The sequence below is a fragment of the Mya arenaria genome, chromosome 4 (assembly GCF_026914265.1).
Source record: "Mya arenaria isolate MELC-2E11 chromosome 4, ASM2691426v1".
NCBI classification, from domain to species: domain Eukaryota; kingdom Metazoa; phylum Mollusca; class Bivalvia; order Myida; family Myidae; genus Mya; species Mya arenaria.
Genome location: NC_069125.1, coordinates 11841226 through 11903857, shown reverse-complemented (window position 1 = coordinate 11903857; position 62632 = coordinate 11841226). Strand labels below are relative to the sequence as shown.

Genomic DNA, 62632 nt, shown 5'->3' with positions numbered 1-62632 from the left:
TAAATCTTGAAAGGTTTGGTATCATAACCAAAACAATTCGGGGATTCTTCAAACTTTTCCAACATCCAGTCAACTCTACAGTTGAAATCCTTCGTCTATACTTTTTCTCTAGCCCTGATGATCTGGCTCTGGGATACATTGCTATGAAAACATCATCTCCTACATGGCTGTAGACGTTGCACTTCCCCTGTTTTCTTAAGCTTTAATAACCTCCGAACTGGTCTGCCTTTTCCTGTTTTACTTGTCTGAAAAATAATTATAATTGATTAAACATTATCTATGAACTTTTTTTTACAAGCAATTAAAATTTAACACGGTGCATAAATATGAACTGGTCTGCCTTTTCCTGTTTTACTTGTCTTAAAAATAATTATAATTGATAACATATATATGAACTGTTTTTTTAAGCAATTAAAATTTAACACGGTGCATAAATATGATCTATTTGTTTATTGTTCTTTATTATTTAAAAAATAATACATGACTTTATGGGGTAACTTAATTGTAAAAAGTACAGTCTTCTGCAGCAAATTTTCCCATTTTTGCAGGCAGTTGAATACATACATGTATGGGTTTCTTTGGTGTTGATGTATGAAGTGGCTGTGTGGGTTCCCCTGGACTAACAACAGCCAATGGTTCATCGGACTCCTGAATTAAACCGTCATGTTAGTATTGTATCATGACTTTTTTTCCAGTTTTACTTCTTTATGTGCAAAATTAAATATAATGTCAAGAGTTTGTGCCTTCCAAACTTATCATTCTAATAAAGGTTACACAGGGTCACTGCTTATCAACATTTCTGTGATAATGATCTGAAGCAACATATAAGCCACAGCCTTATAAATACTCCTGACTGCCCAGCTGGTATTCAATTCCAATGCACATGTTTCAAACGAGCTGTACATCTTATTTTTAACTTTTTTTGTCGTTCATTAAATTTCATTTGATTCAGTTTACTTGAACTTTTAAGTTGAAGAATTTTGTTGTATACCATTATACTTACATAAACAGTTTAGAATGATCTCTATTTGTGGGATATTATATATTTTTAATAATAAGAGCTATCACTAAATGTCATGAATATCCCCACACGCCCAAGTCAACTCATTTTAAATACGACCTCGTATGACAAAATTGAAGACCGAACACAAACTATCGCCAGTTAGGCTGATAAAGAAATGATACGAAAAAAATGACTTAGAGGTACCATTATCAATTTCAAGAACTGTAATGAAAACATTGTGATTTCAGTTTTAACTTTTAATTTATCAATTAGTGTAGGCCAATTCTCTATGTATGCAAATATTTACCCCATTCTCAAGATCATTTTGATACATGCAATAACTCACCACAAGCTTAACACTGCAGTATCAGTTAAAACAAAGATCATCTGGGAATACACACATTCAACAGCCCAGCAGGATGGCCCACAAAGTGGTAATTAATTGACTGGTACAATTTCATGGTGATTTCATGGACTGATTAGCCTTTTTCTCAAAATGAGGAGTAAATGGGAGGCAATTTCTCTGAATTGTAGAGCGCAATGGACTTAGTTTAATGGCACAAGCTAATTTTTATTTTTCGCCAACTACCTTAGGATAACGGCAATCTACATGCCAATGGTACTTACTAAAATATTAAAATTCTAACCCTTGTAGAAAAGTAGTTTTCAGTTTAACCGCACAAAGGCATATATTTATAAACCTATTGACCACTTTACACGAGGTTATGAACACTTGCAGTCCTACAGTTAATGCCGCTACTGAGCATCAAGCTGATGCTCGGGCTTATCAGTGGAACTAATCTAACATAACTGTAAACTGACCACTTGACCCTTTCCCTGCTGGGAGCTGTTTGCCTGACTAATTTGAGAGTAATAGCTATTCTTGTCTTGAGATTTGGGCCATTTTATGTTAGGAGGTTTTTCTTGGTATTTCAACTTTCGCTATCTTGATTATTAAAATAGTATTATTATCGAATGCTTTTGTATAAATTTTGTATATCATAGTTATTATTATTATTATTATTATTATTATTATTATTATTATTATTATTATTATATACGGTAGTCCAAAATCCACTATACTGACGCCCATCAAGTATCATTGTGCAATGTTTAAATGACGTCATAAAACAAGTTTGTCATGAATGTAACATTTATTACGGAATCATGTATCTTTTAAGTGATTTAAACCATTGATATATATATATTAATAACATGTTGATCCGGAATGTCTTATTCAACTGTTGTTGATGTTTTAAGATATTGATTTCAGTCAGTAAGCGCCTCGTGCGTCTTTAGTCGAATTCCATCTCCCTAATCAAAACGCACTAATAATAAGTTATTACCCTATTATAAGATGCTTTAATATACATATATTTTTTTTTTTTCGCAAAGAGAAAATAATAAGGAGAAAATATATATTTCTGGAAAAATGCTCTACATACATTGTATTACAGAAACATGTAATAAAAGTTCAGTGACTGCTGTGATTAAAAATTTACATCAACTGTGCATGTAGGAGTGCAAACGATCAGAAAAAGTTGGATAATTTTAAATATTATATTAAAATAAAATGATAATGATAGCAATGTTTTATGATAATTCCGAAAGCAAAGACAAAATAGTTAATGATATATATATATATATATATATATATATATATATATATATATATATATATATATATAATATGGAAAGCTTCCATGCAGTGTGTATAATGTTTAATCACTCTTCTAATGAAGAATGTTCTCACATAACAATGCAAATTAAGAAGAGAAATCTTACAAAGAAAACAAACGTTGATTTAACTGTGTCAGTAAAGAAGATTTTAATCGCTGTTTCAAAAGCTATATTTTAGGAAATGAATTTTCTAGAAAATTACATAAACGATGATACACAAACATAAAGAGGGCTTATATAATTCACATGAAAAGTGGGCAATGATGTTTTTTTGAAATGCATTTTAGCAAAGACCACTATGTCAATGTATCAATAGAAACCTATGAAAGTTCAGTTTCAACATCAAGGTAATATAGTGCTCAGATTAAAAAAAAAATAAGTTGTAAGCTGTGTTATAAGTAATAAGAATATCTAAGTACATCAATATATGACCTTATTTTTTAGCAAATGGTTAAAATATTACATTTCTTTTAATATTACATCTTATGCCCCCATAAAATGGGGGGGGGGCATATAGATTTGCCCTTGGTCGTCCGTCTGTCTGTGATTCCGTCAGTAGGTAATATGCCAACTTGTGTCACTTAAAACTCGATTATATTACCTAAAGTCCAGAAACTCGGGCGTTATTTAGGTAAGGACATTTTGCATCTCGGGTTTCGTTTCCCACTGCACTTAGTAAAACCAGAGTTATTATAATTTAATCAAAAAAGTATTTCACAGGAAAACATACGAACCTCAATCCAAGTGATGACTTCAGAGTTTACAAACTTTAGACTTTATAATTATGAGACTGTTAGCAATTGGATAATGTTGCTATGATTTAATACGGTTGAATTACGCGTAATCATCCTAAAGTGAAAAAAAAATGGCAATGCATCAAGTTTGCAGTATTCTTTTCTTGTTCCAAAAATGCAGCAAAAGAAAGTATTAATTTTCATTTGTTGTGAAAATTGCGAAAAACATATTCTTTAGATATAACCATATATAACAAACTTCATTATAACTGCATTATTGACACTGTTAGATATTCATAAATTATATTTTATAAAACCTAAATATCCATTTCATTCAATTGTACATTTCATTAGGTTTAATAGGGTTGATATTGATACTTTTGTAGTAAGTAGACAGCTAACGTTATCTTAATGAAAAGTATAAATAAAAATCCCATGTATAAAGTTATTCCGTTCGAAATTAAATCAAACGATAAGACTGAATATATATTTTTTTTTATTTACTTCAATGTTTCATTTCTTTGCTATGGAATCAATATTTATGTTTTTTTTTCATTTTTATAAATAGTTTAAAACTAAAGTAAATGATATAAATTGCTTTTCTATAGTCATCGTGAATTTTAGTGCAGAAATCGTACTGAAGATGTTCTCTGATAAATATCCTTCTGACCCCAAAACTGACCAGGGAAGAGTGGTTAATGGGCCCCTGCTGACAGAAATTGGTTATCTCAATTACATGCATAATAAACACCTGGCTGTGAAGTGAGGCTTCGAAAATGGACCAAAATCCAGAAACCTGGCATAAACTGTAGGACTGCTTGGTATGGGCACATTGAAAATGATCCATGAAATAATCAAAACAATAACTGGTAACATGAATCGTATCTTGTTAACCAGTTAGAATGTACTTACTTAATGGAATTCATAAACACTTACAAGATAACCAGTTGAAGCTAAAGGCCAAAATGCATTTATAAATATGTGGTAACACGAATGTTATCTGCCGGTAATTATGTTCCTTATTAAGTGGAATTCGCTAACCATAACTAGATAACCTGTTAATGCAGCTAAAAGGGAAAAAGGTGGCAGTTCCGAGCACTTTGAAGCCATTTTTTAGTATTGTTATATTTATCTTACAGAGAACAGTTTCTATTAACTAGATAGCTTGATAATTATCGCATAATTAAGTGGTTAACACGAACAACTCGAAGACGTTAACAGATTATCTGACAGCAGTTATGTTCCACCGTATGTATCAGACACACGAGGCCGATAGCCTATGTTAATCATTTTGTTATTGTGTAACTTGTAAAAGTCAAACTCTGGAATGCTTTGATTGTGCAAACATTAGCTCCTACATCCTTTAAAGAGTCACATCAGTTATAAAAAATGTATAACTAAATAAATAGTAACAACATGATGGTTTCATAAATGTGCATATATACATAATTATTGAAAAAAGTATACCTTTATACGTTTAGTAAATGCATGCAAATAACATTTAATGAATGTAAATGTAATACATGTTGTGAATTGAAGAATCACATTTAATTACATTTTAAAAAATATTGCATTCCTGAGAGGGCAATAGGAAAACATATCAACAGCATAACATAAATAACTGCACCTTGTTATGCTTGTAACGTGGGATAATACTCCTCGTATTGACCTTTTAAGAATGCAATACTTGTTTAATAAATACGAGCTAAATATTTCTGAATCATGTGTTTTTGAATTTCACTTCAAAAGCTTCATGATACTAAGTATTTCTTTTTTCTATTTTACATCGATTGAACTGAAAATGTCCATCGATTATATCAATTATCCCTCTCAATGACTGAGTCCCGGGTCATAAACAAGTAGGCCAACCGCCTTTATTATGGAACCGTATAAAACAAAGTCGTATTTTCCTACCGGGATTCAAACCAACGACCTTAATAGTCTGGCACCGAATTAGCCGGGTAATGCAGGAGAAACAGGAACAAATCGTTCAAAGTTCTGATTATCAGACACTGAGCCATTTCTTAATTTCAAGTATGCCTCTGAATCACGGTATTGGGTAAATAATAAAAAAAACTCTATAGAGCATTAATGAACAAAAGATCACAATAATATAATGCGCATTCCATTAACATGAATTCCATGCGCATATAATAAAATAGCGTCTTTGCGCCGATACTAATGTATATGATTAACCGAAGAAAATCGCATGCGTAAAGTAAATACAAATTGCAAAACATACTCCTGCGCTGGAAATATGAAAAGCCGAAATTTGCTTAACTTTATACTGAAATAGTTCTTTTGTAATTTTTTGAAACTTTGATTTACTTAAATAAATAAAAATGACGAGTCTGAGAACGTCAGTGTAACTGATTTGTTTATTGTGTTTATTAAAGTTTAAAAGCAATGACCCTTAAACAACAATCATACTGCAGACACTTAAAACCAAAAGTGAAAGTAAATTGCGCAGTAAACAATTAAATATTTTAAAGTTGAAATAATGCCATTATAGCTAAAATACACCCGTTCCGTTCTATTGCATACAAATAAAAGTTTGTAAAAGTCTGTATGACCTTTCGATTTCTACAGATAACAACAGGTAATGAATACTCCGAAACAATACAACTTTTGACATCCATCTGATAAAGAAATCAGAAGAGGTAGGCAGACATTGAGTTGTGTATAAAATGTAAACAAAAGTGTTGATCTAAATACACACATTAATATTCTAAATCACTCAAACAAACTATAAACGTCACTGGCAGTATGCATTTATTAAATAACAAAAAAAATAACAGTTTACCTTTAGGCTGAAGATAAATTCATCATCAAACTTAAAGATATGCTTTGACAAATCCTGAAAGGTCAAATATTATAATAATTATAATAGTCTTAAAAAACCATTAACTGTATTAAGCATACATCATACATATTCATGTACTTAATACAGTTTGATCAAATATCGTTATATTAGTAAATGGAATTACGTAGCATTATAAAATATAATGTTAATCTAAATTGAGCATTAAGATAAATTCCATGCTGGTGTATTCAATACAAACATTGCTTTTAATCTGCCTTTACGACATAAAGGTTAGCTGCTTTACATAAGTAGAGTTATTTATATAAGAATATTTGAGTAAAACATGTAAAGTACCTGAGCATTTAAAGAGGTTTCCATTTCCTCAAGAGATATTCCTAATGTGTTGGTTTCTTCATCAATGACATCTTCCAAAGAAATGTTTTCTAAAGATATTCCGAGATAATCCATTATTGATTTCAGCTAAATATTGTGGGAATTAGTTTCAATTAACTGATAAAGTTCAACAAAATTTAAGCAGACTATCAAAGTTGTGTATCCTAAACAGTTCAGTCAAAATCACTTTTATTTCACATTTTAATAGTCATATTGATAAATCACATTCTGGATTGTTGCTTATTGGTTAATTATATCCCTCCGCAAATTTCTTAATTTCTAGACATTTTCCTTCAATCTTGAAGCTTCGTTTTATGACCTGCTGATGAGCAGTTATAGGCACTTGAACAACTGTTGCGGATTTCAAGACAAATATTGATCTGATCTTGACACTAATGGGCTTTGCAATTACAAGGGTGATATCTGACATCAAGCTGATGTTACTGAGTGTTTTAACTGGTAAAATAAAACAAAGGTTTTACTATTGACTGATTTTAGCGTCAATCTAGTCCAAACTTATGAAGGCTCTGGACTGAAAAAATATATATCTGGCAACACATTCAATCATAATAATGTTAGCTTTTGACTAAGCTGACAGTACAGTGACTAAAGCTGAAACAAATGACTAATAAGCATGGATAACAAAAACCTTTTTCCCATTTTTTGTCTCATACAGATCGCATTGCAACTGCATAATGTCAAATGTATATGAATGGTCAAAGGTAACATATTTTATTATCAGTATAATTTAACACAGGTTATTGTTAATATGAATGCATATTTGTATAGTTTTGGGTCACCGGATCGATTTGTTGATTTGTTGATTGCCCTTACAGAAGTATACCAACCCTTCAGGTAGCTCATAGTGGTTGAGCACCTGACTTGCAAGCAGGGGGTTGAGGGTTCGAGTCCCGAGCTGTTTATAGCTGTGTATAACCAGAACTCGTTATGCCCTATATTGTATCAGCCTTACTTATTTAAAAAGCACCATCTACAATTTTATTTACCAATACGTGTACATTATACTCCTCTTCCTCTATATATGCACTTGTTTTCTCTTTATTCAACAGCATTGATACTGGTACTGTTAGAATGGGCGCTACTTAAGTAATTATCAAACAATATATCTTGTACATGTAAGAACTTGAATTTGATTGAGAACTCAATCCTTCCGTCTGTAATTTCAAAAAAGAAGTCGATTTTAAATCGAAACAATAACAGGATAAAACTGTTTTCATCCGTCTGATCGCGTCAATTTGTGGTGTATGCTCCTTTTCATAGTTTCAGACTAAAAGCGTGAACATTGGTATTGATATATGTGTATGTTTCACGTGTAACTTATCACAGACACAACTAATGGAAGTATTAACATCATTATTATAATTGTTATACGAACGTGTTTTGATGTGCAACACAATATTTTGAAATTACTCTATGTACAGCTCAATATCATAAAGCATTAATCATTGAAGGTCATTAATAGTAACTTGATAATGCACGACGTTATATGTATGCGTGCGTGTTTGTTCGTCCATCTGTCCATATGTCCGTGCGTATGTTTCTTCTGTCTGTACGTGTTCTTTTTTATATGGATGTTAAAATGTAGAGTTCCAGACACATAACCTTAATCTTGACATTGTTATATTCATATAGACATGAATATACGATAAACATAAATACAAAGACGACCACGTCGTCAATGGTTGCGACAACAATCAAAAGGATTATGACAACGGTGATGACAAAATGAACATGATATTGAAGACAAGAACTATTACGAATCTGCTGATAACGATGGAAATAATAATGATAACAATAATAATTTAATGATTATGCTTATGATGATGATTAATATTATTATAAGTATTATCACGTCCAAAGAGCATTCAACTTTAGCAATGGTACGTCACATTGCAACGAACAACGGTGTTCAAAATATTGACACGAAAATATGTAAGAACATGACTTTTAATTTATTGCCGAAAAATGTTTGGTTAAGTGCAAACAGAATTGAGACATAATAAAATTGGGACTTTTGCAATAAAACAAAGTGCCATACCAACTTTAATGACATACATGTACTATGTTTTAAACTACACGATTGTTCCAATTATAATATTAAAGTCCGAAATAAAAACGATATTATAGTCACATGAAATAGGCGTCTATACGACGTCTAACGAAACACGGTAGCTTAACTGACTATCTAACAGTTAACATTTTAGATTTGCTCCATTGCAAATCTTCTTCTGTAAGAATAAAGCTTGACAGATAAACAGCTTTTATAAAATACTTCAATAAGTATGATCGAAGAAATATATATCTTAAAGAAACTGTTGTTTTCCATTCATTATCAAGATAATAAATTGGCTCCCCGGGAGGCCGCTGACAATATTATTTCAATATTGTACAAAATTAGCATAGGGACCAGCGTTTAAAGTAGATGAACCAATGTTAACGTGTATAAGAACTCTTGCACAAGAAAAGATGTTTGATTAATGACTTCATGTATAAGTCTTCAATGTGATCTCATGATGACGCAAGTAACATAGATAGTCTTAGTAATCTGTGACAAACAATAAGATTGCGTATGCCTTAATATAATAATACATATGTATTACATTTGCATCACCGTAAAATCAATATAACAATTCACTAGAGTGACAGGTACATTTGTTTATGTTTCAAGCATTGGTTTTACTTATCATAATAATATTACATTTTGATTCAGTGCGGCGAGTGCCTTTACTATGGTTCATTTAACAATTCTCATTTTTCGTTGGAAAAATCGAGGAACATACTGAAAGATTAAGATGTTAAGAAAGTGTATAAGCTTTTTCACCAGTCAATTTGTAACCACGCCCCCTCCCACATATCCGGCGGGATAGCCGGGGAAATGGGCCGTATTTTTACCTTTCAGGTAGCCCGGTAGTGCCGGGTGAATGAGGTGGTTTTGTCTTTGCGCCAAAAATAGCCAGGAATAGTCTTTACTTGGGTGCGGGGGAATTTTGCGCGGATTTTACCAGTAGTTTTTTCCCGAAGGACGGCGATCATGGCTGGACCAAAAGTCAATGTCCCCGCTAATCCACGGACCTGGGAGGAGGGGGGGGGGGTGCGTGGTTACAATTGACTGGTGCATTACGTTGATATACAAGTATGCAGTGTCTATGTAAATGAACGTTACCTCCGTAATATTGAATGCAGCAAACGTATGTTTTAGGTACAATCTATGCATTATTATTATTTTGTAACCGTAAGTAAACTATATATAATCAGCAGCATAAAATTACAAGTTTTCGTTTCAGAAATTTATTATATATGTTTTAGGTCAATCCAATCAGATTAAGAAAACAATGCAACAATTTTTTTTTTTGATATTCATTTCTTTTTTTAGCATCATATTTACACTTTAAGAACTTCTTATTGTTGCGTTTTCATCACCGTACTGTTATGTTTCGAACATCGTACTGTCCTCTTTTCACCATCGTTCTGTCGCGTTTTGACCATCATACTGTCATGTTTTCACCTTCGTACTGTCAAATTTTCAACATCGTACTATCATCATGGGACTGTCGCCTTTTTGCCATCGTACTGTCATGTTTCACCAACGCACTATGATGTTTTCACCTTGTAATGTCATGTTTTCACCATGGGACTGTCGCCTTTTCGCAATTAAACTGTCTTGTTTTAACCATTGTACTGTCTTGTTTTCACCATTATACTGTCTTGTTTTTATCAAGGTACTATTTTGTTTTCACCATCGTACTGTCATGTTTTCACCTTCGTACTGTCATGTTTTCAGCATGAGACTGTCACCTTTTCGCCATCGTACAGTCTTGTTTTCACCATTATACTGCCTTGTTTTCATCAACGTACTATCATGTTTTCACCATCGTACTGTCATGTTTTCACCTTCGTACTGTCATGTCTTTAGCATGGGACTGTCTTCTTTTCGCCATCGTACTGTCTTGTGTTCACCATTGTACTGTCGCATTTTTACCATTTTACTGTCATGTTTTCACCTTCGTACTGTCATGTTTTCTACATGGGACTGCCGCCTTTTTGCCATCGTACTGTCTTGTTTTCACCATCATATTGTCGCCTTTTCATCATTTTACTGTCATGTTTACACCATCATACTGTCAGGTTTTCACCATCCTGCTGTTATGTTTCACCATCGTAATGTATTTGTTTTCATCATGGGACTGTCGCCTTTTCGCAATCATTCTGTCTGGTTTTCACCATAGTACTGTCGCGTTTTTACCATTGTAATGTCATTTTTTCGCCATCGTACTGTCATTGTTTTCATCATCGTACCGTCATGTTTTCTCCATCGTACTGTCGCGTTTTCACCACTATACTGTCAAGTTTTCACCATCGTACTGTCATTGTTTTCATCATCGTACCGTAATGTTTTCGCCATCGTACTGTCATGTTTTCCCAAACGTTCTGTCATGTTTTCACCATGGTTATGTCATGTTTATGCCATCGTACTGTCATATTTTCACTATCGTAATGCCATGTTTTCACCATGGTACTGTTACTTTTTTTGCCATCTTACTGTCATGTTTTCACTAACGCACTGTCAGGTTTTTGTCATGGTAATTACATGTTTTCACAATTGTACTGTCATGTTCCCATCATGGTACTGTCATGTTTTCAACATCGTACTGTCATGTTTTCACCATCGTACTGACATGTTTTCTACATAGGACTGTCGCCTTTTCGCCATCGTACTGTCGCCGTTTCACCATTTGACTGTCATGTTTTCACAATTGTACTGTCATGTTTTCACCATCCTGCTTTTATGTTTCAACATCGTAATGTATTTTCTTCATCATGGGACTGAGCCCTTTCGCCATCATTCTGTCTTGTTTTCACCATAGTACTGTCATTGTTTTCATCATCGTACCGTCATGTTTTCGCCATCGTACTGTCATGTTTTCACCAACGTACTGTCAAGTTTTCATCACGGTTATGTCATGTTTATGCCATCGTACTGTGTTGTTTTCACTATCGTAATGCCATGTTTTCACCATGGTACTGTTGCCTTTTTGCCATCGTACTGTCATGTTTTCACTAACGTACTGTCAGGTTTTTGTCATGGTAATGTCATGTTTTCACAATCGTACTGTCATGTTTCCACCATGGTAATGTCATGTTTTCACCACCGTACTGTCATGTTTTCAACATCGGAATGTCATGTTTTCAGCATGGCACTGTTGCCTTTTTTGTCATCGTACTGTTATGTTTTTGTCATTGTACTGTCATGTGTTCACTTTCTTACTGTCATGTTTCCATCATGGGTATGTGGGATTTACATCATTGACTGTCTTGTTTTAATAATCGTACTGTCGCGTTTTCACCATCGTTCTGTCATGTTTTTACCATCATACTATCGCCTTACGGTGCGCATGCACATAAACTAATTTGCCCTTCATGTGAAAAAAATATCGGAAACGATCACCATCAATGTAAATCTCCAATCATAATTGCGTCAAACTTGATGAAAATAATACAGATGTATAAGAAACGTCTCGTAAACTCATCGGTCGTTTGAAAAAACTAATGATAGCACAGCCCTAAAGCAAATGGCACTACTACTACTACTACTACTACTACTACTACTACTACTACTTCTACTACTACTACTACTACTACTTCTACTACTACTACTACTACTACTACTACTACTACTACTACTACTACTTCTACTACTACTACTACTACTACTACTACTACTACTACTACTACTACTACTACTACTACTACTACTACTACTACTACTACTACTACTACTACTACAACTACTACTACTACTACTACTACTACTACTACTACTACTACTACTACTACTACTACTACTACTACTACTACTACTACTACTACAACTACTACTACTACTACTACTTCTACTACTACTACTACTACTACTACTACTACTACTACTACTACTACTACTACTACTACTATTACTACTACTACTACTACTACTACTACTATTACTACTACTACTACTACTACTACTACTACTACTACTACTACTACTACTACTACTACTACTACTACTACTACTACTACTACTACTACTACTACTACTACTACTACTACTACTACTACTACTACTACTACTACTACTACTACTACTACTACTACTACTACTACTACCTGCTGCTACTGCTGTTGCTGCTGCTGCTATTGATACTGTTACTACTACTACAACAACTACTACTACTACTACTACTACTACTACTACTACTACTACTACTACTACTACTACTACTACTACCATCATCATCTCCTACTACTACCGCTAACTACTATTCATTCTACTTGCTACTACAAACACCACCAGCACCACAACCACTTCTATTACTACAACTTCCACTACTATTACTACTCTTGCGATCTCTATTCTGACTATTTGCTTGCTCATGCTGCTATTCTGTAATACAACTCTTCCATTCGGGATTTAACGTATTTGAGAACCAAGGCAACCATAGAAACCCGAATATGTCAGTCTTATACGTTGTATTTTTAGAACAAAAACATCTGAAATAATATTCCACAAGCAGAACCTTTTATAAAAGTTTTTTCCGGGAAACCGACCCTCCGTAGCAAACTTGGTGTAAATATAATGATTATTGAACATCAAATCTATGATAACTGAACTATTATTTTGGATACATTGAATGCTATGTAAAGTAAGTGCAAATGTTCAACATGATGATGATGATGATGATGATGATGATGATGATGATGATGATGATGCTGATGATGATGATGATGATGATGATGATGATGATGATGATGATGATGATGATGATCTTCGGTTGAAGATATATTTCAAAGACACGCACCCCTGAAACCAACATGTTAGCACTTGGAGGGGAAATCTTCTATGCTCATGCGCACCGGAAGACAATAGAACGATGATTATAACACGACAATACGATGATGACTTCGTGACAGTGCGATGATGGAAATACAATTGTACTTCAATAAAAACGCGATAGTACGATGATGAAAACACTATAGTGTAATGATGATTACACGAAAGTACGATGATAAAAACAAGACAGTACGATGATGAAAACACAACAGTACGATGATGAAAACGCGGTGATAACAGCAGATAAAATAATGAAAGAAAATTAGCATGCATTAAAAGAAACCATCCTTTTATACTACAGTTATCAATTTCCAAGAAAGAGTCTAAAATTTGTTAGTAGGGGTCAGTTCCCACCAAACCTGCTCTATCATAGTTTATTACGCTGGTAAACTAGTGGCTGGCTGATTTGATTATCCATGCTGGTATATAGCAGTAAAGTTATGATAGTTGAAATAATTACTACAGTCCTATGCAGACCGCTGTTTGTTCTTACTGCAGGATTGACCAAAGTTGGGGGATTTATGGAGGATGGATGACTTGCTAACTGAATTGCCCATCTCAATAACACCTATAATAAATACCTAAATTATTTAATCATTCACTTCGTTCCATCAGATAAATGCTACTCAGTTACAGTCTGAGGATTGAAAAATGCGTCTCTTTGTAAAGTCCAGTTCTGGTTGACTTGCCGGCAACAAAGTACAAGCACATATTACTGAAAACAGAAAACTGGTTAGATAATAATAGCCGTCTCCCCGGCAATCTGTCCATTTCGATTTTTGTGTGAGTGAAATTACAAAATTTTGAGCGACTCAATAAAACTTCATATATTATTTGATTACGAATAATGAGAGAGAATACGAACGCTATTTAAGTATTTTGAAGTATATTTGCATCAATATTTAATTTTAATGAAATTGATAAAAATATGTTTTACTTGGAATATTGATGATTATTTTGATTTATTTAATTTAAACACGATTAGCTCAACTCTCATGAGTTATACACAAATACACCTTTTCGAAGACGTCATCATATCAGAAAGTTTAAATGGTTTACGGTTAAACAGACATCGTTACCCTTAAAGAATTCTTTATATTTCACACAAGTTAACTACACCATGATATAAATTGGTAAAACATTTCTTAAACGAGGCACTTAATGCATCATAATCAGTTGGCTTTGACACAAAGCCCCTGGGACGTAGATGGCAATTAAATTTTGGCATTAACTATCCAGCCACCAGAGTGCTAGATCTTAAATTACCTCAATGCCATGCTTATCAAACTGATCAACAGAATTAGTTATACATCATTATGCTGAACAAACTTGCATCGCGTCAGTGTCAGTGGCTAGCAGGGGAAAGTCTTATTTTGCATACGCACTGCCCTCTCCAGTCCTAAGTTCACTGAGCAAGCGCATGCATGTAAAATGGAATTTTCAATGAAGTGGAGTATTGATGGTCATATCTTCCAAACTAAAGAACAAAAATTCAATGGAAGAGTAATCAAGCATGTTCATTGTGGCAGCATTGGTTGCATTAAGGTAAATACTACTATATTTTTGTTTATTTGTAAAAACGATATGATTCTTATCGTGTTATTGCCGCCTTTAACCCTTTGTAAAAGCGGATGCACAGTTTTAAAACAGTTTCTGCCTTCATGAAACAGTGTAAAAAAATACCTTTGTCAAACAATTTTCGCTAATTTCCACATTTGCATTCCTTACACATTTTACTAATTTAAAACATATAATTTATGTTTGGCTTTTCAAACAACATTAGTTTTTATTATCATCTTTCTATCAACAAATTGCAATGCTATAATTAAACATTAATCAAGTATTATATGAGTTGATATGAGCAATTTGCAATTAAGTTTTGCTACGCATATTTTCCTAGCAAAGTTTATAAACGCCTTTTTAAAAATGATAATTATAATAATAATATCATATAAAACTTTCCACAAGCACTAGTTGTGATGATTATATTTATCTTGTTTAAAATAAATATCTTTCACAATTTTCCACAAAACAGGTTTCCTTTGAAGATGATGAAAGCATTCAATGCAAGTTAGAACAGTTTATTTCCGGTACGAAGCCAGGATTCAGGCAAAGCAGATCCCTGTTCTTGACATGGTTAGATTTCAAGGTAAAATTGTTCAATGTATGCTCACTTCGCCCATTCTTAATAACTTATAACTTACTTCAGGTCATCTAACTATTTATTAGTACAACATTTTTATAGTAAAAGTAACCTAAGCCTAAATCCCAGGTGCATTACGACACAAGGTGGTTTACATTTCTGTTACGCTTTGTGACTCTGGCTTATATACTTATAAAAAAGTGACAGTTGCACTTTCCTAATCACGACGTTTTAAAGTGACACATGGAAGCCGGGCAAATACCAAATAATTCGTATATTTGTAATGCAGCATTTTTGGCAATATTTTTTTACATAATTGGACTTCCTGTTGTTGTTCTGTTTATTTAATTAGCGCAACTATGTATCTTTTCTGAAGTTTTTTAATGTTATATTTGTCTAGTTGTTCTTTAGTCATCACTATTTCAATTTATTTAAATATTTCATGATTTTGAAATGGATCGTCTGTAGCGTTTGCTATGAATCCATGTCAAACATCCATTTCTTTGTATTTAGATGTATAAAACTAAATTAATTTCCGTGGTTTGAGGATTGTTAAATAGTTTTACAAGGAATGATAATATTTTAGGCACACCTGTGAACAATCTCTTTGCCCAGATTATCACTACGAGTTGCCATACTTTGTTGTATTTCAGGGATGCGAGATGCAACATATATCCCGATATCAATCACCTCGAAAAGAAGTGCATCGCTAAAACGCGGCAAATAAATGAGGTATAGTACCCGGATTGCCAATATAGTAATGTTTTAAATGTTTTTAATTTGCTGGGAAAATCACACACAATAAGTTGTAAATACAAATATAACGAGCAATTTCTTTTCACACGCGTGAAGACTACATGAGATAAATGTGAAATTCCATACATTATTATGTTGTTTAATAGTATAAGGGTTTAATTGTAATTGTTTATTTTTCAGTTACAAGGGGAAATTCAGAATTTGAAAGAAAAACTGGTAAATAAAGACAGGCAGATTGCAGATATGCAGGTAATATGCCGTTAAATCTTAAATGCTTAAAATGGTAAATGTTTTAAACTATTTTGATTAATTTTTGACATGTCTTTTTATTGTATCGTAATATTTCCATTTCTGTAAAGAGACCTTGTCGGTGTTCAACTTTTAAAGTAGTGTAAATAAATAAGCATAGGCCCTCTATTTTGTAACAAGTATTTCATTATATATGAACAACCTTATAAAGAACATAAAAAAGGAAAGCACACATGCTTATCTATAAATATTATTCATAAAATGAACATGAATTCTCTGTGAATATACGCCTATACACATTTTCAGAGATTATTATGTTTTGTACTATTTAAATGTTTATTCAATATTTCCTATGTCGATTTAGAAAAATATGGCAAATTTTGAGGCCATGAACATATATTTCAGGCAAACCAAAACAGAATGTATGCAGAGAATGATAGTCTAATGTTCAGAGTGAAAATGGCAGAACAGACAGCAGCAAGGGCAAGGGCTTCCCTACCAAAGGTACTGTTTTTTACACGGAAACCAATTATATCCAATGAAGCTCGTTATTTCTCACGATTATTATGTATATGTGCATGTTTATAGCTTCAACTTAAATAACAAAGTCCACAGCCTCTAACCACATACATAAATGCCGCATCTGATCAACCTAGAAGTAAATGGGGTACCTATTATGACCATATTCCTTGTATTTGTTTTAGCTCGTCTGTTTAAGAAAGATGAGCTTACATCATAGCTTCATGGGGATATGTTGTTGTCTTTCGTTGAAAACGTGTTAAAGTTGATATATGTGTAGTAATCACACAAGTTACAGCTAAGATGATTGACAAGTATATTATAAATCATAGTAAACCAAAGGGTCAACATTCATAACTCATGTAGTTCTTATTACTAATTTGCATTTTGGTAAAATATTGTCCCTTTTTGTCTTTTTTGAACCCACAAGCGAAGCTATTGTTTAATTAACAAGGATAACAGTTGCAGTCTAATGATCTTTGATATCTTCATTTTTAGCTTTTTTAAAATAATCAGTCCGTCAACCTATAAGACTGTCCATCGTTCATAACAGACTCTTTATGATGGCTATAACTATGTAATTTCATATTTTGACGATCTATTTTAAACAGTCTTTGGTAGATTAACTGAAAAATCTTCATTATATCTTCATTTCTTTCCATCAAACCTTCAGCACATGTGATTAGATGACAACCATATTTACAACATCAAAATGTGAAGGTCAAGTTAACACTTAAGATCTTTGACCGGATTAAGAAATTAGTTGTAATGTAAAAGAAATGTTAAGTATATTGATGAACTATGTCTGCTTGCTGTCTGAGCCTTGTAATTATATTTTCAAATTCCTGCAATGGGTGAAAATCCATATGGATTTCAACATTTGACGAGAAAATAAAAGTTTGATTTTATATTCACATCTTTTATTCAATATTAATTTTGTAAGAATAACTGAGTTTTGGAGCACTGCTTGTTTTTCATTAAAGAACAGCCAAATTCACCAATGCATCTTTATGTTCCTAAAGTTTATTTATGCAGAAGGATCATGTAAACAATATTTTGCTTTGAAATATTGATATAAAGACCATTGTGTATCTCGTTTCTAGATTCGGTTCCCATTTTTTTAACAACATATTACTACAACTGACATAAATTTATGGTAGAATGAGACAAATATTACAAAGATAGAACTCTTAGTATGTCTTTTGTGACTATTGTTAGTGAAAAGAAGCTTCAATTTTAAGCTCTTTTTTTTTCCTTGACCCAAATAAATTTGTATATTTGTATTATACCATTTGCAGGAATCTCGGGTTGCTGCAAAGAAACAGCTTTTGCAGGAAACGGTTACACAAGCAAACAATGCCAGATTCGATCAGGTTTGTTTGTCTGAAGAAATACAACTTAAAACTAGGCTGAATTCATTTATTACATATGACTGATAATATTTGATAGACATACTTTTCTCCTACCTCAGATAAGTAGATCCAAAAATTTGGCCATGCAGGAAATTAGTATCTTGCCCTCGGGCAAAGATAAAACAAAGACCCGTATGAAATACAGTTGAACACTGCTATTCCGAACACCGTTTATCCGAATTGATCGCTTTTTTTTTTTTTGGTCCCGATTTTACTCCTACTTTGTTTAACTAGATTTTTAATCTTTAATCCGAAATCGCTAGTCCGAATGAATCGCTATTCCCAAGTAAAAATTACGGGCCCGATTTGGTATTTCACACCTTTTTATCAATTCTTATTTCGAACCTTATCATGTCATAGTTTTTCACACCATACTTCAATTACACTAGGGCATGGGCTTGGGGTGACAATGGAGCACAATTAGCGCTTGTTAAAAATGAAATTGAGCACGTGTATTTTACAATCATCGATGTCAAAAAAATAGCAATTCATTTTGGTGATGTGATGTGTATATAATTTCTGGTTAACACAACATGAATATCAATCGAAAATACGCATTGCTCACTTAACCCGCTACCGAATAATCCGTACTATGTTCCGAATGCATACATGTGCTGTCAATTTGTTTTAAACGTTTTATGTTTTAATAAAGAAGTAAAAAAACGAATTATTTGTCATTTAGTACATAATAAATCAACAAATATTTTTGTATACGAAATATCACTCAAACCGAATGTATCATATTGGTAACGTGTAACCGAAATTGCAATCTTCACGACTTAGTATTTCACGTCATCTATTATTCGCGAATGCTGTCAATTTTATGAAAATTGTTAATCCGAAATATCGTTATCCCGAAATATTTTTTTGGTCCTTACGATTTTCAATTAACGGTGTTCAACTGTACTTTTTTATTGTCATAAAGAGTTCCAGTAAAAATACATTTTTACCTAATTTTATTAAACTGAGATGGGAGAAAAAGCATATACCATAGCCGCCCGTATAAGAAAGGTTCGTCCCAACACTCGCTCAGGGTGTTCTGTGAAAACTCAGTAAACCTCGAGTAAACCTTGTTTCCACAAAACACCCGACGCACAGGTTGGTAATGAACCTATCTTACGCTCTCGGCCATGTAGGATACTAATAATAACGTTGCTACGTAATCGAATTAGCTAAACACTTCCAACTAAAAAACAGAAATTGCCAACCGCAAAATTAAGTTAAAGTGTTTTATAGTTCAGTAGTTGTAAAGATTGTATGAAAATAATAATTGAATTTAAGAAAAACAACTTATACATGCTAAATTATTAATGTTTATTTTCCATGATTTCTTTACCAAAGATAACTGGCAAAATCTTATTTTATGTAACAATTATAACTGAGCATAATAAATGATTTTAGTAATGAACTGAAACTTTCCTACCAGTATTCAAATGAAAACTTGGCAAGTGGCATACATGTATTGCATATCACATTCATGTTGTATGTATTGCATATCACATTCATGTTGTATACAAAATAATAACAATATGCAATATAATACTCAGTCATATTCATAAATTTGGCAACCCAAGAAATAGTGCAAAAAAAATTCATACATACTTAAGAGCAAAGTATACTTTTGCAATTGCTTTAGAGTCCCGGTCCTGTGGTTAGACCATATACTTTAAAATCACGCTGTTGCGGATTCGAATCCCGCCTCCGTCCAGCATATTCTTATTATGGTTTCCCCACCTCTGTTTGTTATATGCTTTTCATAAATTCAATCGTTATTTTAGTACAGAAGGATTCAAAAATATATTTTCAGACAGCAGAAACTGAAACTTTAGCCGAAATAGCAGAAAATATGACGGTATGTTCAAGTATAAATACAGAAATATAAAGCCATTTGTCTATTAAAGTATGAAACATTATATAACAAAGCCATTTGTCTATTAAAGTATAAGACATTATATAACAAATATACTGAACTTAAAATGATCATTAATTGGATTTTGGCTATAATGGCAATATGTAGTATACACTGTAATTTTAAGAATACACCACATCTATAAAATCTAGGAAATACTTATATGTTTGGTTCGTCTTCAGGTGGCAGTTGTGGAATATACAAACCAGAGTGTGTATATTGGAGAAATGGAGGGAAACATGATGACCTTTGCCCGTCGGCCAGTCGGAAAACTAACAGTTCTCTCAACGTAAAAAATAAACAGAGCGTGATTTTGAATCCCTTGGACAAAATGAAAATTAATCGTCGATATTTAATTGCAAAATTCGAAGGATGTAAGAAAGACAACGTAATACAATTATCGGAAATTCAGATTCAACTTATAAATCAGTCCGTAGCTTCGTATTGTTCCAAACAAGCTTCAGACATCTAAAACCTCATATATTTGGTATGATCATAAATATCAGATAACAGTTTGCCTGTACATATCTTTTAAACCTTGTTTTTGTATTTCAGTAAGCTTACATTGTGTTTTCATTTTGTAAATATTTGTACATTTTATGATTGAGTTATTTTTTTTATTTACTTTTGCTTTGCCTTAAAGCCTATTTTATTTTAGTAAGTTACAAATTCAAGTTTCATTTTGTGAACACAGAGAATCGTCAATGGCGAAGTCGGGAATCTAGTCTTGGTCTCTCTCGAGAAACATTCCAGTATGCTAAGCTCTTACCCTACATAACTCATTATTCATGAAATATTACATTTATACCCTTTATTGTCACTTGATAACAGTTCGAAGGCCATCATGCTTTGGCTCATCTACTCTGTGTTTATTATATTTTTTTTTTATTTTTTTTTTTTCATAATTTGTTTGTATGAAATACCCCTTCTTACAACAACATTTGTGTCCAGCATAAGCTGATTGATATAGTGACATCCTTGTAGGAAATATAAATCAACTGTTAAATGTTTGCTATAGGTTGTTTAGCATATACTATAAAGTATTCCGATCAAGAAAATGTCTTGTAAATGGCGAGAACGAATGATAGAAGTATTATTATTTTCTTGAATAGATAACTTTAAGCAGATACTTTTTTAGGTTTATTTTAATGATATGGAAAGAAACATAGAACAATAAAAAGTATTGAACCTGCTCCATGTTTACTGATGGAACATTCACCAATTATGTTAATCATGTTCTCGATGACTTTTTTTTATTTGAGCATACTTTAAATGTACAGTTCATAACATACACTTAGTTGTTTGTCATTCACGTTGTGAATAAATTGTTTAAAACTGTATATGTGTTATAACCGAAAGATGTTCAATACTGGTATTCATTTAAATGCCCCAGTCTGAGAGACAAATAGATTTCACTTGTCTGTCTGTTCGTCGGTTCATCCAGCTGTCACAAAACATTTTGTCACACGTATCTCCGACAGTAAATTAGCAAGAGTCGTAAAACCAGCATGTCTAATCTTGCATCTTAAGTTCTATTTGTCTGTTGGCTGTTTGTATGTTTGTCAAATAATCATATTTGTATTCCCTTCATCTGGTAACATCCCCGAATTGTTTTGGTAATGTTACCAAACCTTTCAAGATTTAGTTGGTAATATTCCCAGAAATATATTTAACTCTGTCAATACATGTGAGCTGGTTAAGCTCTGCGATTATGTTAAAGAATCAGTATGTATTCGTAATGCTTTTCCTAATAATAATTATTATTATTAATTTAGTTCATCCTCTGATACTGCTGCCTTTACGTCAACATATTTGTGTCTTTAACCATAGCACAAACCATGTACAAGCATTTGATATCAAAAACCTAAGTGTATGTGTTTAGACGATGTTCTGATGTATATGACTTAAAAACGTCTGTTCTGTTCTTTTCTGTGTTTTTTTTAAATCATAATATGCGAAAGTCCACACTTGTATTTAAAATAATTATTGTCAAATTGTAAAATTGCAAGAGACATACCTGTAATACTGAAATAACATTCTAGTAGGTTTAAACAACCAGGAATATGTAATCTATGTCGTTCTATCAATCAACACTTATTAGAGTCAAACGTCATGGTCATAACTCATATTCGCCATTAAAATGTTGTCGTATATACTTATTCCCTTGTAAGAGGACACATTTTATCTGCAAATATCTGTTATCATCTGAACACGATTGAACACTATGTCTACTATCCTCACACTTTGAATGGTCATAATCTTTAAACTGCCTTAAAGTCATCCAATGGCCATGACCAATCAGCTGTCATTTCAGTCCATGCGTATTTCGATTGTTGAAATAATCCTGACAACATGGCGCTCAGGGGGTGGTGGGGATTAATGTTTGACAAACATCTCTTGTTATAAAATGTTTATATTTTTATTGGAAATATTACCAAACATTTGCGAATATTGCATGTTTTAGAAATGTTTAAAACAATTTTAGTCATACTATAGATTATTCTGGGAATATTAAAAACATGCTGAAAAACCTGCTGTTAATTTCAATACTATGCAATGTAAATATTGGTAATATTCCCAGAATAATTCATGTCCTACAGCAGCCCACGTGGAGCTTTTTCTTTTGGATTATTTTATTTCAATTCATCTTTTGATATGCCCAAAAAAGTTTTGGTAATGTTACCAAATATTTCAAGATAATATAATTGTATTCAGGATGAATTTGAGAACGATAACGGAAAATGTTCGTAATTCATTTTGGGAATATTACCAAATATTTGTGACTATTCCTAGTTTAAGAATGATATAGAAAATCTCTCGGCATAATATGGATTATTTTGGGAATGTTCTCAAAAATGTTGAAAAGCCCCAGTTTTCAATACTATACTATGAACTGTTTGGTCCTACAGAAACTATTTGTGGAGTTTTCAAAGGCTTTTTGTTGAATTAGTCTGTTTCAGTTCATCTGGTAATATTCTCAAATAATTTTGGTAATGTTACCAAATATCACGATCAAATTGGTAATATTCCTAGAAAACCTGGACATTTTATTCCGAATCCTAGCAGAAAAAGGTCATCATTTATTTTGGGAATATTACCAAATATTTGTGACTTTTCATAGTTGAAAAATATTTTTGAAAATCTCTCGGCATAATATCGATAGTTTTGGGAATGTTCCCAAAAATGTTAAAACCCCCACTATAACTTTAAATACTATACTTTGAAATGTTTGGTAATATTCCCGAAAGGTTTTGGTAATGTTACCAGAAATTTCAAGATTAACTTTGGTAATATTCCCAGAAAACCTGGACATTATTTCCAACCCCTAGTTTTTATTAATTTTTAGAAAACCTCTCAACATACTATGGATACTTTTGGGAATATTACCAGAAATGTTGAATATTACCAGAAATGTTGAAAACCACACCATAACTCTTCAATACTATATTACAAAGTGTTTGGAATTATTTTCAAAATGTTTTGGTAATGTTACCAACTTTTCAAGATCAAATTGGTAATATTCCCAGAAAACCTGGACATTATATTGAGATTCCTAGCAGAAAATGTTCATCATTTTTTTGCGAATATTACCAAATATTTGTGACTTTTCATAGTTGAAGAATATTTTAGAAAATCTCTCGGCATAGTATGGATTATTTTGGGAATGTTCCCAAAAATGTTAAAACACCCACCACAACTTTCAATACTATTCTACAAAGTGTTTCGAAATATTTTCAAAATGTTTTGGTAATGTTACCAACTTTTCAAGATCAAATTGGTAATATTCCCAGAAAACCTGGACATTATATTCAGAATCCTAGCAGAAAATGTTCATCATTTTTTTGGGGAATATTACCAAATATTTGTGACTTTTCATAGTTGAAGAATATTTTAGAAAATCTCTCGGCATAGTATCGATTATTTTGGGAATGTTCCCACAAATGTTGAAATCCCCACCACAACTTTCAATACTATACTACAAAGTGTTTGGAAATATTTTCAAAATGTTTTGGTAATGTTGCCAAATTTTCAAGATCAAATTGGTAATATTCCCAGAAAACCTGGCATACTATGTATTCTTTTGAGAATATTACCAGAAATGTTGAAAACCACACTATAACTCTTCAATACCATACTATGAAGTGTTTGGTAATATTCCCAAAAATATTTCTTATCCTACAGAAATGCTTTGAGAACATTACAAAGGGTTTCTGTTGAATAAAAATGTTACCATGCTGAAAAGGGAAAGTTGCGTTTTCCCTTTTCATTTTGCGGTTTGTTTTATCAGAAAAGTTCAAGATGCCGTATGCCACCAGTAATGTGTTTCTTTGTGGCTTAAGAATGGGTAAATGTGTTTATATATGCGAAAACCCGAATATACACTATGATGTGATAGTTTCTTGAACACTCACAATGGTTGTGATTTTACGTTAGGGCCAGAGGCTTAACTTTGAGTGCGCCCCCACACATGAAACCAAAAATATATGCTTAAAAGTTGAATTTGGGAATGTGGGTGCCATCCTCAATTCACGAATTAGAAGTTTATTAGTCTAAAATGGGGTATTTTAGTGTATAATATGCATATTGTTTCTTAAATATTGTCATAAAAGTTCAATTGAAAGTATGGGGGGTGGGGGTATCCGCGTGTTCGGTGCTGCCCTATACATCCCATGGATCAGTTAATGATCACTACTATAGTCAATACATGTCCAACAATCAACGTTTGAACATAGCTTTCAATTAGTTTAAAAACGTCAAAACCCTTCAACAATCAAATTTTAACTTGTTCATACTTGTTCACACACCACGATCTGTGCACGTCACAAACACGTTTCCTTAAATGTGCAACACAATTTTGCGACCTCGATCATTCAAAACAATCAGAAATGTAAGCATCTGTACAAACACCAGAGCCACATCTTCACTAACACACTAGCACTCTCTACTAACCACAAACAAAATTAAGGTTACCGAAATTAATAGTACGTCCCGTCCCTATTTTCAATTTTCAAAAACAAACTAAAACATAAGCAATTTTGGACAATGCCATGCGGTTATTTGGAAAAATAAGTTGAGCCTAAAGTTGAGAAATGACTTGAAATATTTCATGATATCGGGTCCTGGTAGTCGACCTATGCTTCACCATGAACTGTGGGCCACACAATCATTTTTCGCAAGCAAATTGTTACGGAAAATGATAAATTTGCACAAATGTTCAAGTCCAGATTATCCGCGATGACTCAGTTGGCAGTGCTCCAGACTCGTTGTCGCAAATTATTCTTTGAGGCATCATAGGTAACTAGATGCTTACTCAAATCATTTACTCAAACACTCATTAAAAAAACATAACTTTGTCACTCAATCGTTATGAAGCTTAATTTTGAATAAAGCTGCCCACAAGTTCCCTTCTTCATTTAACAAAACGTCTCATTGAATCAACGTCCTCGTTCTTTTGCTGCCCATTGCTATCACGTGACTAATAAATCGCACCAGAGTTATCACGTGACTTGTAAATCTCGCCAGGGTTATCACGTGACTTGTAAATGAAAGGTCATTGGTTAAATGGTTATGTTTATATCAGTATGGTTCAGCGTCATGTTGCAATTATCCGACGGTACTTGTATGATTTTAACGGAATGAATTTCATGTGGGCTGACGATGTAGAATGAAGTCTATACGTTTGATTTACACAATAGTAAACTTCAAAGCAGCTATTTGTCCAATATTTGTATTAGTGTTATTAGTCGAATACTGGCTAGTCATAAAGTTAAACTCTATCCCATCAGCGAAGACCTTTGCCTTTCCATTTTTGCCGTAGAATGTATTCCCGCCATTTATTGTAAGAATAAGATGATACTCCGTTCCTGCTTTTAGGTGCACACCGTATGAGCCAGTGTCATTTTCAATCCCGACCTCATATAGACCCGAGGCATTTGTTAACTGACAGGGAACTTTCATGTCAGTTTCACTGACCTGCTTTTTAGTGTCCATTAAAGCTACAGTAACATCAAGCGTGCCATTATCCTTACAAGTTCCGTAGATATCGATGTATTTTAGAATAATGTCTCCGCTCACGGTGAAGGCTATTGCGTCCTTCCTGTTGCTACGGTAACCCCAGCCTATTCCCCTCTCCGTAAACCGACTCACGTATCCCTGCTTTTCTGTTTCTGATGTTGCTAAGATTGGTCGACTTCCGGTAGTATGAAGCCCTCCAACAGTAGGGCCATTTTCCAAGTGTGGCGAAAATTTGAACGGCACTTTCGGGGCCGTCCTTTTCTTGGTTTCGAACTTTAAACTCTGTATTGCGTTCTTCGCTTTTAAAAAATACTTCAACAGTTGAACTTCCTCATGCTCTGTAAGCAGGCCCTTTTCAGAGATGTTCTCAGTGAAGTAGTCCTGACTCAGCAATGGAAACCGTATAAGATAGATCATGTCACCGAGGACTTTACGCTGGTTTTTCCCGTTGACTTCCATATGAGCGGTCTCACACTCTTTGCTGACCCAGAGCAGGACAGCCGTACACAGAACTTCCTCATCTATGACCAACATCTCATGCTCTAGTATCTCCTTCAGGAACGAACGGGGCAGGATGGAGAACGTCCCACTCTGAAACACCTTAAACGGCTGATTAAAAACATACTCCAGACATTTGTGCTTTATAAGTTCTGTCATGTGATTTTCATTTTTCCGTACGAACGGACAAAACATTTCGGCGTCCATAGTTTCTAGTTGTATAGCTACCAGCTGTTTTATGAGTTCTCGGGCTCCGTATCTTTCAGCTAAACTTAGGACCTTGTCAACAGAGATTCCCTCGATTTTTAGTTCTCCTGTATACAAATACCTGAAAAACGAAACATTAAAATTAATGTATGGAGCAGTGGTCAGCAAATTTAATAAATTCAACTGTCATAGTGTTTAAATTCTGTCACAGTGACGAATACGGGCCGAATACCGCCTGGAAACAGGAATGGAAAAATAATTGTTTGGAAAGGGGCCATAACTGCGAGTTTTTGTACACTACATTTCCACTCATCATGCTTGACCAAAGTATGTTGTATGATTAAAATCCAGTGAGTAATTTAAAAGTTATGTTGCTAACAAGAAAAGTGACAACGGATATTAAATATTTTATTAGCTGAAATAGAGTTATGGTTGTTCTTGTTCACTAGAATTCCTCTCATTGTGCTTTACCATTGTATGAAGTTTAATTAAATTCCATCCAGTAGTTTTCAAGTCATGCTCCGGACAAGGAAAATGATAAAGGGCAATAACTTATTAGCTTAAATAATGCTACGGTTTTTGTACAATGCACTTCCTCTCATAATGTTCTTCAATTCTATCATCCTATGAAGTTTTATTAAATTCCATGTAGTATTTTTCAAGTTAAGCTCCGGACAAGGAAAAGTGCAACCGACCGACCGACCAACCACAGAGTGACTCCAATACCCTCTTCAAACTTTGATGTCGGGGGTATCATAAATATCGTTGGCAATGTGTGCACTATATAGCAAAGTTTAATGTCTTTAGCGCTGTAATAATTAAATAAGTTTTAAAGATGCAAATAGAATACCACATTGCGGTCATTTAATACGAAATGTATTTACCTCATGTGCTAAAAAGTCGCCAAGGATCGTGTTTATCAATTTAGGAAAACAAACATTATTCATTATTGAATGACACCTCATTTATTATCCTTTCTATATTTAACATAACATTTTTCAAGTGAAAATGTATAATTCAGAAGAATTAAAATAAATATGTTCAATGTGACTCAGTTAAGAGATATATATAATTTATAATAATATAAATATATATTATAAGTATCTTCCATGGCCGAGAGTGTAAGATAGGTTCATCCCTATCCATTGGGAGAACCTATCTTACACGAGCGGCTATGGTAGATGTTTTTTCTCCCACCTCAGTTAAACAAAATTAAGTAAAACTGTATTTTTTTTGCTGGAACTCTTTTGTGCCTAGTGAAAATAATTGCGTATGGATATGTGATAATTCGTGGTTGTCATGGTTATGCGCGCAGTTATTCAGATTATGTTAATAGTGAAATTGGTCTTTAAATAATTCTGAGGAGAGTGAAGCATTATTTCTTGAGGTGCATGAAAACCTCTTTATGGTGACATTTGAAGCAAGAAATAATTAATAAGCTTTCTAAATATTGCACCAAGACAAGGTTTCTACGATGCTACAGACGACAGTCTTCAACAAGAGAGGTAATTACAATGTGATGACCATTAAAAAGGAGTTCCACACGGGCGTTTTATCTTTGCTCGTGGGCAAGATAAGAATTTCTATCATGATTAAATTTTGGGATCTACTTATCTGAGGTGGGAGAAATATATATCCACACAATAACGATGTATTGATCAGCGAACATCGGCATACCTGAGAAAGCAAGTGAACTCCTCCGGGGCGATTTCTGGCAGCGAGATATCCTTCTGCGGGAGGCCGTCCGCCAGCTCCCGGAACCAGACGACACTTCGCGCCATCAGCACTACACTGTGTGCCCCCATACGCTCAAGGTCCAGCCCCAGCTCGAAAAACATGTCACATGCAACCTGCCAAGCACACAAATGGCTTATAACAAGTATTAATATCACAGGGGTCATACGCAGTATATAAATTATAAGCTAGGAAAACATAACAATAGTTTGCTGCTGTCCCATGTGGTTAATAATATAATAATTATTAATGTTACAATGAAGAAATAACAGAATAAGAGGTCTCAAACTTGGCAGTGTTTGACAGTTTGAGGAGTCTCAGTTTGAGGAGTCTCAGTTTGAAGATTCTTTTTGGCGAGTCTCAGTTTGGTGAGTCTCAGTTTTGGCGAGTCCCAGTTTGAGGAGTCTCAGTTTGAGACCCAGACTAAGACTGAGTTATGCATTTCTTTAAATACAGTGTTCTCAAAATGAACCAATTGGCCAAGCGGCCAGCCAAAGATTATTCAAATGGCAATTTGACTGCCTAAAACTTAAAAAAAAGTGATTTTTTAAGAAGAATAAGTAGTAACTGGTCGATTACTTTATTACTTGAGACGGTTCAACCGAAACTTATTTGAGAACCTAGTGATATTACAAAAGTTTTTTAAGTTTGTCCTTTTATACAAAAATTGTATTAACTTCTAGTAAAACTTCTAGTTCAATACTATTATATTTTGCCGGGCCGATTTCAGTAACAGAAAATCGCTAAAAGATCGGTCCGAAAACAATTCGGTCAAAAACGGATGAGTCAGTAAAACAAGATGTGTCGTAAGACAGCGCGCTCGACTACGCTGCTTTGATTTAGAAGTGAATACACTATTGATGTTTGTGCCTGTCAAAAGCAATAAAAATCAAATTAAAAAGTAAACAGTGACAATTAATCTCGGGGGCCCAAAACACAATCGCATGAAAGGTCTCTATAAACTCTTTATATATACCAAGTTTGCTCGCAATATGTCAACCCTTACTTAAGTTATACAATACCAACCATTTTTCTATTTATAATAACTTTGACCTTGACCTTGATCCTATGGGCCTCAAACGCAATCTCATAACCTCTTCCTATATACCAAGTGTGGTCACTAGTCGAGCTAAAAATAGGTCACAGATGTTAGGTATGAACTGAATTTTTAATCTGAAATCTCCGTACCTGGTTTACAAACAAGTGCCAGAGGCCTTCTCCCACCGCCAAGGGGGACTGCCAGTCTTCGTTCAACATCGTCTTAATCGCCGCCATATCACTGTCTCAACTGCAAAATACATGTATTTATATATACATACTATCCAACACATTCTAAAACATTATATTTATATTTTTTGTATATTTCAAATCGTGCACATAACTCATCAATGTTAAAGGGCGAACAGTGTAATAGGCATACCTGTACCTACAAAAGCTCATACATTTATTGTAGATTGCCCTACATAATTGCCTAATCATGCATGTTGCTTTATTTCTAGAAAATAGAAGTGTCACTCTATTTCAACACAATGTAAAGTCCATTAGATAATTGTTGGCGAAACGGAAAAAAATGCCGTGCCCTTCACTGTGACAATTATGAAACATTTCTGAAAAAGTATCTTTATTGACATTGTTCTATGACTTTGAATGCAATAAGTTAAACTTGACGATTAGTGATGGCATACAAGCCAAAATATATTATAGCCAATGACCCCTTTACCTTCGATATGTGATATGCAGTCTTCCCATGATGAACCAAGTGTTTTTAATTCTTAAATGTATGGCCAAGTAACAGCAAGGGATTTAGACAAATGACCCTCGAGTGTGATCTTGACCTTTGACCTTCAGTCATGGGTCTTGAACGCGACACAACGTCTTTTCATGTTACATATTTAGTTATTTAAACAAAAAAATAATTATATAATTAAGTTACAGTCCACAGAAGCTAAAACACATCTTAGGAACCAAAGACCCTTCGGTATAACCTTCATTTTGACCTATAGACATGCGTCTAATGCACAGGACATTTTTACTCATGAAGATGATGTTGAACATGTTTGCCAAGTTATTTTAAATCCCCAATGCATTGCCCAAGTTACAGCCTGGACGAGCCAACATCCGACGCACGGACGGACGAATTTTGCACGCACATGCACCAAACCACAATAGAGAAAAATGAATGTTAAAAAACTGAGAGTTTACATTTAAACCAATACTGGTAATTTTTAAACATCTTTACCAGTTAGAACCCCAAATGTTAATGTATTAACATTTTCTTCTGACGAAGACGAGGCTTGAACTTCCCTTTTTGATGGATTTTAACGGGCTACAGTACATGTATATAACTAAAAACCCGGGCCCTATGTATTACTGTAAATATTGTTAAATTGACATTTGATGACCTGTTTTAAGATGCTGAAATGCGTAATAAATGCATGTTTCTGCACTGTTTCCCGAACTACCCTAAAAAAATCCGCATGTCGCTGTGTTTTATTTTCTTTCCTGTTTAGTTCATTAATGGATTCTTTTCAGCAATTTTCCTTATAATAACATTTAGCATACAACTACAACAACTCAATCAAACAATAGTTAAAAATATCCCTAACACTGTCATGCTATGGGTCAAGTGTAAAGTCCCTTGACATCTCGACCAAGTTCATTGCTAGGTGACTACCGCGTATGGTTAAAGAACACCGTCGACAGTGTGAAAGGCAGGGTCTATTTCAGAACATTTTTAGTTTGAAAGAAATTATTTGAAAAGTAAATTATCTTTAAAACATATCATTCGTCATGTCGATTCATTTATGTTTTACAGCATTTAATTTATACCTATTCAATTTAGCTCGATTTTTGAAGACTGCTGAAAGTTTAGAGGCCAGTAGAAGGTTCCCAAAGTATGACTTGATTAGTAGCCATGAGGGAAATACAGGTATTTACTTTGGTGCTCACAAGGTGAAATATTTTTCGATCATACACTGAAACAAACATTTTTTTTTCTTCTTTTTATTATATGCCTGAAAAGTACACAAAATCACAAACCATTATGTCAAGTTTGAGGGCCATGGTTGCAGGTATTGTCAAGTTAATACTCGGACAAGCTTTTCACATCTAAGGTCACTGTGACCTTGACGTATGACCTGATGACCTGAAAATCAACAGGGTTAATCAAGTGGCCACATCCAACCTCCAAGTAAAATTTGAGGATCACTGTTACTTTTTGACATTCAATGTCACAATGACCTTGACCTTTGAGGCTATGACCTCATAATCAATAAGAGATCATCTTCTGGTCATGCAAAACCTGTAAGTCAAGTCTGAGGACCATAGGTCAAGGCATTGTCGATTTATCACTCGGATGCTTCAGACTACCAGCTGACTGACCTACTGACCAACCAACCGACCCACATACATGTGCAAAGCAATATACCCCTCTTCTTCAAGAGAGGGCACATTTAACATCATCCTCACCATTTTATTATCATTTCCACTACAGTTTCATAATTATTATTATTATTTTTATTATTATCATTATTATTATTATTTATATTTTTTAAACATCTTTATACTGTGTTTTTATAGTTAAGTGTTTATTATATAGTATTATTATAATAATATATAAATATATACAGTGGTCGAAATTAGCACAAGCCCGCAAGCCCTGCACTGGTAAATATCTTCCGGGCTTGCTCAAATTCTGAATATTATATAGCACAGCTTGTTTAAAAATATGATTCCATGCAATAGTATAAGAATTCGGGCTTGTTCATCGAAAGTCAAATTTCAATGACTGTATATATTTATATTATATTAAATATATAGTACAGGGGTATGTTTGTTCACAAAAAAACCTTGAACAAATAATAATATTTTTACCCTTATATTAGATGAAACCAGAAATTACTATATTTTTTTAGGGTTTTGAAAGGCAGAGAAGTACAAACTCCCCAAAATGCATACAATAACATATTTGGAAAGCCATGCTTAAAAATAGTATCTGCTATTTTTAAGTATATGCATTTTTTATTTGTGAAACCTGTAAGTTTTGTTCTTCATGGGACCCCAATATATAAATATAAAGGTATCTTAAAATATATATGCATATTTGTAAAAAAACCCAAAACAATTAAATTTGAAAAGCTTGGTATTTATGTTCATGGGATCCCAATATTTAAATATGTAAACTATCATTCACACGGGGATCATGTGATAAAGCAATCCCTGATAAAATTGCTAAAATGATCAAGATAAACACAGAAAACAAGGACCCAGCATGTTGATGTCACTGAAGAATAAAACTTATATTTATTTATAAACATAAATACTGGGATTGTACTGTAATTTCAGTAAAGATATCATATGAGCCACATGTTCCACATTTTTTTTGTGGTTTAAATGTTGAAATCTTAGATCATTCATGGCTTAGCCAGAAACTCGACACCCCCATTTGATACATTTAAAAAAAATAATGATGTTGATTACATTTTCTTTAATGTGAACATTATTTAAGCCAATTCAAAATGCACTTTTCTGTTTTCAACTTATTAGTTGCACAAGTTTGTGCATAAAGTAATTTGTTTGTTTTTACATTTTTCATGACAAACGGCAAAACCTTAATTTTATAAGAGCTTTTATAATATATATTTAATTACATAATTTGTGAATGAAATGTAGTGAACGGTACCTTGGAGTTCAGGATTTCAGACTGAGACGGTATGATGTAAAGTCAGCCCATGTTTTAGTGCTTTTTAGCAATGGGATTTATCTCGCAAAATTAACCTCAAATATATTCTACAGACATTAAGTATAGGTGGTTTTTTTTCAAAAGAAACCCCTGGCTTTTTAGGGCCTAAAAAGCATCACTAAGGTGTGTGGCATGTATTTTTTTCTATAAAAAAGAAGTCATTTTTTTGTAGGCATTTAACTTTCATAATACTAAGCTAAATTAATAATACAGTATATAATAGCTTATATTTGTCATGCATGATTCAGATTGGGGTAGAAAATGAAGGAGTTATACAAATTCAAAGGGAGAGGGGAGAACTCTTATACACTACACAGTGTACAGAAATATGCTATATAAGCTTCAACCTACAAGTAATCTTAAGATGCAATAGAAATATTTCGTCAATGCTTTTCTGTTGAAATGTTTACAGTAGCTGTCTCCGTGGCCTAGTAGTTAAGGCGTCAGCCTACAGGCAGTAGGTTGTGAGTTCGATCCCTGGCTCTTCATACCGAAAGACGTTAAAAGTTGGTACAAAGCTTTAGTTAATTATGGCATTTGCAATTGTCTGCATCTATATAGTGGTGTAGTGCAAGGATTTTGAATCAAGAAAGGCATATCTATTTATAACGAGAACTTCATATATATACAGCTAGTAACATTATCGATATGACTGTTTATGTTATTTATGTTAATAAGGCAAACATATCTAGCATTAGGAAATGCATCCGAATTTCATGCTGTATCCGAAATAACATAAAATCACTTTAAGTATTACGCAGCAAACAATTAACTGGTAAACGGTAATACTGAAACATATTATCTCATGTGTGACAACTTTATTGCACTGTATAACTACCAAATGAAGATGAAGAATTACGGGTAAACTCACCGTAAACGTTTCAAATGCTATGCTAATAGAAAATAGCCACCATGTTTAACACAGCTTGGGAAACCAATAAAAGTATTGCGGAAACCCAGTAAACTATTTTTAGCAACTTTTGGGTTTCTCCCTAAACATGTGTATTGCTATATATTGGCGAACATGATGGGTTTATCCATCAGTCGACGAGCGCTTCATGACTAAGGTCAGTAATATTATTCTTGTTTGATCGGTTTAAACTGATATACTGTTTAGTTGGAACTGTACTTTATTTATTTTTACAATTTAGAGTACAGTATATCACTTATATATACATGCATATATGTTAATGTTTATATACATGTAAATGCATTTTAAATGAAGATTAATATATTACTTATTAGTGACATTTGTGATACATCCCCATTATAAGAGAAGGGTTATAAGAAGAGGGTTGTCTGGTTAGCGCAGTGGTTAGTGCAATCGCTTCTCACCTAGTGCCAACCCGGGCTCGATTCACGGCCTGGGCGCATGTGAGTTTGGTTTGTGGTCACCAAGTCGGACAAGTGGGGTTGCTCCTGGTACTCAGGTTTCCCTCAGAACACAAGACCACACTCTCGCACAACATCCTGCCAACAAGAGTGATTAATATAAGTTGCAATTTAGCTTGTTTCACGATCGTTGTGAAAATGAATAAGTTTGAAATTAAACTATCCTCATTATACGTTATACGACATATGTTTGTTTTTATGCATTATGTGTCATTTGATCATCAAAGTATATACTGGGTTTCCAGTGACCCTTAATAACTTGGGCATGTCACCTTGTGTATATTTAGAGAATTGAGAACATTTATACATATAATAAGGTAATGCAATAGATCCAGATAGCTTTATATAATATGTAAATTACACTGATAATGAATTGGTTTAATTTAGATTCTCTATCAAGAATGGCGGAAGGGAGGCAGACTAACGACTGGCAGTCGCAGATGCCCACCATCTCGGAATGTAACAAGTACATGTGGGAACATAAGCTTGCATGTGACATCACTTTCCTTGTTGGTATTACCAGGACAAAAATTCAGGTAACGGCTTGATGTAGTCTAAAATAAAAGACGTTCAAAACGAAGGATTTGCCGTATAATTCAAAAAAAAATCTGTCCACATACAATTATTTGGACTACACAGCCTGATGATGGTGTTAGTTTAAATTAGTATCCATATCTACATGATATATTTTTTCTTGATTGTTAATCTTGGAACGATATTCTGCTATAATTAAAACAACATTTAAAAGCGTTATAGGTCAAACAGTGATGGATAACTTCAATGTTCAAACTGGGCTGAAACTGATCACATGAAGACAGTTAATTTTATTTCTCCTCTCACCTGTAATATTCTTTAATATTTTGGAAAAAAACAACAATAGGGAAACACACACTAAAACACCAGTAAGGAAGAAACTGAACTCCAACAATCTGTGAGAGAGCAGCTTAAGGGAACTCATTCACAGATTTTATGTGGGGCACATTGTTTTGAAAGTTTAAAAATAAAAAGATTAAACAGCAGCTGCAAGATACCCGTACGAAAAAATCAGGCGTAAACCAGCTGGTTGGGACACGGAAACCAGGCGGAAACCAACTGGTTTTCTGTATTACGTGTCTAAAGGAGCAGGACACGTAAAACGAACCCAAAACCAGGCGTAAAATATCCTGATATGAAGACACGTAAATTCAAACCAGGCATAACTTTTCGAAACCAGGCGTAAAGTTGGACTTAGACATTTTCGCAATAAGCAAAAGGCGTAAATTGAGACTTGGAATATTTTTGGTTCCATACTAGGCATTAAATATAATACTTTGACATTTTTCTGTTGCTAAAGCTTAAATAGGAGTGTGCAAAAATAAGCTTGCTTTAAATAATTTTTGTTTTAACTCTTTATCTTTTTAACAGGAATACAGTTAGAAATTGATAATAAAATTGACTTTTTGTAGAGGATATTATAGATGAAACTGGAAAATAATTGAAAAATACTTATCTCCAGTATATAAGCAACTTGCCTTAGAATTGCTATTGAAAACTAATTATTTTATAGTAAAATTCAAATTTCTAACTCTTTATTTGACTCATGATTTATTTTGATAAAAAAGTTTAATACTGCTACATGTTATCAAAATTTCTCTCTCTATGAGTCCAGTTGTATCACACCCTGGGCTTATCAGTTCAATCAAAGGTCAGGCAGAAAGCTTCCTGGAGAGTTTTATCTAAGCCAATCAGCATCAGGTTAACATTCATCTGTGTAGGAAATTCAAATGTATGGAGAAGAATCATATGTAAACATGGCGGTTTCTGAAGCTCATTTTGTGTGGATCAACCTTTTCCCTAATCATTTAAAAAGGTAAGAACAGATTCAACATATTTCTTTTATAATATTCCACAGTAAAAAGAACATAAATAAATATGGTGAGTGATTAAGTATAATATTCTTTATCTGACAGCATTTAAACATTTTGAGTTTAATAATTGCTCAGTGAGGACAGTGAACCTCCATAACACAAATTGGATCACTGGGATGCAAGCCTCATGATTGTAATACAGTGTGTGTAATTATATGAATATATGCACAAGTTCTAATACTTGAAAGTTGGTATAATTAAGCTGCAATAAACTTCATATATACTGTTCTTTATAATTGACCCCCATAAGTTATCATTGATGATCATGTGGGTGTGTATGTATGTGCATTATGTCATTATTTTAATACTATAGATGGCCAATGTTGTGTCTGTGGCAAAGATGAGAATCCTGTTACCAAACAAGATAGGATGGGGAAAGTGGGAAAGCTAAAGAAAATAATGGTTGCGTCCCTGCTCAACCACATGGTGGGTTGCTGTATTATCTGCTATTACATTTAATTTTAACTTTCCAACTTTATTCTTTTTATGAATATAAACACATGTAGTCATGAAGTAGAACTATTAAGGGAATCAATGTATGAAGGGTTACAGTTTTAGAGAAGTTTATAAAAAGTATATTCTTCTAATAATACTGTACTAATGTAACAACATATATTTCTTATAGATATGTAAAACTATTGTCTTTTTGTTGACTACAACATTTGATCAATGTTTCATTGCAGTGAAATAAAAATTGATCTGATATTTACAGATGACTGTTACAAAAGAAATGCTGAATGACCTACTAGACAGAAAACAAGGACCAAGCTGAAAATCATATGAGCATCACCATTCACAGGCGGGATTCAGTGACTGTGGAGAAAGTGAAATAAAAACATTCTCCTGGTGATAGTAATATAAGCCTGTGTTTATATTGGTAACAGGTCTTATTTTCAAGAATCATGATAGTAATAAATAACATGTACCTGAACACTTATAATAGATATATGATACTGCACAGGAAATGCATTATGCTCAAATCAGTTACTGTGAAAAATTTATACATTCAAGTATTAAATCAATAAAATTCATTGCTTTATGATTTAACATTTTACATCGTTCTGTTTATAGACCTTACATGGATAATATGTTTTAACCTAGCTTTTTACGCCTGGATTTTTTTACGCCTGGTTTCATTTTTACGCCTGGAATTATTTTTACGCCTGGTTTTATTTTACGCCTGGATTTATTTTTGCGCCTGATTTCATCAAATTTACGCCTGGTTTTAAAGACCAGCTCATTTGCATAATTCGCCGTATTACGCCAGGTTTCCGCCTGGTTTTCTATCCAAAACCAACTGGTTTTTGATGAAAAACCAGCTGGTTTCCTGCTCTGATTCCGCCTGGTTTACGCCTGGTTTACGTGTATTAACCAGGCGGCTCTTTTCGTACAGGTACTTGTTTGAACAGAATTAAGTTATTCCAAGCCTTAAAGCTGCACTCTCACAGATTGAACGTTTTGACAACTTTTTTTTATTTCTTGTCTTGGAACGAGCTGATTTTAGGGAAAATGCATGGAAACCAGTTGTCAGCTATCTTTTATCATTGGTTTGCAGATATTCACGCAAATTTTTTTCAATTTCCAAGACAAAAAAAAGAGTTGTAAAAAGAGTAAATCTGTGCCACTTTTAATGATACCGTTTACAACAGCATGTACTAATTTTCTACAAAACTAAAGTGTTGTTTGATGTATTTTTCAATTAGTTGTTAACAATCAGGTAAACATGAACTTTTATAGACCTTTTATAATTGTAACAAGCAATTGGTCCACATTCATATTGAATCATGTGGAATAAAATAAATCAATGCCTGACCCTGTGAAACAAGAATGAGTCCCTTTAAATAATAATTATTTAAAAGTACATTCAATGGGAAATATGATTTTGATATATAGTTAATATTGTAAATATTTCAGGCCCATAAGTATGTGCTGATGGCGCGGAGTTCTGTTTTCTTCGCTATGTTTGCTGGTCTGCTTGCGGACAATAAAGAGAAAGTCGAAATACCAGACATCGAGGAGGAAACATTCAACACATTTATGAAGTAAGAATGTGTATTTTTAATAAATCACAGAGAATAATATTAATTATCCAGCGATAAACCAAAGGTTTTGGAAGGGTAATATTTATATATATTTTTATAGAAACTCAAGATTATTTAAAAACTGCCATAATTAAATGACCTTTCAAATTACTAAATATCTTTTAAGCCAAAATGATAAAGTGAAGGGTAAGATGTTATGATATTGGAACAACATTTCAAAAACGTATCTGTAAAGAGTATTGAGTTATTGAAAATATTAGTTACTATATGCTATTACCCCACTAGTTTTTTTGCTCATCAAGGGACATAACTCATTAAAAAAACTGAGCCAAAGTAAAATAACATGTTATGTATGTGTTTATTGCATAAAACAAATGCCAAATCTCAATCAAATATTAGTTGATTTGTAATGTAAACATTGTTATCTATAATTTCATTTAACTTGTCATAAATTTTACTTTTTTTGCATATTATCATTGCCTCACGTAATTCATTAATGCATGGTTTCTCTGCAGGCACATGTATTGTGACGAGGTCAATCTGACTGGAGATACTGTGCTGCCACTGCTTTACTGCGCTAAGAAGTACAACGTCCAGAACCTCATCAGCAACTGCCTAAATGTTCTAAAGAAAAACATGAGCACCGCTAACATCTGTGTCATCATGGAAAGTGCACACACATTTGTTGATGAGGAGCTCTTTAAAAGGTGCCTCAAGAAAATACTCTTAGAACCTATTCCAGTCTTCAACGAGGATTCAATATCAGAGCTGTGTACAGAATGTCTTATCAAAATCATTCAGGACAATTCCTTACCAGCGAAAGAAGAACAGGTTTTTGAAGCTGTTCTAAGGTATGCTAAGAACAAATGTAAAAGTCTTGGTAAACAACTAGTGCCGGAAAATTTGAGACAAGTTCTCGGTGATGCTATTAAATATGTTCGATTCCCTGTGATGTCATCAGAATTCTTTTCTGACGTTGTTGAACCATCTGGAATCCTCACTGACCATGAATCATTGAAGCTGTACAGATACTTTGCCAGGAACAAGCAAGGAGACTGTGGTGGATTCGATAGAAGGGAGAGAAAATACCTTTTTTCCGTAAAAAGGTTTGGCAAAATCGACTCTGGATTCAGCTACAAGCGCAAGAACGTTGACGCCATTAGTTTTGAATGTTCAGAGGACATATCCTTGAAGGGTATTTTTATCTACGGGACGGACCAGGGTCCTGGAGATTTAGGACTGAATGTAAGGTTGGTGCAGGAGCCCTATGGGGCAAATCTGACAAATAAACAAGCCCCACTTGAGTGTGACGGCAAACAGAAAGAATACAGCTTCATGTTCGACGAACCACAAACTATCAAAAAAGGCAAGAAGTATACTGTTGCTGTCACCATTGAAGGACCAACAACGTTTTTTGGCAATGAAGGTGTGGAAGAAGTTATGACTGAGAGAGTTAAGTTTACATTCAGCAGGTCTGCCAAGAGCACAAATACCACATGTCCAGAGTGGGGCCAGATTCCAGGACTTATATTCGAGTTGCCTTCAGCAAACACCGACATTGAGCCAATGGAGACATAAAGCTTGACCTATTCAGTAAATCATTTTGCTGTGTCCGGGATTCAGCTGGATGCATTATATTAGTGTTGTTTATTCCGGCCCATTTTCTGGGCCAAAATTGGGCCACATTCCTCTCCCCAAAAAGTGTATGTTCCCCTGCCAAGGGAGAAATATCCCCTTTTAAGTAGCAATGACCTCTAGGTTTAGCTATTGTTACAATATAGTGCCATTCATGAACATTACCATAGGCTTGTCAAATAAGGTTTGCAAACAAGTTTTATAAATCATGTTAGTATTATTCCCTTTTTTACCAAAACTAAGTTATATTTCCCTCATCAAGAGTCAATGGTGAAGGTTGAAATAATCCTTGGGCAGTTCGCAGACTGTATCATGACCATGCATTTAAGGATTTTCAAAAAACTTGCCATGTAGTTTAACCATGACAAGGTGGTGCTTCAAGCAAGAGACCCAAATCTGTACCTCAAAGGTTAAAGTCACCCTTAGAGGGCAAAGGTTGAAATGATCCTTGTCGGGCTTAAACTTGACCATGTGTTATAGGATTTTCAAAAAACTTGCCATGAAGGTTCACCATGATGAGGTGGCGTGTCCCGCACAAGTCCCGGGTCTGTACCTCAAAAATCAATGTCATGCTTAGAGGCCATGGTTGAAATATGTCTTAGTCAAAGGTTCTTTCTACGGGCTCAACCTATCGCCTGTTGGTGTGTAGTCTTGTTTTATCCGGAATTTTAGATCCCCTGCAAAAACTGGAAGCAACTTAATTTTACTTATGCGGCTGTGAGATTTTATACATTACTGTGCACATAACATGTTGTAAATTTTTGATTTTGTAAACTAATACCAGCTGTGCAATTACCAGTACCTTTAAACGGGTGTACATAATACTTCCAATGGTTATTAATGTTCATGATGATCTTTGTATATGGGTGCTTTTCAAAATAATGAGGCTTTTTCTTTTATCTCTCCTAACTTTTATTCCTTTCACTTTTGGAAAGTGTTTTCAGGCACATTATGGACCAATCAATGCTGTTAAGAAAATTGTTGAGTTTCAAATGGATGGTTCAATCAGCAAAATAGTTGTGTAAGAATATGTTGCTCAATTTGTCCCCTGTGCACTCAAAAAAGTGTGACATTTTACATGAAGACCTTTATTTAAATGTGTTTTATTTTTTGAAACTGAATGATATAGTATTTTGGTATTGTTTTTTATGTAACTGAACCCTTTCTCATTTTAAAAAACATACTTCAAATAAAAAAATATGTATAAACTTAACCAAATTTTAATGTCATATGACGGACCCCCATTCATTTAAAAATGAAGATAGAATATTCAACTCACATTGAGAACACTACCATTCCATTTAGGCACTATTTATATTTAAATACTATGTTATTTTAATAACTTTAACCTGTCAGCTTTATATAAATAACATAGTTTTATTATTTCATGCATTGTTTTGTCCGTAACTCAGATGCATGTCTTATTACTCCAAAATGTCCCCTGTGCACCTTTTCGGTTGTTAGTTGTCAGATTTCTATAATTTCTTCAATGAAATGATATTCTGCTGTATTTCCCAGAAAAGAAAGTTACAACAAATGCAAAAACAGTTTTCAGCCTCTCACATACAGAGATTTGAAGCATCTGCATTGGTTTAAAGCAATGTCCCCTGTGCACTCTGTTTTAGCAGTTTTCAATAAAATGTCATAACTGACAAATATGGTGCTATTTCAACATTATGAGAAGTGTGTATGTTATATTTAGGCATCACTTGATAGTTTAGCATCTTGATGGTAAGTGTGTTATAAATACTTTTTTTTTATTTAATTATAAAGCCATGAAATGTTTACTTTTAAAGGTTTATTAAATTAATTCAAATACAGTTTCAATAATGAGGCACATAAGATAACATATTTTGTTTAAATATTCTATTTTGATTTTATCATAACAATTAAACATTGAATCAAATTGAAATTATTCATGTAATGCTTTTATATGTGCAAGGTATAATATGCTTCAATTCAGTGCACAGGGGACATTTTTTTTATATGGATAGCACATATACCAGATTATAATTCTGCACAGGAAATAAGTACCCTAGTGGAAAAGCTTGTAGTTAAGCTTCCTTTTCCAAAGAGATTACATAGAAAATATGATAACAAATGAAGAAAAGACTGTTGAAAACATTAACAAAATGAAGACTAGGAAGCGCAGAGAATGACTTAGGAAAGATCAAAAGTTGCAGAAAATGTATGACAGAGATCGAGATACTCAGAGAAAAAGAGCAGAATTTGCCAGGTATTGCTCAAACCCTAAGAAAGAGGACAAATAGATCCTATATATGATTTACAAATAAAAGAAAAGAAGAAACTAAAGAAGCAGAGGCAGAGAAGAAATAAAATGAAGAGATTAATGAAGAAACAATAAAAGTCCAGAAAATGACAGACAGAATAAAAGGAGAAAGGTTAAAATGAGAAGGTATGAACACACACAGTTTAAGCAGCATCAGTTCAGAAAAAGCACAACATGCAAAACAACCCCTTGAGAGGGATTCCATGGCATGGGCCTCCACAATTAACCGTCTGGTAAAGAATGCCATACCGTGAAGGTCTTAAAATAAGTCATGTTGTAGAAAATTACACAATTGGTGATGTCTGTCAGTCATAGTCTTAAAAAAAGTAGGCACACTGACTAAATCAAGAAAAATTAAAAAGGCAGCTAGTATACACAAGCAATGCTAAGAATATGTGGAGTTGCAAGAAAAGTCTTTGGCAATTTGAGCGCCTAAAATGGACCAAAGTAAAACCATGTCAAAGCCAGGTGAAATTAAATCCTTGTGGAAACCAAAAGTTGAGAATTTTCTTGAAATTATTTCTTGAATAATGCCTAATAAAACAGATACTATTCTATTGAGAGACATCTTTTAATTTAGACATGTTCACCAAAGTGTTTAATGGTAACAGGTGCATTGAGACCAAAAACTTTATTCCACGCTGTGGACATATTTTATTCTATTGTTTAGAAATTTAGTTTTGTAGGCTTTAATGTAATCTTTCAAACATTTACAATATTGTTTCAAGCTTTACTGAAAGTACAGTTCCTCTTATTGTAAAAATGTTCACCAAGAAAAGTTAAGTTTTAAAAATAATTACATAATTAAAAATATTACGGTACTTGCATTATGATTTGTCCCCTGTGCACTCTTTCCATTACATAACAAAGTACTAAACATGTATGAATTCTAGTACTTTATATTACCATTGATGATATTTTCTTATTTTTGGACTCAATATGAAGTAATAAATGTTATATATGTGATTGTTTGCTGTAAGTTGTCCTCTTAGCCATTATTTTCCATTTGCATCATTACATGCTGTTGAATTTTGAGGAAATTGTTGTGAAAAATGTCATACTGAAGAAATTTTGAGGAATACACTCTATCATATACACAGAAATGTCTTAAGTTGATCACAAATAATTTTTTATTAACATAAAAGAGAATATAAATGCATATTATATTGGCTTCCAATATGTGTCCCCTGTGCACTGAAAAATAGCTCAATTTTTAAATGAAATGAATTTGTAAGTTACAATACATTCTTGAAATTTGGTATGTGGTCTATAAAGATGCATAAGGTGAGGTAAATGTAGATTTTCCCCTTATTTGATTTTTGTTTTAAATACAGCAAAAACTTTGTGAGATAACAATTTATTTTTGGTTTCAAATTTAGACAAAATGTGTTGATTTTTTTTTTCTTAAACAACTGAGTTATTATGCACATGACTACACACAGGTACCAATTACTGATTAAAAAATTCAGAAAAAAGCATCTGATTTATGCTAGGTTCTTGTCATAAGACACTTTTATAAATCACCCATATTGTTAGAAATGTTCGCAATATTTGGATTTAAGGTCAAAATATTTTTTTATTTGTATTTTCTGATACTTTCCCAAAGTTATTTCCATGTAATTTGAAGTATTTACTTTCATTTAAAATAGGTGACAATCATGAAAACTAGGTTTGAATTTTCAACCCCTATGTCACACTTTTGCCTCATTATTTTGAAAAGCACCCATATTATATATAATAATAAACTTGTATCAAATCTTGAAGTATATTGTACTTGTTGTGTAATTCAGTGTTCTCAATAATAACCTGTTGCCGGCGAAAATGGAGGGTTCAAATGGCAATTCGGCTGGTTCAAATTAGGAAAAATAAATGAATTTTAAGTAGAATAAGTAGTAGCTGTTCGATTACTTTACTATCTAAGACGGTTCAACCGAAACTTATTGAAAACCCTGGTAAGGCCTAAAATAAAAAAATTCTTGTTTGGAGTAACGCGACCGACCCATAAAAATCGTTGCCGACTGAGCGTTTCGAAAACATGGCTGACTGCAAGTTTGTCGAACGTGAACCGAACGAAATTACATTTTGTGTGACAATAAATTACTTAAATAAAAAAATTAAAAACAACTTTGTAAGAAAATTCAATGTCGACTACAAATGGTACGATGTATTTGATATTTTAATGGAGAATGATGAAACAATCCCGGAGAGCTACTACGACAACCAGTCTTTAAATATTATTCATTGCAAATATTATTTATTTCAAATATACCTTCATGATTGTGAAATAGCTAACAAAAAATTCCGATAGAATTGATTTTATTTGGTAAAACATGAAACATTTTACAATGTAAAATCAAGTGAACTACAAGTACACAAAGCCATTGTATGATTGTATGTAAACCAATTTGTTTCACATTTTCGTTTGCTTATCTTGAGTGTCATAAGTTTGTTTTGTTGAGTTCATCTCTGTGTCAGTCTTAAGTAGATTGAAATTCTTTGAAATTAAAAAAATAAAGGATCAGAAGTTAAGATGTTTGTTGTTCAAAAGTTTATTACAATGCCTTGAATAACTAGTGTTATGTAGTGAATGTACTGTACACAAGATCCAGTTGTCGTTGGAGAAAAAAAAAAAAAAAAAAAAAAAACCTACCTAACTACCCACCTTAAAAAATCTGGGTAGGGTTACTCCAAATAAGAAATTTTTTAAGGTTGGCCTAATGTAAGAAATATATAGCAGAAACTAAAAATGTTGTTTCTTAAGCACCCCATGATAGCTGACATCTTCCTTCAATGGAAGCATGTTCGAAGAATGACAGCATTATTAACAAGCTAAGCAAATGGGCGAATAACAATGCAATAGAATTTTGAACATTTTATTAAGACCTTTCAGAAATTTCAGAGTGATAAATCAGACTTGAGTAACTACTGAAGAAAATTAAATTACATGCAGCGATCAATTTGCAACAATGTGTCAAAGAGTTATTAATTTTGCCCAGACCACAATTTCATATTGTCATCGATCAATGTCTGAAGTTTCTTGAAATTCCTTTCAATAGTTTACCTGTAAGGATTTTGAAAAAAAATTGTTGGATAAAAAATAAGTACAAGGGATGATAAATCACCAAGAGTTATCAACCATGCACTGTATGAAGTTAGTGTTTAAAGACTGCTTTAAATAGTTTTCGTTTCTTTTAAGTAATGTGATGTTCCTGCAGAATTTTCTCTATAAAAAATAAACAAGGGGGGATAACTTTACATCAAATCACCCCAAGTGATAACTATTTCAGCTTCACATAAGTCTTGCTGTCCCTGCCATCTATCAGTATTCCAAGCTTAATGCAATTTCTGAGATATACCAGGGACAAAATTTGAAGAAAATCAAAGGATAATGAGAAATCACTCTGCAAAAAAGTTATAAGTTCTTTTGTTGTGTTTGATTTTATATTGTCATCAGGGCTCAAAGTTTCATCAACACTTAATCCAGGATAAATATAACATATTTAAACCTGTAAACCAACAATGTAAAAACTGCTATTTAGCCACATTCACTTTGTAATGTCCGCAACCTAAGTGCCAAGTTCTGTGTTCCATTTAAATGAAATCTATCCTCATGTACTTAGAGATAAGTGATTGTAACAAAAGCCATCATTTTCTTGATTGAAGGTATGCCCCCAATTTCTGATGTTTTCTCTCTCATGGTAAAGTTCAGGTGTTTTCATTTGAAGGTTCACTGTCTGTTTCTGATTTCACCTGTGCTTCAACACTGTCACCCCTTGCTTCACTATTATCCTCATGGAGATCATTGTCAGTGTCATCACATTGTTCAGTTTTAACTGTGACAGACTCATCCTTATGCTGACTATCAATTTCATCTGCATTCTCAGCATCCTCCGACCCAGCGTCCTCTCTATCAGCCTGACACGAACTTGGATTACCTCCATTGTCTGATAATTTATCTTCCTTTTCTGTAGAGTTATCTGCCCCTGTCTCATTGTCCTCCTCTTCCTCACTCTCAGATTCATCGTCTGAAATTAAAGGAAATATTTCATGTTTAATGGAGTAAACTCTTAGTGTGTCCGTGAACTTTTATGTAGGAGTGTTAGTCTTGCACGGGATGTGGCATGTCGTCTTATTACTGAACATGTGTGCAAAGTCATTTTAAAAGCTCTCCCTGCATGCCAATGTTTAGAACTGACATGGAAAAATTAATTGTGGACTGAAAACTCACCTGAAATGTTAAAGCTCCATTCTAGAGGGTTCTAGTCAGTATACAATGTACTTATTTATAATTATTTATGAATAAAGTAATAAATTGCAGGTCGAATAAGACCTTTTGAAAGCTTTCTATAACATTACTACTTGAAGGCAAAAAAACTATAAACAAGAATAAAAGCTTTGTTCTAATGTACATGTGTGCATGTTAAAAACAATAACAATCATTCAATGTTGACAAATTCTGCCAGAGTCACAAGATCTGTTGATATTTTACATAAAACCCTCGATAGTTTTAATATCTACCATGGCGTAATGGACTTTTTTTCTATTTCTTAGTGTCTCATTTTCTTTTTTATCATAACATTTATCAATTTTATTTCATGTATCAAATCAACTTCAATATCACCTCGACTTGTTCTTCAAATGTTAACAATTGGCCAACTGCTTATTGGCCTTATTGAAAATACTGTAGATTGGTTTATTTCTTTTAGTAATTAAATATTCATGATTTATCAGGAATCAATCAGGTTGTGAGATATATAATATGAGTATATATTTATTAAAGAGTAAGCAATGGCGTTGCCAATTTTAAACTTTGGGTATTTTGTGAAAATTGAAAATTTGAAAATAAAAAAGCAGTACCGGGTACATTGTGAAATTCAAGATTTTACAATGAAACCTGTTTTGATTGGGAGGACGTGACATTCGGAACACCTCAACCATTTTCCAGACAACGCGAAAACTTTTTCTTCTTCACAGGACATTGCGACAGGTAAACACTGAAAGTTTACCTGTCGCACCAAATTTTTACCTGTCGCAATGTTACAAACAGTATTCAGTTACATCAGTCTAAACCTTGATTTAAAGCCTCTTTTTAAAATAAGTTTTGTAATTCCCCATTATAACAGGTTTAGATCTTTTTGGTTTGATTTGTCCTACAGTACTATAATAAATTACAAAAAAGCTAAACATCATGTAAAAAAATCAATATTCGGATCTTATGTCATAATTTTTTTCTTCCTTTGCCTCCCAAAAAAAACTCATACCTGGTTCGTCTACCCATGGAACATCTTACTCTTTTAATTCATCTTTAAATTAAAGATACAGTACAGTTATAAAATGTAACGAATTGTACTACAAGTCAAACTCAGGCACAACATTTATGCAAAAACGAAAGTAGAGTTCTTGTTATTGACAATGTTAAACAGAGCGGAAAGAAAGTCAGCTCGGTATTTAAATTAACACGATTGCCGGGAACCACTTCGCCGAAAATAAATACATACGGAATTTTGTAATTTCCGAACATTTCCGTAAAATAAAAGTATTAGAGTACGAGCTGAAATCGGAACCTTACGCGTTTTATCGGCTTTTACGGAAACATGTCAAAACGGGGTTTAAAAATAGTGATACACGGATTAACACGCTGAATAATCATGATATAATAGTTAAAATTCCTCTGAACATTTATTTAGAAACTGAAAGTAAATTTTCCGAAAATTAAACGGTGCTGACTGTATTTTTTCACCGGACATTGTGACCAACCAAAACAAAAGTTTCGTCAGTCAAAATGAAAATATACCGGACATGTCCGACTTTCCGACGGACATTCGCATTGTCTGCATTTTCCATCGAAAACAACCTCTGTTGTATGCTGGTACATGTACATCAGTAAAAGTAGTTCGTAAAATTTATACAATAGTATTAATTAATTGTAGTGTATTTTGTATACGGTACCTAAGTTTAAATTGATTGCCAGTGAAGTGTATTTTTGCATAAATAATTAAGATTTTCAAGAGTAAAGTCATTAAGTTAAACTGCTAAATTGAATTAACTAATATACTTGCACCGTAGTTTAATGTAAAAAAATTCTGACATCGTAACCCGTCCACATACATCCAAAGTTGTTTTCGATGGAAAATGACCAAGGTGTTCCTATTTGAGGACAGGCCGGGGAGGGCATCCAAAAATGATATAACAGTTTTGAACTTTGGGACCGTCATCTGATTTTGGGAGCTCTGCAGTCTTTTCCTAATCTAATTGAGTGAATATGAGAGAACCATAGCGCAAAATAATTTGATACAATTTCCTTTGGTCCGAAATACTTAAACAATAATTGGTGTTGAATTTTTCAAATTGAATATGTCACTTAATTGAAGCATAGCCCTTTTAAAGCTTGTAAATCAAATATAAATCCCAATTTCTTTGTAAGTAATATTTAAATACCCTCACATCATACAGCATAAGCACCCATAAACCCACACCTACCTTTCTGTTCCGTTTTCTGTTTCTTGTTTTTCTGTTTCTGCTTCTTCTTTTGCCTGGATAACAAACAACATATATGAAAGCTATATATGCAACTAGGAGATCATGCTGAGATTTAGCTTATACCCTGGAAATACAGGAGGGTGATAACTAAACCAACACACTGCTTAACAAGGAAGCTGCTTAATTTGTAACAGAGTGATTGGCGGGTATATTAAAATAATCACACAAATAAAACGGTAATAATTTCACTGATTATGAAGGAATTCAAATTAAAACTGAGAAAAAAAAATGATGCACATCGGGCAATTTTGTCTGACAGAAACATGTGGTTAAGACTGCATTAAGAAATGCTATGACCTTGACCCTTGACGAAAATATGCATACCTCTTAATGGGTTTCTTTGATGCCCTCTCTAATAAATACAAGATACTTGTACCTCTTACAGTGCTCCAGCCAGAATTTGAAAAGGGCCGTCTGTTAGGTCGAAAGGGCACTTTAAATGCACACTGAATGAGCCTTAATGGGGCACTTTCAAGGGTCAGTGTTTAATTCATACTGTGTATTTGTTGTGCCTGCATTCAATACTAATAGTTTGTTAAAATACCTTAGCTTTTATCTTCACTTAAGTGTCAAATTATGAATATTTATTAGTTCATACTTCTTTATGAAAACTGACAGCCCTGTCAAACAAAAGGGCACAGGGGAATAGTAAAAAGCCTTGAGGGTGCCAGAAAAGGGCAGCAGGTTGCAGGAAGAAGCCAGCAGGCGGCGCCCTTTTATTATTTATTATTTAGGCCGAGTAAAAGCACTGCTCTAAATGCATTTCTTTGCCAGCCTCTCTTATTATAACAAGATACAAGGACAAGTGTGATGTACCTCTTAGCACGTTTCTTTGCAGTCCTCTCTTCTGCCTGCTTCATGTTCTCCACAACCTTCCGCTGGTAGGCCTCCTCTGCAGTCTCCTACAATGCATGACATGTAGCTCAAGCCAAATAACCCTATTGTTACATAGACTTAGGACAGTTTCATTGATTAGCAGAATTAGACCCATCACCAGTACATAAATTTAACGCCTTCATAGTTTATTTATCCAGATATTTTTTAATCGATGGACACAGCTTACTGCCAATGATTTTCAAACAAGTGTATCTACAATTAGGTTCTATTTCAGCCCAACAAAGTGTGCAGCACTTACAATCATAGAACTTGTGTGTCTCAACAAGAGTATTGGTAAGGCCTAAAAAAAAAATACATTTGGTTCGGGTTACCCGACCCTACCTACGGCATAGGCGCAGACCCTACCGTTTTTATAGTCAGTTTGAAAAAAAAAATGAAAAACTAAAAAAAAAAAAAAAAAAAAATTTTTTTTATTTTTTTTGCTTTTCAATATGTAGTATAAAACCTTAATTGCTTATATAGAAGATAACTTTAATACCATTCTCCAATGATGAAAATGACATTCTTATATAAAGCCTAATAAAAAAAAAAAAAAAAAAAAAAAAGCCTACCTACCCTACCTATTTTTGAAAAGGATGTAACCCTAACCAAACAATTTTTTTTTTAGGCCTAATGTATTTTTGGTTGTTTATATATATTCTATAATACAAATGAAGTAATACCCTTTTAAATGATACTACAATTATATGGGGCCACTAAGCATCAAAATTTGTTATTTAATTTAATTTAATTTCTATCTCCAAGACTTTACAAGTTTACTTGAATTTCAAAGCTCTAAAGGCAATACCACTATAACAGTTCCAACATATTTAGTTAAAAATTAGGCACATAAGTAAGGTGTAAAGATAAAATTGTTTCTTTTAACCCAACTGACCCTATTTTTCCCCCTACCTTACACTTACTGGCCGTTACAATCCGTGTGGATTTTTCGTAATTCTTAAAAGAAAATCCTTTATGAGTGACCATGTTAATATTTGACCATTTTTGATTTAAAACTTTCTGTATTGGTGATGTACCCTGAAATAGGTCAGTTTGGTACAGAAATTCAAGTTCCCAGAAAGAAAAAAATCTATAGATGTCTATCTACTGACTGAAATCCGGTACTCAAAAAAAACAAGCTATGTCTACCTACCGACCCTATTTTTTTTTTGAGATGTTAGTTTATATGTACCTCAGGCACCATAAAGCTCTAAAGTAGATTTTAAGTTTTAACAAGAGCTGTCACAGAGACAGTGCGCTTGACTATTCCCGTGTTTTTCAGTGTAAGGATTAAACAGTTTTGGCCGGGCTCCAAGACAGCACTGGGGAGTTATCATAAACCACTGCACTTTCCAGCCAAGTTACTTGAGAGTTATTCATAATAGGGACCAACAATGTCTTATATGTTAACCTTTTCATTTTTCTCTTTGTCAAACTTCTGTCGAGCGTACTCTCTCCGCCGCACACCTCTATACACGTGAAAGTCACCACTCCCAGCTCCGGCACTCGATCCTGAAATAAATCAGATAACCCTTTTGCATAATATTATCATCAATTGAACCCACTTATAACATTCGCAAAAATAATCCAAAGATATTTCTTTGTTATAAAGTAAAATGTTTGTTTATTATAGTATCACCCCTCTTAGTTAAGGGCCAGCCCGTGGGGCTTATGAGACACCTACATTCGTGAACATCTGTTATATTTATAGCTGGTAAACTTCTCAGCACTATTCTCACTGGTCTGCACTGAACATTGAACATCATAATGGATCAACACATCAAGTACTGTATTTTGTATGATGCATCTGAGGTGACGTCACATCAGTTAAAATTCTATACACATTCCCTCACATGAATAAGTAAAAAAGGACATAGAAACTTTAGTTTATTTGAATTTTCTAATTTGACAATAGTTGATCTTTTTCTCGAAAAACCTGATAAATGAATGCATCATTTTTTAAAAGTATTATTGACCAATTCTAACTTAAACGTATGTACAATCATACATGAAATAAGAATGATTATTGAATTTAAAAATTATTATTAAAAAAATATCTTTTTAAAATAGAGAGATAGGATAGACAAAACAATGCTCATACCCCAAACATTTCGGACAAACTCGAGGGGATCCCTTGGTTTATAATCCTTGGACTTTTCCGGAATGAAAACAGGTTTTTCCTGAAATTTAATATATTTTTAAAATCATTAATTTAGATAAAAGCATCAATTAGCTTGGGTACAAATTATACACACAATTTATTGCGTTGATGACATCTCACCATTTGGAAGTGCCTGAGGATGAATCGATGAATATGTTTTAATTCAATTTTGTTTAAAAGTTCATATGACTTTTACTGGTGTCAGAAATGGAATGCAGGAGTTATTGGATTAGCTTAATTGGTTGTAGATGCGAAAAGAGTGCCTACAGCAGGGTTGTAACCCACAACCGCTGGAACAGACGCATGGCACTCTACCAACTGAGCTAACCAGGTTGCTGGTTCTTACCAACACACTATTATTGCAGTGGTCGAAATTAGCACAAGCCCGCAAGCCCTGCACTGGTAAAATGTCTTCTGGGCTTGCTCAAATTCTGAATTCTATATAGCGGGGCTTGTTTGAAAATATGAGTCCATGCAATAGTATAAGAATTCGGGCTTGTTCATCCAAAAGTCTAATTTCGATGACTGTTATTGAATCTTATTTTTTCAAATTTTCAAATCTAATCTTATTCAAAACATTATATATTCAGATCAGACTAATAATGTAGTTTGATTTCAGTTTATATAGCCACAGGGGCAGGATGCAAAGTTTTAGCACACCCCTTTGACCACCCCTCCCACACACACCCCATTTTTAAAAAAATCCCAGACTTATTAATAATGATTGGGGAACTGTTACTAATGAAAACTTACAAAAATTTTTTTTTTTTAAATTTCTATTCAATTAGCTTTGTAAAAGGGTGACAACTTGCCCCTGTATTTCCCCATATTTACTGAGATGACCCAGCTGAAGAGACCATAACTTTGTCAATTCTTAACCAAACTTTACACTTTTGGGCTTTCCTTGCAGGGGTAATACCTAGCTACAATAATGAGTGATCAGGGATACTTTTTTTATTATTTTGACATTTCTTATGTATCCCTGTAACGCTACAACTCTACCATTTAACACCGTGTGAAATAATATATGAAGTAATAATATGCATCGATGCTGAATAATAATGACAAAATTATTCAATATATACCTGACAGTGATCTAAACTGGATTGAATTTGTCATTAGAGGCATTATTTTCACATAAATATATTCCAGGTCACGAATACCCTTTTATACATGTACACAACCTGTAAGATTTGTTCCAGATTTACAGATATCGGAATGCTTGACAAACAATCGACACATGTAAGTGTTTTATGATATCTGAATATATTTTTGGCATAATGACCTACATAAATATGTGTTTAATAGTAGGCAATAATATTTTCGAAGAAATTTGAATTTACAACAGAGATCATTTCAATATTGTGGCCGCGAAGATTTTCAGCTCAAGGCCCGTTCGCTACTTTTTGCTGGGATGGTGGACGTCACGAGTCTGCCATAGTGAAAAAAATCGTCAAAAGACTCGTTGATGGCCATTTAGTGGAATAGGTTAATACCAATCTTTAAAAAAATGTACACTTGCCGAAAATAAATTCAATTTCAAACCCGAAATGCAAAAGACCCATGTTACTCGAGGATCCAATTACAAAGTTTCAAAGTTATCAAGGAGTTTTCAATGCATGGATTTATTTTGTATCAACATGATTGTCTTATGCACTAGTCAATTGTAACCACGGCCCCCCCCCCCAGGTCCGGGTGTATACCGTGGATAGCCGGGGAAATCGGCCGTGTATTTACCTTCCAGGTGGCCCCGCAGTGCTGGGTGAATGCGGTGGTTTTGTCTTCGCAAAAATATAGCAGGATTGGGCCTAACCTATTGTCCCTGGGGTGCAGGGGCATTTGGCGGGGATTTGACCATATATTCGTCCCCGCAGGACGGGGATTTTACCCGAGGTTGGCTGGACCGAAAGTCAAAGTCCCCGCTATTCCCCAGACCTGGGGGGCCGTGGTTACAATTGACTGGTGCATTATTTATCCACTTGTCTTAAGTTGTCGCGAAATTGCATGACAATTCAATTTCTGTATATTTTTCATCTAAATATTATACTAAAAATCAAAAGCGTTACTAGTATTACCACTCTATTCATTAATTTTTCGAGTCGAATTCTCTGTAATTCTGCAGCATTTTTCGCAACAACGATTTCTTTTTCTTCCTTTCCAGGCTTCTTCTTGTCCGCCATTTTGAGACTGGTGTACACAGATTTCAAATAATTTAACCGATTAAATGAAATTATAACGAAGCCGTCCAAAAGAATAAGGGGACGCTACTCCCATATTGTTGACAATCAGCTGTTTATCACTTCCGTTGAAATGTCACCACAATTTGTAATCAATTTGATTGCAAGTCACAGTCTTGATTGTGAAACTCTATGACTCAGCGATTGCTACATCGTTTAGTAAAGGGGACGTGTAACTTTTGGAAGAAGTTTAATTCAAAAATAAGAATGGATGTCGAAAATAAGATTGTTGACCTTACTATAGACCCAGTTGATTCAAAAGGATACATGGACATCAGTGACTTTAATGTGTTTGCATGGTCAATTTCTGGAATTGAAACATCAGTAGTCGTGAGGAAGAAATTAGGGGGGATGATATGTTGCTTTGACATGGGATATTCTTGCAGACAAAACGTTGGTTGTGATAAAATTTTAATCAGGTATGATATGGTCTACTGGTACCTAGTGTAACGGTCCGCTGTAGACGGCGGATGTGCATTCATAGTGTAATGGTGTGTGTTCATAATAATATTCGCTATAAAACGGAAGTACGTTCATACCGGATGTAAACTTGGTTGGTAATATGCAAATTAGCAAATCCCAGGCTTTGTGAGAATAGAGAAGTTAGTGTATATAAAGACCAGTGGACCCCTTCAGGGTTGAGCATGCTTTTCCCTGAAGGGGTCTGTTGGTGTTTGTTTTATTATGCCAGAAAGCTCGGCTATCTGGTGTTTGTTTGTTAGGTCGCACGTTACAAATGATGGCAGCAGTGGGATAATGACAACTGCCGGAACGGAGTTGCCTTACCCATGTGTTTCCCAGTCCAATACTCGGGACGAGTCTTCTCGGAGGGGAAAGTAATGTAACAGTCCACTGTAGGTGGCGGATGTACATTCATAGTGTAACGGTCCGCTGTAAGCGGCGGATGTGCGTTCATAATAATATTCCGTATAAAACGGAAGTACGTTCATACCGGATGTAAACTTGGTTGGTAATATGCAAATTAGCAAATCCCGGGCTATGTGAGAATAGAGAAGTTAGTGTATATAAAGACCAGTGGACCCCTTCAGGGTCGAGCATGCTTTTCCCTGAAGGGATCTGTTGGTGTTTGTTTCATTACGCCAGAAAGCTCGGCTATCTGGTGTTTATTTGTTTCATTGACATCCCACGTTACACTAGGATTAGCCACAATAAATTGATAATGCACGTTTGGGGAACTTTTTTAACATTTGGATATTCATTTTGTTCCCTAAATGCCACAAGTCCACTGATTCATACCAATGTAAAATATATTTTTTAATTGTAACTCCACAGTATTTAACACTGCATTGTTAAATAAAAACACAAATGTTACAAATAAAATATTTTGAGCCATTAACCTTTCTCTTATTACACTTAGTATTTCATGAAACAAAAATTCAGATCGATCTGTCAACAAAGCATTGCCGTTTTTGAACTATCTAGCAGCTGTCCGTTATCTTTCCGCTCAATATACTTAGCGCAGGGATCTGCCATTCTTGGCTAGGAAAACAACAAGTGGGATATGGATGCGCAGAGTCACCAAAACAAAATTGTCAAAGACTCTGAAGCGGCTTTTTATATGGACTTAACCTAGAATAACTTGTGTATATGTTTTGCATTGACAAAATGTACATTGTAACAGGTGACATGAATGATCTGTATTAACACTTTGTTCTTTACAGTTACAATAGTTATAAATAATAGTTATAATAATTACACTTAATGAAACTAGGGGTACACATAGATTATTAGTCTAAAATTAGTCCAAGCTTCATTGACTCTCCTTTGCTTGTTAGGTTCCTATCAAAGAAATAATATAAAAAGCTGGTATTATCATGACAATCAAGTCTAGTCTTGACCTGCTGTATTTATTACAGAGTGTAGTTTAGTGCGTGGTGTTTTTTGGATGCCGATGTCAAGTATAAAATATGCATTTTTGTTGCAGCCATGGACACATGGACCATATATCTGCTGTTCCACATCATATCAAGAAGAGAGAGTTGAATGGTCTGAAAGGTGCAACATATTATGTACCACCTCATCTTGTAACTCCCTTGCAAGAAGCTTGCAGACAGTTTTCTGTGATCAGTGAGGATAAACAAGTTCTCCAAAATGCACACATAGTTGGCATTAGTCCTGGGGACAATATTAATGTAAGTTCCTCAAGCACACTGCAAATTATGAATATTGAAAAATGGCATGATATTTATTATGATGTATATGAAGTGCCTTTAAAAGGTTTATGAATTTTAATTACACATTTGGAGGTTCATAGCTTTATAATTAGATAAGATCATTTCTATCTTAAACACAGTTTTGTACTACCTGGTATTAATATTTGTTTTGTGGTTGTAAGAATTGGAGATCTTGCAAGGTTATCACATATATATTTTGAAGAAAAATATATATTGCTCTCATCAGAGAAATAAAAGAATATTAGTTGTAAATTTATATTGAAAAAGTTTGCTTTCTTATTGTGGAGACAGATTAACTGCATTTGGTTTTTATTGAAGGTAATCATTGTTCAAATTCATCCGTAAAGCTTTATTTTCATTCTACAGCTTGGGGGGTAATCATTATGCAATACCATTTCCGACTGTGCATCGGGTTGCGAGTCAAGGATATCTGGTCTACAAGACAACCAAGAAACTAAAACCAGAATTCAAGGACCTTAAAGGGCATGAAATTGGGGCCAAGAAAAAGGATGGTGTAGACATTTATGATGTAACAGAAACTCCAGAAGTAGCGTTCACAGGTAGATGAATCAGAGAATAATAAAAAATAATTTCCTAAAGATTTTAAAAAGTAAATTTATCAAATGTTATACTTCAAAATATTTTTTCCAAGGTTGAAATGCATATTAATGTACCTCAAGACAGTTTTTAAAAAGTCAATGATGATTAAAGTCTTTAGTTCTCCTAAGAAATAGTGAATATTAACTGTTTATTAGTGCCAGATGTAAATGAGGCATCTGCATTTTTTTTATATCAACATTTTAACATAAATATACTCATTTGCAAACTAAAGATAACTGTTCTATTGTATACACTGTTCTCAATAAGAATCAGCTGCCGGTGGGTTTAAATGGTTAAATGGTTAAACGATTTAAATTGAAATAGGTCCAATTCAAATTTGGAAAAATCAGTAATATAATGTACAATATTAATTTGCTAGAGAGGCATAGTATAGATTGAATTCTTAATTCTTCAATTTTAATGCATTAGTATGTTCAACTTGTTTGACTTTAATGATAAAAAGAAAAATAAGCCTATATACACAATTTGGGTTCGGAATGGAAAAATGTAAGCAATATATATATATTTTTAAACTGGGGAAATTGTGGTCATAACATCAAGATATTAATTGAAAGCTCCATTTATAAAAGCTTTATAATGCTTCCATTTGTTTTGATCAATAAATTCAAATGAGTTATATATAACAATGCATTTAAATGAAAAAAGTAATTTTGAATCCACCATTGTGCCCCTTTAAGTCAAAATATTTTCTTAAAGTTTTTTTTTAATTTATGCATATTTATAAGGTAATAACTTAAAATGGCCACTTCCTTCAAGAAATATTACAAACTCCGCCAAATTTTAGTTTCCAAAATTCTTTTACTTTTTTAACAGAAGTCATTAGAGCGATTATAAACTAATAATGCTAGATTTTTATCCCCGATGCCCCTCCTTTTTTCTGCCACCCCTTAAATTTTATTGACTCAAATTATATTGAAATAAAAACTAGGGTCTTGATTTGTGTATCGGTCCGGTACTGTCTTGGAATGGCGTTTATTCATACCTACGTTATCGATCTATAACATTCACATGTATAAACGGAGAATTGTTGCGATCATGTTCAGGGTTCATCTAGAAACTCATGTATATGGCCCCTTATACAATAAGAAAGAGCATGATCACATATTCAACAGTGAAACAGCCATCTAAGAAAAATGAATAATAACATGTCCCCCCTGCCCACATTAAAAAAAAATGATGGAAATCTAGAAATTAATTTATATTGGCCTTAGTTACCATTTTTATTTTAAAGAAAACTTGAAAAAAGGTTTGCCAACTTATTTTTCACATTGTATTGTCTTGATTCCAGGTGACACAACATTTCAGGTTTTTACGAACAGTGTGGCTCCACCTGACTTGTTTAAGGTAAAACTGCTGATCATGGAGGCGACATATCTGGATTCTACCGAAGACATGGAAGAAAATGTCGACAAGGCACGACAGTGGGGCCATATTCACCTCTCAGAGATATTTGAAAATGCTGAGCTGTTTAAAGACATTGAGAACATTCTCCTCATTCACATGTCCGATAAATACTCTCCAAGCTACATAAATAAACAAGTGTTCCAAAATCTACCTGATGTGCTCAAAGGGAAAGTCCGTGTGGCAACTTTGGCAAAAGAAAGATATCTATAATGGATTTTATTGAATCCATTCATAAATAAGATAGTGATATTATTTTTGTCATGCAGGTTTAGGCATGGCATAGAAATCTTTGAAAATTATGGTTTTAATAGCTACAACCCTTTCAGTGACATGCATTATATTGTACAGGCCCCAATTTTCGTGAAATATCTTAAGCATAACAGGTTTAAATATCATATGTCACTTAACCAATTGCTTGATTAAACTTGGTTTCAAAATAATTTTAAACAAAAAAAAGTTTATCATTAAAATATTATATTTTAAATAATTTAAAAGTCTCAAAACTCTCAAAAAGAGAAAATTTCTCAATTTACCGGTACACCAAAACCGAAATAGTGAAATAACTTTATTCTGTTATACTCAAGGATTTACGGGTAAGATTATCCAAGAAATTGGGGCCTCATATCATAAAACACATTATCTGCCATAATAATTTGTTAGTCAAAATTCATATCAATCAGGGATTATTTGAGATACAAACATGTATGTACACATGCTATTGGTGCAATGATATTTACCTCTCTTCCTTACAACAAACATTTTCTATAGCATTTTTACAAATAAATATTGTATTTAAAGTCTGCTGTCCTTATTATTATAAAAGAACATTTTATTTGTTGAAGTCAATCATACGTAACGTATGAAATAAAAGGGACAGATTCAGGATGTAATTGAGGCATATTTTTCACGTTATGAATGAATTATGCCTGGACTATGGAAGGAAACATTATTCTATTCATTAGCAATGGTATGATTCTGATAGATTCCATACGTAACATTTATCAATATATATATTTAAACATCATCAGAACCTAGACTGTTCATAATATTATGAATGTAGTAACAAAAGCCACAATGACCTCGGTCTATTCATTCATGGTTCTTAAAGATCTTGGGCTATTTAATTCACGAGCCACAATGCTCTAGGTCTATTTAATGCACGAGCCACAATGCTCTAGGTCTATTTAATTCACGAGCCACGATGCTCTAGGTCTATTTAATTCACGAGCCACAATGCTTTAGGTCTATTTAATTCACGAGCCACGATGCTCTAGGTCTATTTAATTCACGAGCCACAATGCTCTAGGTCTATTTAATTCACGAGCCACAATGCTCTAGGTCTATTAAATTCACGAGCCACGATGCTCTAGGTATATTTAATTCACGAGCCACTATGATTTTGGCCTATTCAACTCAAGAACCATTATGATCTTGGCCTATTCAGTTCACGAGCCACCATGATCTTGGCCTATTACATTCACGAGTCACAATGATCTTTGCCTATTCAGTTCACGAGCCACTATGATCTTGGCTTATTTAATTCGCGAGCCTGACTATTATTTTGGCCTATTTAGTTCACGAGCCACTATGATCTTGGCCTATTTAATTTACAAACAACTATGATCTTGGCCTATTCCATTTACGAGCCACAATGATCTTGGCCTATTTAATTCACAAGTCACAATGATTTTGGCCTATTTAAGTCACAAGCCACTATGATCTTGGCCTATTTAATTTACAAGTCACAATGATTTTGGCCTATTTAAGTCACAATCCACTATGATCTTGGCCTATTTCATTCACAAGTCACAACGATCTTGGCCTATTTAAGTCACAAGCTACTATGATCTTGGCCTATTTCATTCACAAGTCATAATGTTTTTGTCCTATTTAAGTTACAAGCCACTATGATAATGACCTATTTAAGTCACAAGCCACTATGATCTTGGCCTATTTCATTCACAAGTCACAATGATCTTGGTTTATTTCATTCACAAGTCACAATGATCTTGGTATATTTCATTCACAATCCACTATGATTTTGGCCTATTTCATTCACAAGTCACAATGATCTTGGCCTATTTAAGTGACAAGCCACTTTGATCTTGGCATATTTTATTCACAAGTCACAATGATCTTGGCCTATTTAATTCATGAGCCGCAATGACCTTGTCGTATTTCATCCAAGGTTCTTAAAAAGATCTTGGTCTATTTCATTCACGAGTCGCAATGATCCTGGTCTATTTCATTCACGAGTCGCAATGATCTTGGCCTATTTCATTCACGAGTCGTAATGATCTTGGCCTATTTCATTCACGAGTCGCAATGATCTTGGCCTATTTCATTCACGAGTCGTAATGATCTTGGCCTATTTCATTCACGAGTCGTAATGATCTTGGCCTATTTCATTCACGAGTCGCAATGATCTTGGCCTATTTCATTCACGAGTCGCAATGATCTTGGTCTATTTAATTCACGAGTCGCAATGATCTTGGCCTATTTCATTCACGAGTCGCAATGATTTTGGCCTATTTCATTTACAAGTCGCAATTATCTAATGCTATTTCATTCACGAGTCGCAATGATCTTGGCCTATTTCATTCACGAGTCGCAATGATCTTGGCCTATTTCATTCACGAGTCGCAATGATCTTAAGTTATTTCATTCACGAGTCGCAATGATCTTGGCCTATGTTATTCACTAGTCGCAATGATCATGGCCTATTTCATTCACGAGTCGCAATGATCTTGGCCTATTTCATTCACGCGTCGCAATGATCTTGGCCTATTTCATTCACGAGTCGTAATGATCTTGGCCTATTTCATTCACGAGTCGCAATGATCTTGGCCTATTTCATTCACGAGATGTAATGATCTTGGCCTATTTCATTCGCGATTCGCAATGATCTTGGCCTATTTCATTCACGAGTCGCAATGATCTTTGCCTATTTCATTCACGAGATGCAATGATCTTCGTAACTTTAATTCACGAGATGCAATGATCTTGGTCTATTTAATTCACGAGTCTCAATGATCTTAGTCAACATGCAATAAAGTAAAGGATTTTTTCTATGGGAATATATGAAATAAGGTTGCAAACAAGATTGCTACTTGAGTTAAAGGCATTTTATAGTTTTACCTGTGCATTTGTTTATATTTACGAAAACAAGCATAAATTTACTGCTTGCATTAGGCCTCTTGAACAATTCTCTTAAAGCGAAACATGAGATAGATGTAATTTTCTTTCTTTGTGATTTTTTTTTTAATTTCGTGTTACAACTTATCACATTGAGGATTTTCAAAAAAGAAGAAGATATATAATGACAGCTAATATGCCTTGATAATGTCAAAGTAAAAAATACAAATTGGCGGAGAGACACGTCCACCGCATCAATATTCATGATTTATTACTTAGACTTAAAACACCAGTAATTTCTTCATAACAAATCAACATTCCTGTGTCCTTAAGCTGAAATCATGAAATTTACAAGATAAAAATGGTCGAACTCTTTAACACGTGTGTGAATAATCAAAAGGTACCATATATTTTAAATAAATACAAGCATTTAAAATATCAAAGGTTTTAACTTTTTCTCACGCAAAAAAGATTTTGAAGTTTGAATGTTTACTGATTCTATGTGATTT

General features: G+C 33.7%; 4 protein-coding genes and 2 long non-coding RNA genes across 6 annotated transcripts; 4 read left to right on the top strand and 2 right to left on the bottom strand.

Annotated features, from left to right (window-relative positions):
* The first annotated feature begins 15463 nt into the window (after positions 1–15463).
* LOC128230112 (uncharacterized) lies at positions 15464–16645 on the top strand. The gene is made up of 3 exons (XR_008260176.1): positions 15464–15654; positions 16302–16380; positions 16585–16645. It is a non-coding gene; the product is annotated as an uncharacterized LOC128230112 (long non-coding RNA).
* Positions 16646–24981: 8336 nt separating this feature from the next.
* Positions 24982–34645, bottom strand: LOC128230099 (BTB/POZ domain-containing protein 6-like). The gene is made up of 4 exons (XM_052942111.1): positions 34560–34645; positions 30136–30235; positions 28891–29063; positions 24982–27334 (listed from the first exon to the last, which is right to left on the bottom strand). Exons 2-4 carry the CDS (start codon positions 30220–30222, stop codon positions 26179–26181), a joined length of 1416 nt encoding a protein of 471 aa, XP_052798071.1. The 5' UTR covers positions 30223–30235; positions 34560–34645; the 3' UTR covers positions 24982–26178.
* Positions 34646–34691: 46 nt separating this feature from the next.
* Positions 34692–44717, top strand: LOC128230100 (BTB/POZ domain-containing protein 2-like). Its single transcript, XM_052942112.1, has 4 exons — positions 34692–34755; positions 35468–35616; positions 38902–39029; positions 39545–44717. The coding sequence occupies exons 2-4, from the start codon at positions 35482–35484 to the stop codon at positions 40605–40607; spliced, it is 1326 nt and encodes a 441-aa protein (XP_052798072.1). The 5' UTR covers positions 34692–34755; positions 35468–35481; the 3' UTR covers positions 40608–44717.
* LOC128230111 (uncharacterized) lies at positions 36724–37815 on the top strand. Its single transcript, XR_008260175.1, has 3 exons — positions 36724–36929; positions 37301–37413; positions 37700–37815. It is a non-coding gene; the product is annotated as an uncharacterized LOC128230111 (long non-coding RNA).
* Positions 44718–45813: 1096 nt separating the features above from the next.
* LOC128230108 (PRKR-interacting protein 1 homolog) lies at positions 45814–54757 on the bottom strand. The gene is made up of 6 exons (XM_052942124.1): positions 54607–54757; positions 52472–52550; positions 51782–51882; positions 50311–50396; positions 49435–49487; positions 45814–46979 (listed from the first exon to the last, which is right to left on the bottom strand). Exons 1-6 carry the CDS (start codon positions 54709–54711, stop codon positions 46660–46662), a joined length of 744 nt encoding a protein of 247 aa, XP_052798084.1. The 5' UTR covers positions 54712–54757; the 3' UTR covers positions 45814–46659.
* A 72-nt stretch (positions 54758–54829) lies between these two features.
* LOC128230109 (uncharacterized) lies at positions 54830–59779 on the top strand. Its single transcript, XM_052942125.1, has 4 exons — positions 54830–55187; positions 56714–56925; positions 57335–57523; positions 58873–59779. The coding sequence occupies exons 1-4, from the start codon at positions 54901–54903 to the stop codon at positions 59196–59198; spliced, it is 1014 nt and encodes a 337-aa protein (XP_052798085.1). The 5' UTR covers positions 54830–54900; the 3' UTR covers positions 59199–59779.
* Positions 59780–62632: the final 2853 nt, after the last annotated feature.

Coding starts and splice junctions, on each gene's coding strand:
- LOC128230100 (XM_052942112.1), top strand. CDS start 35,482: ATGGCGGAAGGGAGGCAGACTAACGACTGGCAGTCGCAGATGCCCACC. Junction 35,617..38,901: donor TTACCAGGACAAAAATTCAG/GTAACGGCTTGA, acceptor TAAATATTTCAG/GCCCATAAGTATGTGCTGAT. Junction 39,030..39,544: donor ACATTCAACACATTTATGAA/GTAAGAATGTGT, acceptor GTTTCTCTGCAG/GCACATGTATTGTGACGAGG.
- LOC128230108 (XM_052942124.1), bottom strand. CDS start 54,711: ATGGCGGACAAGAAGAAGCCTGGAAAGGAAGAAAAAGAAATCGTTGTT. Junction 52,551..54,606: donor AAAAATTAATGAATAGAGTG/GTAATACTAGTA, acceptor ATTAAATTTCAG/GAAAAACCTGTTTTCATTCC. Junction 51,883..52,471: donor GTTTGTCCGAAATGTTTGGG/GTATGAGCATTG, acceptor GATTTATTTCAG/GATCGAGTGCCGGAGCTGGG.
- LOC128230109 (XM_052942125.1), top strand. CDS start 54,901: ATGACTCAGCGATTGCTACATCGTTTAGTAAAGGGGACGTGTAACTTT. Junction 55,188..56,713: donor TGTGATAAAATTTTAATCAG/GTATGATATGGT, acceptor TTTTTGTTGCAG/CCATGGACACATGGACCATA. Junction 57,524..58,872: donor TCCAGAAGTAGCGTTCACAG/GTAGATGAATCA, acceptor TCTTGATTCCAG/GTGACACAACATTTCAGGTT.
- LOC128230099 (XM_052942111.1), bottom strand. CDS start 30,222: ATGGCGGCGATTAAGACGATGTTGAACGAAGACTGGCAGTCCCCCTTG. Junction 29,064..30,135: donor GGCACTTGTTTGTAAACCAG/GTACGGAGATTT, acceptor TGTGCTTGGCAG/GTTGCATGTGACATGTTTTT. Junction 27,335..28,890: donor GAGTTCACTTGCTTTCTCAG/GTATGCCGATGT, acceptor TTCGTTTTTCAG/GTATTTGTATACAGGAGAAC.